Raw genomic sequence first — 72089 nt, 5'->3', positions numbered from 1 at the left:
TCACCCACTTATTCGTAAGATATGCATGATTTTACAATTCCTTCCTAGTTTAGTTCTATGATTGAAAACATGCTTCTTTGGTCTTAATTTAGCTAATCTTAATCCTCTCTTATTACCATTCGATGCCTTGATCTGTGTGTTAAGTGTTTTAGGCTTCATAGGGCAGGAATGGCTTAGAAGAATAAAGAGGAAGCGTGCAAAAATGGAAGGAACACAAGGAATTGAGGAGATGACCAGCGAGAAGTCACGTGGTCGCATGGCTCACGCGACCGCGCAAAATGGAATAAATCAGGGTGATGCGTTCGCATGCCTGACGCGACCGCGCGGATTGGAAGCTGTACGAACGACACGAATGCGTGGGCGACGCGCACGCGTGATACGAAAAACGCTGAGTGACGTGATCGCGTGAACGACGCGGACGCGTGACGTGCGCGATCTGCAGAATTACAAAAGTCGTTGGCAAAGATTCTGGGCCGCATTTCAACCCAATTTTCGGCCCGGGAACACAGATTAACGTCAGGGAACATGCAGAGACTCATGATGCTTTCATAATTCACAATTTTAGGTTTTAGATTTAGTTTTTAGAGAGAGAGGTTCTCTCCTCTCTCCTAGGTTTTAGGATTAGGATTCCTCTTAAAGGATTTAGGATTCACCTCTTCTTCAGGTTCAATATTTCCTTTACTTTATATTTATCTCTTATTTTTAGATACTTTAATGCTTTTATTGGTATTTGATTTATGTTGCCCAATTGGCTTATGAACTTTTCATGTTAGGATTATACATTATTGAGATGTTTTCAGATTTATGATTTTAATTCAGCTTTTTACATTCTTGGCTTTGGTTAAGAAATCAGTAACTCTTGAGTTATCAAACTCAACATGATCGATAACCGCTATCTTTGCCAATTAGCTTGAACTTCTATGATCCCAATCTTTTTCTAGGAATTAACTAGGATTTGAAGATCAATCTAATTAGCCACTTGACCTTCCTTTGCACCAGCAGAGGTTAACTATGTGGAATCAAGATTCAATTTTCATCATCATTGATAAGGATAACTAGGATAGGACTTCCAATTTCTCATACCTTGCCAAAAGTGTGTTTTATAGTTATTTATTTATTTTACAGTCTTTTACTTATTTTAATTGCAATTTAAATTACTTGTTCCTCATTTTTAAAAACCCGATTTACAATCTTCATAACCAATAATAAGAACATACCTCCCTGCAATTCTTTGAGAAGATGACCTGAGGTTTGAATACTTCGGTTATCAATTTATTTAGGGGTTTGTTACTTGTGACAACCAAAACGTTTGTAAGAAAGGACTTTTGTGGGTTTAGAAGCTATACTTGCAACGAAAATTTATTCTAAATTCTAGACCACGCAAAAGTTCTCTCTTCAAAATGGCGCCGTTGCCGAGGAATTACAAACGTGCGCCTTATTATTGGTTATTGTAAATATTTTTCAAAAAAAATATTTTTCTTTTTCTTGTTTATTTGTTTCTCCTTTTTTCCCCTTATTTCGGATAACTACTATGAATTCTCACCCCTCTCTCTTTGAGTTTAGTTCTAATTTTGTTGCAAGGAATGGAAGCTCTAACAGGAATATGCATCAAGGTCAAAGCAATCAAAGATGGACGGAGCCAAGAGGATCTGATCAACCCTTTAGGCAACAACACACTCCTAGATATCACAGACAAAGACTATCCTACAATGCATACCAAGCTGATAGATATGGTGGACCGCCTAGTAGCTACCAACAAGCCCGACCATATGCTCAGAGACTATCCTCACAACATAACTTTGAACCACCACACTCACAAGCCCCTTTCCACCATTCACCTCCAAATGACCCCAATCCCTATTCACCACACCAACCACCATATGAACCATACCCAGAACCACCACCTCAATATACACCATATCCATATCCTTATCAAGAGGAACCACTTCCGTGTTATGAATCTTTTCTCCCAACAAATGAACCCTCCTATCCACTCCAAACCTCCATGGAAAGCAAACTTGCCTCTATCACTAGTCTCGCCTCTACTCTTCAAGCACTTATATCCTGCTTGGGCCAACCATCTACACCCAATATTCAACCCTCAAGCTCCACTACACTTCCATCTCAACCACATAATGATCCACCCATCCCATCACCACCATCCATGGAAGAGCACCAACATCTATCAATCCAAGAGCAACATGATCCCACTGATACTATTTACATGGAACGAGAGAGAAGGAATCATCTTCGCGAATCCATACTTCATAAGGAGCTAGAGGAGGCACTAAAGGTGCAGGTAGTAGACACCATTGAAGTTGACAGCGCGGTTGAAGAACTAGTGAAAGAAGACAACAAGGAGGATTTTGTGCTTGAAGGTGAAAAAATAGTTGAAAAGAAAATCATCGAGGATGAATACGATTGTATACTTAAATACCTGGATCAAGAAAGAAATCGATTACCTTTCCGACGTTCGGACATTCAAAGAACCCCCATGGTTTGGGAAATCTACTGAAGAATGTAGCAGGAATGAGAAATTGGGCACTTCGGTGGATAGTGAGCAGCACGATTTGATATTGGAACAAGTGGAGGAAGCCGGAATTATTGAAGAAGAAGAGGAGGCAGTGGTTGAAGACTTAGGAGATGCTGAACCTCCATAGGAAAGTCAAGTTATAGAGCACCCTTCAAAGACGTTTGAAGCTGATGTTGAGGAGGGTGTACAACCTCCAAAGCATATCATAGTTGAAGACTTTGAAGGAGACGATCAAGAGATGGATTCAATCATTGATGAATTCTTATCTACATTTGAATCCTCTTCCATTGGACTTGATATGGAGTTTAAAGAAGATGAAACACAACATACCATGCCCTTGGTGAACAATGAAGAAGAGATTAAATTGGAAGAAATTCACCAAAAGGAAGAGGTTGATATTGAAGATTACAAAGAGGTGGAAGATGTCGAAGAAGAGCACAAGGGAGTGGAGCTTGCACGTTCATTAGAAACACATCCCCCTAAGTTGCCATCATCCTTCACAACATTCAAGTGGGTAAAATTCATATTCCTTAGCTTTCTAATTCCACTTGAATATGGGCTACTACAGACGGATGGTCAACTTAGAGCTCTTTGTGGCATTAAGAGTAAGAAGAAGATGGTCAGTGTAAGATTTATCCTGCAAGGTTTAACATGGTTGTATGCTCAACATTTAAACGCAAAGGTTGGTGTAGAGCTCAACTGAATGGGTCTAGGAAGTTGTCTGGCTGCTTCAGTGAGAATTCAGACTGTTTGCCACCCGGCTAGAACAATATTGCTCAACAAAAAGACGGGTGCAGAAGCAAGATTTGGGACCCCGGAATTCAATCTAGAAATCAACACTCTTGGGGCCTTGTCACTTGCTTTAACTTGCTTGAAGGCTTTCTGCGCCTTGTTTGGGACCCCAGAGGCTACTGGAACACCAAATATTGGTGGAGATTTCTGGATGAGTTCAAGCACAAGCCGCCATAACAGGAAGCTCCTCAATTGTCCAACTTAAGGACTTTAACTAAAAGTGCTAGGTGGGAGACAACCCACCATGGTATGATCGTTCCTTTTTCATTTTTATTTAGTTTTATTTGTTTTCAAGTTTATTTTATTTTTCATTGAACCTGGAATTACTCATAACATTCATATCATTTTGCATTCTGCATACTGCATATTAAAAAAAATAAAATAAAATAAACGCACGCGACGTAGCAGTGTTGCTGACACGTCCGCGTCACCAGTGCGTTATGAAGAAAAGAAAGTTGAACAGAGAGTCACGCGAAAGCGTGGCTGGAGGCGTGCCCTTGGCACAGTTTGCCCACGCGACCGCGTCACTGACACGTCCACGTCCTATGGAAAATAAGCCTCCCATGCGTCCGCGTCACCCACGCGATCGCGTGGCCCTGTAAATCGACGTAAAAACGGTGTATGGCCAAAAGTTGAGCCGGAATTGGGCTGGACTCGTGCTAGAAGCCCAAGCCTTCCCACGCGAACGCGTGCCCCACGAGTCCGTGTCATTTTTTTAAATTGGCCATTCACGCGATCGCGTCAACCACGCGACCGCGTCACCCAAATTTTTGGCAAAATGCATTGAAACAGAGAGTTGCGCGAACGCGAGGCTGCACTCGCACCAATCGCACAAATCAGGCCACGCGATCGTGTGACCTACGCATCCGTGTCACCTGACCTTATCGCGCACCATGCGACCGCGTCACTCACGCGTCCGCGTCGCTTGCGCCGCACAACTTATTCAGAACCGCGCCAATTATGTTTTCTTTTCTAATCCTAATTTCTTCTTTCTCTCTCCTTTGTCACTCTCTTTTTCTTCTTCTCATCCTTTTTTACTTCGATTTTATTTCATTTTATTTGCTTATTTCATTCATTGCATTTTAATTTTGTGCATATTTTTATTTTCTTTTCTGAATTTTTTTATTTTATTTTTCCATTGGTGTTAAAAAATTTTTCTTATTCAACTGTTGCATATTTTCTTGAATTTATTTTGGTAACTTGTTTTACACTGTGGGATGATATCAATTATCTACCAATGCCAATCTTTTATGATACTTGCACTCCATTTGCATTGACATGAGCTTGTACTGATACTTCCATTACCCACACTCTTCCCCATTGTTGCAATTCTTGCACTATTGATATGCCGTATGCTTTTACTGTTTTCTCACTGCATGTTATAGCTACCATGTAATTGAGACCTTTATTATTTGGCATTAAACAACCCATGTTTCATTTATTTTCTTATCTTTAATTCTGGGTTACTTTTCTCCCTTTTCCTCTTCTTTCAGGATGGCCACAAAGGGAGGGAAAAGGAAGAACTTCTATATGGGGAAACAAGCAAGTCAATCTGCACAATCTATAGAAAAAGGCATCAGTTGGAGCAGCCCATCCACTTGTACATCTTAGCATGCACCGAGGACGGTGCAATCTTTAAGTGTGGGGAGGTCGATACCGATCTCCATGGGTTAGCTATTTTTTTCTTTCCAACACCACTGTTTTATTTTCTTTGTGCATTTGCATGATTGTTTGATTTTATGCATTTAGCCACTGCTTGGTTAAAGTAATGAGTTCTTCTAAGACCTTGTTTTTTGAAAAATTTTCACTAATTTAAAATCAAAATTTTTGTGTAAAACTTGTTTGAAGTTGTATTTGGAACATGGTTTTTGAGCCAAAGAACACACAACCTGTGAGATTTTGAGCTTAATTGCATGGTTACATTATTTAACCATAATATTTTATTCTTGTGTGTTATCTTCTCTATAATTGCAATCTTTACTTTGTTCCATTCTATATGTCCATTATTTAGTATATTTACATGCTTGTATATAATTGAGGCCATTGTTTGATTCTAGCTCACCATTCCCAAATTAGCCTACCTTTACATCACCCTTGTTAGCCCCCTTGAGCCTTTAAATCCCCTCTTGTTTTATAACCACATTACTAGCCTTAAGCAGAAAAACAAAATAAAAATCCCAAGTTGAATCCTTGGTTAGCTTAAGATAGAAATTGTATAATTGTTTAAGTGTGGGGCAACTTTATGGGAACACGGATGATAGAAACAAGGTAGAAAGTTAAAAAGAATAAAGATATTTCAAAATAAAAATTTTTTGGGAAGCATGCTCATGTGAAATCAAAGTAATTAAATTACCATCTGCATATAAAAAAAAATTTAGTATTTAAATAAAGGGGATACAAAAGAATTCCCCAAATGCAAAATAAAGCAATGCACATGGGACAAAATTCAAAAATAAGTTTGATACATGAGCATGTAATACAAAAGTGGGAAAAATTTGGGTAGCTAGGTAAAGAATTTTAAATTTTATAAAGTATGTATATGTTAGGTGAGATCTTAGACTAATCAAGGATTCACTCTGTTAGCTCACTTAGCCTTATATATACATCCTTACCTTTACCTCAGCCCCATTACAACCTTGAAAAGACCTTATGATGTTTGCATTAGTATACTAAATATTTGTTGATTGGTTAGCTGAAGAACATAGTTTAGAAAGTATGATTAGAGAAGATTAGAGTGAAGTACCCTATACACTTGAGAGATTAGAGTGATATACACTACCAGTGAGGGTTCAATGCTTGATTCTATGTTCCCTACTTTTATGAGCTATCTTCTTACAAGTTTACTTATTTTCACTGTATGATTTGAATTAGTGAAATCCAATTCATATTTATTCTTGAAGGATTTATTTACTTTTTTACCAAGTAGGTAGAAACATTCTGCATGTAGTTGCATTCACATTCACAGGCTGCATTGCATGAGTCTTGCCTTTCCCTATTCATTTATTTGGTCTCCTTGAGTTTAGCATGAGGACATGCTAATGATTAAGTATGGGGAGGTTGATAAACCACTATTTCATGGTTTATATTGTATTTAATTGAGTGGTTTTATCAAGCTTTTCACCCACTTATTCATAAGATTTGCATGATTTTACAATTCCTTCCTAGTTTAGTTCTATGAGTGAAAACATGATTCTTTGGTCTTAATTTAGCTAATCTTAATCCTCTCTTATTACCATTCGATGCCTTGATCTGTGTGTTAAGTGTTTCAGGCTTCATAGGGCAGGAATGGCTTAGAAGAATAAAAAGGAAGCGTGCAAAAATGGAAGGAACACAAGGAATTGAGGAGATGACCTGCGAGAAGTCACGCGGTCGCATGGCTCACGCGACCGCGCGAAATGGAAGAAATCAGAGTGACGCGTTCGCGTGCCTGACGCAACCGCGCAGATTGGAAGCTGTACGAACGATGCGAATGCGTCGGCGACGCGCACGCGTGATACGAAAAACGCTGAGTGACGTGATGGCGTGGACGACGCGGACGCGTGACGTGCACGATCTGCATAATTTCAAAAGTTGCTGGCAGAGATTCTGGGCCGCATTTTAACCCAGTTTTTGGCCCGGGAACACAGATTAAAGTCAGGGAACATGCAGAGACTCATGATGCTTTCATAATTCACAATTTTAGGTTTTAGATGTAGTTTTTAGAGAGAGAGGTTCTCTCCTCTCTCCTAGGTTTTAGGATTCGGATTCCTCTTAAAGGATTTAGGATTCACCTCTTCATCAGGTTCAATATTTCCTTTACTTTACATTTATCTCTTATTTTCAGATACTTTAATGCTTTTATTGGTATTTGATTTATGTTGCCCAATTGGCTTATGAACTTTTCATGTTAGGATTATACATTATTGAGATGTTTTCAGATTTATGATTTTAATTCAGCTTTTTACATTCTTGGCTTTGGTTAAGAAATTAGTAACTCTTGAGTTATCAAACTCAACATGATCGATAACCGCTATCTTTGCCAATTAGCTTGAACTTCTATGATCCCAATCTTTTTCTAGGAATTAACTAGGATTTGAAGATCAATCTAATTAGCCACTTGACCTTCCTTTGCACCAGCAGAGGTTAACTAAGTGGGATTAAGATTCAATTTTCATCATCATTGATAAGGATAACTAGGATAGGACTTCCAATTTCTCATACCTTGCCAAAAGTGTGTTTTACAGTTATTTATTTATTTTACAGTCTTTTACTTATTTTAATTGCAATTTAAATTACTTGTTCCTCATTTTTAAAACCCCGATTTACAATCTTCATAACCAATAATAAGAATATACCTCCCTGCAATTCGTTGAGAAGACGACCCGAGGTTTGAATACTTCGGTTATCAATTTATTAACCCAATAAACACTGAGTGACTAGAGAATAAACACAAAATTCAGTGAGGGTTCAATAGCTCATCATCATATACCTCAGTCTCCATTATTAAATGTCTTGCAAGTTGGAAAAATATTTTTTTTCCATCTCAATTGTAAAAAGTGCTTTAACATTGTCTAAAGGTTGGCTATGTGTATATATATATATATATATATATATATATATATATATATATATATATATATATATATATATATATATATTTCTTTGAGAATGTGAATTAATTTAACTACATGTAAGCTTTATATATAAGTGAATAGAAAAATTTTAGAATTGCATGATTCATTTAGGTAGTTGCATTTAGAATAGATTGCATTGCATGGCATTCCACCACTTTAACCTTACTTTTTACCTTGGATGTAGCATGAGGACATGCTGTTGTTTAAGTGTGGGGAGGTTGATAAACCCATATTTTATGATATATTTTGTGCTTAGTTTGAGTGATTTATTCAATCCTTCACCCACTTATTCATATTAATTGCATGGTTTACTTTTCCTTCCTTATTATGTGATGTATATGAAAAACATGTTTCCTATGCTTTAAAATTAATTATTTTAATTACCCTTTATTATCATTTGATGCGGTGATTTGTGTGTTGAGTAGTTTCAGATCTTCTAAGGTAGGAATGACTTAAAGGATGGAAAGGAAACATACAAAAATGGAAGGAAAGCACAAAACGGAGTTTCTGAAGAAACTAGCATCCACGCGATCGCATGGGTGACGCGACCGCATGCCAGTGCGAAGAGAGCGCGACGCGAACGCGTGACTGACGCGACCGCGCGCCTTGAGTGAATCGCATATGACGCGGACGCATGACTGACGCGACCGCGTGACAATGAAAACTCCAAATGACGCAACCGCGCGACCCACGCGGATGCGTGACAGAGGCCACACACCAGAAATTACAGAAAATGCTCCCAGCAATTTTTAAAGCCCTTTTTGGCCCAAATCCAAGTTCAGAAGGCATAGACCAGAGGTTATGAAGTGGGGGCATGCATCCATTCAAAGGGAGTCTCCAATTTTAGTCACTTTCCATTATTTAGGTTTAGTTGGAGAGAGGTTCTCTCCTCTCTCTTTAGGATTAGGATTTAGATTTAGGATTTTATTTACTTTAAGGATTATCTTTTATCCGGTTCAATATTCCTTTTTCATTACTTGCTTTCTCAATTTAGTTTATGAATTCTTCTATGTTACAGATTACTCTTTCGAATTAATGTTATTTGAGGTATTTCAGTTTATTGTTGCTTTTATTTATGTTACTGTTGCTTCCCATCTGAAGGCATTTTTATTCCAGTAGATTTACTTTTCCCCTTTTTGGTCTTGGTTAAGAAATCAGTAACTCAGGAGTTATCAAACTCAAACATGCTTGATAATTGTTATCTTTGCTAATTGAAGTGTTCTTCAATAATCCCAATCTTTTCTCTGGAAATAAATAGGATTTGAAGATCAATATAATTAGCCACTTGACCTTCCTTTGCACCAGAAGAGGTTAACTAAGTGGAATTAATATTCAATTTTCATCATCATTGATAAGGATAACTAGGATAGGACTTCCAATTTCTCATACCTTGCCAGGAGTTTATTTTACAGTCAATTATTTATTTTACTTGTCATTCATCATAATTGTTCCTCATTCTTAAAACCCCCAATTTACAAACTCATAACCAATAATTAGAACATACCTCCCTGCAATTTCTTGAGAAGACGACCCGAGGTTTAAATACTTCGGTTATCAATTTATTTAGGGGTTTGTTACTTGTGACAACCAAAACGTTTGTAAGAAAGGACTTTTGTTGGTTTAGAAGCTATACTTGCAACGAAAATTTATTCTGAATTTTAGACCACGCAAAAGTTCTCTCTTCAACGGCAAAGATTACGTCGAAAGAGTGATGGTTAGTAGTGGTGGTTGCAGAGCTCGAGGGGGTGGCAATGGTGTTTTGTGAATTTGGAGGGAGAGGATGGAAATGAAACGTTGAGGGAGAAGAGAGTGAAAGACGCGACTGCTAGGGCTTGCACATAGATGGAGTATTAGTGAATTCGAATCCACGCGTATGTGTAACGCACGCGTGCGCGTGGGTGAACAAAAATGGAATGCACGCAGAAGCGTAATCTACACAAACGCGCAGAAGGGGCAAGTGCACGTGGACGCATACGCGTGGATTGAAAATTGTGCTAGGCAGACAATCCTCGCGCCACACTCGCATAACTCTCGAGACAAATGTATAAAGGTTGTGTTTACGCATCGACGCAAATGTGTACAAGGGATGAGTGCTCATCGACGCGTACGCGTGCATCGCAGTTGTGCCGTCGGCACAAAACGAGCACAAAATAGGCACAACTCCCTGGTTTTAGTACCAAGAGTTGTCAAAACGCGTCGATGCGCACGCATACAGTGCGCTTGCACGTGGATAATTTAGTTTTTTTTTAGAAATACCAAAGCCAAGCTTAAAATACTCCTAACTCTATCTACAACTCAAAACCAACCAAAATACAAAATTAAAAAAAAATCTTCTTAGTTTTTTGAAAAATTTTCAAAGACCAAACAAAGGAAACTTACACTCCAAGCAAAATGCAATTCAAGATAATGGTGCAATTTAAACCAACTAACAACCAAAGCATTAAAACAAAAACAATTGAAGAGGAAAACTATATATAATGGCAACTCAAATCACTTATTCATTATATTTACAAGAGAGTGGAAAGAGTTTACCATGGTGGGGTGCCTCCCACCTAGCACTTTTAGTTTAAGTCCTTAAGTTGGACATTTGGGAGCATCCTCATCATGGTAGCTTATGCTTGTACTCATCCTTGAATCTCCAAAGATGCTTGCTCCTCAAATGGTTGTCAGAATTTCCAACCATTTTCACTAAGCTTGGGTGAAGTTCTACCTAAGATATGAGCTCCCAAAGTTGATCTTCATGTTGTGATCCGGGATCCCATATCTTATTTTCGCACCCGTCTTCTAATTGGTCATTGTGATTCCAATTAGGTGGTAAGCACATAGAATTCTCCTTAGAGCGCCCAAACAATTTCCTAGACCCAAACAAATTAGCATTCTTCCAACCATGGTACCTATGCCTCGAGGATTCGACTTTAATGAGCCTAACATCAAAATTCCAACCACTACACAACTCCCTCTTACTCATAACTCCACAAAGGGCTCTAAGTTGCCCATCCATTTCAAGCAAACCATATTCAAGTGGGAACGTAAAGATTAGAGATAAGAATTTTACCCACTTGAATGTTGTGTCGATTGGTGACTTAGGAAGGGATATCTCCAATGGTTTTGCAAGTGTCATTCCCTTATGCTCTTGCTTGACGACTTCCACCTCTCGACAACTCCTTTCAACTTCTCTTTGCTCATCAACTCCTTCCAACTTCTCCTCATCATCAATTGAATCAAACCTTGGAGGTTGTGTGAAGTTCACTTCAACATCGACTTCACACCTAATGGAAGAGTCTTCAACAAGGTCACCAATGTCACTTGGTGTAGAGTTATCTTCAATGATCTCAATTTCATGTCCAATGGGAGAGGATTCCATTATAGATAGGAATTCATTGATGATTGAATTCATCTCTTGATCAACCTTTTTAAGATCTTCAACCTTGGTATGCCTTGGAGGTTGTTGAGACTCCCATGGTGGTTCTGCATCTCCTAAATCTTCAACCACTTCTTCTCTTTCTTCAATAATCATGGCTTTCTCCAATTGCTCCAATACAAAATAACATTCCTCATTCTCCACCGGAGTTTCTAATCTCTCCTTCATGCTATGCTCTTTTTTTTATCCTTCATATGTGGCCATGGAAGTGCTTTGAGTGTATGAGTATTGAGATGCCAAAGTGTGTACTACCTTGGTCAAGATAGTCACAAGTTCTAGTGTGTTCCTTTGTATATTCTCTTGTCCTTGAAGTAGCACAGTGAAAGAATCATCCATTGGGGCTTGGGGTGGATAGAAGGGTTTATTATTTTGGAGAAAGGGTTCATAATAGGAAGGTGGTTCTTCTTGGTGAGGGTATGGAGATTGTGTATATTGAGGTGGTTCTTGGGGATAATTGTGTTGCAATGTAGGTGGTTCTATAGGTTTTTGCTCATAATGGTCATAAGGATGAGGTAGAGGCGATTGGTTATATGATGGATATGGATCGTAGGAAGGTAATTGGTAAAAAGAGACTTGTGAGTATGGTTGAGGGCCATATGAGGATGAGGTTCATAGGCATATGGTGGTGGTTGTTGATTGTCACAATGAAATTTACCATAACCATTGAATTGATATGCATTAGGATGGGCATTATACCTATAAGTAACCGGAGGTTGTTGCCAAGAGGAGTGATCAATTCCTTGAGACTCTTCCCATCTTTGGTTATTCCATCCTTGCTGCATGTTATCATTGATATTCACATTTCCTACAACATAGTTGTAACCAAACTCATAGCCAAAAGGGTGAGAATTCATAGTGAAAAGAGAAAATAAGAACAAAACTAATAAGAAACAAAGAAAGATAAAGTCTATAACTAATAAACCAACCAAAAATCAAGATATTTACAATATGAACATATTCACAATAACCAATACCTAGGCATACAATTGCGATTCCCCGGCAATGGCGCCATTTTGATGAACGAAAAATTGGCGGTCGGTAAAGAATTTCACAAATAAAATCTCTCGTTGCAAGTATAGTTCTAAACCAACAAACAACTCCTCAATCAAACATTTGGTTGTCACAAGTAACAAACCCCAATAAAAATAAACTGAAGTATTTAAACCTCGGGTCGTCTCTCAAGGAATTGCAGAAAAATGTTCTTGTTATTGGTTATGAGTTGTATATTTTGGGGTTTTGAGTAAGGAACAAGAAATGTAAATTGCAAGGAAGTAAATGAAATTCAAATGATAAAAAGGTCTTGGCAAGGGTTGATGGTTAAGGATCTCGATCCTCATTACTAACCACAACTTGATAATTCCAAGGATTAATCCCATTAAGTCATCCTCTAACAAGTAAAGGAAAGTCAAATGAGCTACACCAATCCTAATCCATAAGTCCTAACTTTCTCACTAATTAATTTAGGGAAAGCTAGAGTCAAAGGACACCAATTATCGAGACTTGGACATTAGCAACTCAATTTCACCTAAGTTACCATCCCAAGACAAGAACACAAAAATCTACTCTAACATCCTTCCAAGCATTTTGTCAAAAACTTGGAAGGCACAAAAGGAAAGTAAAACAAGATTGCAAGAAATATAAATCTACAACTACTAATTGCAAGAAATTAACAACAACAACTCAAATCAACAATAAAGGAAATCAAACATAAATTGCATTGAAAGTGAAATAAAAGGAACAAGAGTGCATCAACAACAAATTAAACAATTGCAAGTAAAATATTAAACTAGCGAAGCAAAGGTAAAAGAACAAGAAATTAGAAAGGAAAAGTAAATCAAAGCATGAATTAAACCTAGATCTAAGAAATCCTAACCTACGTCTAACCTAATTCTAGAGAGAAGAGAGAGCTTCTCTCTCTAGAAACTAACTAAAGCATAATGCAAACTCAACTCTCTGCTCCCCCCTTTGTCCAATCTTCAATTCTGCATGAAATAGCCTCTACAACCATTGGAATTGGGCCTGGGAAGCTCAGAAATTGCCCCCAATGTTTTCACTTTAATAAAGTCACGTGCGAGCATCGACGCGTACGCGTGGGTCACGCGTACACGTCGCTTGACATTTTTCATCCACGTGTACGCGTCTGTTGCGCGTACGCATCTCTTACGCGTACGCGTCGCTATGCGACTTCATAATCCACGCGTGCACGTCTATTGCGCGTACACATCGATGAGTGCATCCCAAATCCTTGATTTTCATGATTTCTCCACCTTTCATGCTTTTCTCTTCATTCCTTTGATCCATTCCTAGCATTTTCATCCTGAATTCACTAACAAACACTTCAAGGCATCTAGTGGAATCAAATGTGAATTAAAATTAGCAAGTTAAGGGCCTAAAAAATATGCTTTCACACTAAAGCACAATTTAGGAGAAAATAATGAAACCATGCTATTTTCTTGAATAAATGTGAAAAAAGGTGATACAATCCCCTCAAATAAACGCAAGATAAACCCTATAAATGGGGTTTATCAAACTGGTATCTCGAGAAGTCCCCAACAAAGTCGTGGATTAGCCGCCTTTGAGTTGTATAATCAAACTAGTGGTTCATCATTGTCCGATGAAAGATTCACTCTGAACCCATGTAGAATGAGATAAACTTATGCCAGTTCAACATATTCATAAGGATGAAGAACAAAGATACATCTTACAATAGAGAATCAAACACGGATTGAAGATAAAACAGTAATACTTTATTAATCCATAAAACTCAGCAGAGCTCCTCCCCTCAACCTAGGAGGTTTAGAGACTCATACTGTACATAATGGGGTTTTAAAATAATGGGGGAGGAAGAAGATCCTAAACATGGCTATTTTTCTCCTATATATACTAATCCAATGACTAAGGATTACAGAAATATGATAGACTAGACTTAGGAGTGCAAAAATCCACTTTTGGGGCCCACTTGATGAGTGTTTGGGCTGAGCTTGATTGAGATGCACGTGCTAGGAGGCCTCAGGGTGTTGAAAGCTAGTTAGGGGGTCCTTTTTGGGCGTTGGACGCTGGTCGCTTCTTCCTTGGGCGTTGGACGCCAGAATAGGGCTGGAAGTTAGCGTTGAACGCCAATTTTGGGCCTTTTATTTTGAAGCAAATTATAAACTATTATACATTTCTGGAAAGCTCTAGATGTTAGCTTTATATAGTCATTAAGAACACTCCATTTGGACTTTTGTAACTAAAGAAAATCTCTTTTGAGTGCAAGGAGGTCTGATCTTGATAGCATCTACAATGCTTTCTCTGCCTCTGAATCAGACTTTTGCTATAGCTCCTCAATTTCAACCAGAAAATACCTGAAATTGCATAAAAATACAAAAAATCAAAGTAGAATCCAAAAATGTGAATTTTTCACTAAAACCTATGAAAACTTACTAAAACTTAAACAAACATGCTAAAAAATATATGAAAATGATGTCAAAAAGCGTATAAAATATATGCTCATCACAACACCAAACTTAAACTATTGCTTATTGATACGTAAAAATTAGATTTCACGTACAACCGGCAAGTGTACCGGGTCGCATCAAGTAATAAAACTCACTTAGAGTGAGGTCGATCCCACGAGGATTAATGGATTAAGCAAGCAATAGTTAATTAATTGTTCTAGTTAGACGATTCATGTTTGAGTGATAAGCAACAAGAAATGTAAATGACTTGAAATTAAATAAAAGCAATAAAGTGCAAGGAAAGTAAATGACAAGAAATTAAAGTGCTAAAAATTAAAGTGCAAGAATGTAAATTGCAAGGAATAGAAAGTACAAGAAAGTAAAGTGCAAGAAAGTAAATGACTAGAAAGTAAAACCAAGTGAAGTATTTCTACAAACACTTGGAAGGCATAAATGTGCCAAAGTAAAGAAAGCCATAAATGTGCATAAGTAAATGACAAGAATTTAAAGAGAACAATTAAATGACAAGAATTAAAGACAAGAAGTAAATAACAAGAATTAAGAATGAAATTAACATTGGGATCAAGAGATATTGCATTCTCAAGATCAACAATTCTCATCTCCACTTCAATCATTCAATCATTGATCTCTTGGCAAATCATAAGTAATCAAACCCCAATCTCTTGGTGATTTGATTTCTCTTAACTTGATCAATTGCCAATCTCTTGATCTAATTGCTCATGAGAAGAGATGAAGAATGGTCTCTAATTGCCACACAACCCTCAAGATTTCAATTCAAAGTGATTACATCTCACATATCAAGCTAAGAATTATCAATCAAGAGAGTTGTGAGAGAAGAGCCTCAAACTAAATTCTATGACTCCTTTCTCAAGTTCATCATAGAATTTAAATAGATCTAATCCCTCTCTCGATAGTAATTAGATCTTTGAAGCACAAAGACTCTCTCTAAAGAAACAATGAAAGAAGAATTGAAGATGAAGAATGAAAATAAATCAACCCATTAAATTGCAATAGAGCTCTCTTTCCCAAATGTTGGAAATTAGAAACTCATCATAACAAAAATATTTACTAAAGTGTGAATGAAAGAAAATGGAAGAAGAGAAGAGAATGAGAGTGAAAGGGGAGTGGAGTCACCTCCACCCCTCCATGGTGTCTATCAAATGATGAATCTAAGGCCCTATTTATAAGCTACCTAAATTACAAATTCAAATGAAATTACAATCAAATGCAAATTTCCTAATTACTTCTAGATGATTCTTGTGGCCTTGATTGATTGTTACTTGTGGCTTGACTTGGGCTTGTGAACTTTTAACTCCCTTCATAGAAGCTTGAAACATTGAAGAATAAATGAAGGGATTGGAGTATTTGGAAGTGGCCCAATGTGGAGTGTCATTGAAGTGGCATTTTGGGCTTTTGAAGGTTTGGAAAAACCTTACACGCTGAAGTATTGGTCTGTTTGGGTCTCCAAATTGAATGTCCACTATAGACTATTATATATCTTTGGAAAGCCCTAGATCTCAGCTTTCCAACGCCGCTGGAAGCATGTCAATTGGACTTCTCTAGCCCAAGTTATGATCTTTTGAAGGTGAAGAGGTCAGTCTGGCGAACTGCAGGGACTTGTTTTACGCTGAAATTGTGAAGCTAAACGAATAGCAATTTGTCCCCTCAAATCAGTGTCAACTATAAAGTGTTATATATGGTTGGAAAGCTCTAGAAGTCTACTTTCTAATGACACTGAGATCACTTCATTTGGAGCTTTGTAGCTCGAGTTATTCTTGTTGGAGTGTGAAGAGGTCAGGGTTGCAAATCCTCTTTGCTTCTCTTTGAGTTTGTTTCCAACTTTTTGCCACCTTGGGAGTGTGCTTCCTCTATTAGTGCTTTTATTGCTTCATTTTCCATAATTTCCTACAAAATTTATTAACTCAAGCAATCAAAGCAATATTCAATTTAATCACCAAAACACTCCCATAATTAAGCATTATGAATTGATTTTTATATGAAAAAGCATAGAAAAACATAACATGATGCGTAGTCATCACTTATCCCGAAGCAACTAAAAACAAAGTAGGATAAAAAGAAGAGTAAGACACAATAAATCTCAGAGTTTTCAATGAAGCTCAGTTTCAATTAGATGAGCGGGACTTAATAGCTTTTTGCTTCTGAATAGTTTTGGCATCTCACTTTCTATTGAAACTCAGAAGTCTTGGCATCCTTAGGATCTTAGAATCCAGATGATATTATTGACTTTCCTAGTTTAGTTCTTTTTTATTCTTGAACACAGCTTTTAGAGTCTTGGTCGTGGCCCTAAGCACTTTGTCTTCCAGTATTACCATCAGATACATAAATGCCACAGACACTTAACTGGGTGAACCCTTTCGTATTGTGATTTAACTTTGCTAGAATTCCCAGATAGAGGTGTCCAGAGTTCTTAAGCACACTCTTTTTGCTTTGGATCATGACATTAACTGCTCAGTCTCAAGCTTTTTACTTGACACCTTCACACCACAAGCATATAGTTAGGGACACTGTCCATTTAGAGTGCTTAGGCTAAGATTTTACTCCTTTTAGGCCCTCCTACCATTGATGCTCAAAGCCTTGGATCCTTTTACCCTTGCCTTTTGGTTTAAAGGGTTATTGGTTTTTTGTTCTTGCTTTTTGGTTTAAAGAGCTATTGTCTTTTTCTGCTTTTTATTTCACTTTTTTCTTTTCGCATGCAAAATTTTTTTTTTCTTTTTATTGCATCTTGCTTTTTTGCTACATTTTCTTTCTTCAAGAATCAATTTTTGGATTTTTCATATTACTAATAATACTTCTCCTTTTTCATCATTCTTTCAAGATCCAACTTTCTTATTTTCAATTTCAAATATGCACTGTTCATTCATACGTTCAGAAAATAAAAGCAATGACACCACATCAAGATAATTGAACTATTCTTAAAATTAACTCAAAATTCATGTCTCTCTTAATTATTTTCAAATAAAATTTTCTTTTAAGTGAGGTGAGAGATATATGGAACATTTTATAGCCTTAAGACATAGATAGAAATGATCATGCAATAAGCACAAGAGAATAGACAATAAAAGATAACAGAAAACAGAAAATTAACATAAGAAAAGGGGGTTAAGAGAACGAATGCACCTTATTGATGGTGGCTACTACTTCTCCTTGAGGATCTAATGTAGTGCTTGATCTCTTCAATGTCACGCCCTTGTCTCTGTTGTTCTTTCCTCAGAGCCCTTTAATCTTCTCTTATTTCATTGAGGATGGTGGAATGCTCTTAATGCTCCAACCTCAATAGCTCCATATTAGTGTTTAATTCTCCAAAAGAATTATGCAATTGATCCCAATAGCCTTGAGGAGGAAATTACATCCCTTGAGGTATCTCAGAGATTTCTTGCTGATGCGGTTGCACAGGCTCATGTGCATGCTCTCTAGTTTGCTCCATCCTCTTCTTAGTGATGGGCTTATCCTCCTCAATGAAGATGTCTCCCTCTATGACAATTCTAGCTGAATTGCATAGGTGACATATGAGGTGAGGGAATGCCAACCTTGCTTTGGTGGAAGGCTTTTCAGCTATTTTGTACAACTCTTGAGGTATCACCTCATGTACTTCCACCTCACTCCCATTCATAATGCAATGAATCATGATGGCTTTGTCAATGGTCATTTTTGACCGATTGCTAGTAGGGATAATAGAACGTTGGATGAATTCCAACCATCCTCTAGCTAAGGAGTTGAGGTCAAGCCTTCTTAGTTGAATGGGCTTGCCTTCCCTTTTCCAATGTGCTCCTTCCACACAGATGTCTAAGAGCACTTGATCCAGTCTCTGATCAAAGTTGACTCTTCTAGTGTAAGGATGTGGGTCTCCTTGCATCAAAGGCAAGTTGAACGACAACCTCATACTTTTCAGACTAAAGTCCAAGATTCTTCCATGGACCATGGTGCTCCAATTCTTGGGATTTGGGTTCACACTAATGTCATGGTTTTTCGTGACCCATGCATTAGCATAGAACTCTTACACCATTAAGATCCCAACCTCTTTGATGGGATTGGTTATGACTTTCCAACCTCTTCTCCAGATTTCTCTTTGAATTTCCGGGTACTCATTCTTCTTAAGCCTAAAAGGGACCTCAGGGATCACCTTCTTCTCTGCCACTACTTCATAGAAGTTCTCTTGGTGGGCTTTGGTTATGAATCTCTCCATCTCCCAAGATTCGGAGGTGGCAGCTATGACCTTTCCTGTCCTCTTTCTAGAGATTTCTCCAACCTTGGGTGTCATAAGTGGTAATGGAAAGCAAAAAGCAACGCTTTTCCCACACCAAACTTAAAAGCTTTGTTCATCCTCGAACAAAAATAAATAAAAGAGAAGAATGGAGTATAAGAAGAAGAAAATAGATGGAGATAGAGGGAGAGAAGTGATTCAGCCAACGGGGCTTTAGAGTGTGTGAAGTGTGTGTATGAAGGGTTAGTACAAGGGGGAATTTATAGGAGTGGGCTAGGTTAGGGTTCGGTCATGGGTGGTGTAAATGGGAGGGAAATTTGATTTTTAAGTGGGTGTGGGTTGGTGGGAGTTATGATGGTTTTGGGGAAGTGATATGGATGTGATTGGGCTAGGATTTATAGGGAAGAGTGTGTGGGGAAGAGTGAATGTAAGAGGGAAGAAGTGGGGTAAGTAAAGATGCTGTGGGATCCACTGGTCTTGAGAGGCTAGGGCATTCAGAACCCCTGCCGTCTGCATGGGCGTTTGAACGCCCAGGGTCTACCTCTGGCTGGCGTTCAATGCCAGCAAGGCTGCCATTTTGGCGTTGAACGCCCTGGCTCTGCTCTCTGGCTGGTGTTTAATGCCAGCAAGACACTCTATCCAGAGTGTTCTATTTTCATTGCTAAACCTTTCTGTCTCTGTTTTGACTACTTCACATGATCATGAACCTAAAGAAATAACTAAAGAAAAATAAACTTTAAGAAATTAGAGGAAATAGAAATAACTAAATAAGGTTGGGTTGCCTCCCAATAAGCGCTCCTTTAACATCACTAGCTTGATGATTAGCTCCTTACGGAGGTTGATATGGGCTCAGAATTTTGCCCCTTATAGTGAATTTTCTTCCTGTCTTCTCATGAATGAGATCCACATGCTCTAGAGATAAGACACGACTCACTGTATGTGGTATCATTGGTTTCTTGGTGAAGACAACTCTCATGCCATGTGAGAGGCCTATAGTGGGGACTTTCTTGTCCCTCCAGCCTTTAGGTACTTTCTTCTGAATACCTTTGTTCTTAGTACTTATTGATGGCTGCCCAACACCAAACTTAGAATTGATATTTAGGGGCTCAGTAAAGCTCTGCATTGAAAGAGATGGTTGAAACATTAAGTGTTGTGCAATTATCTCTCTATTTTCAGAGGGAGAGTTGGGGTGAGGCATCTTGAACAAGATGTGATCCTCCCCTAGTTGTAGAATCAGTTCTCCCTTAACTACATCAATGATAGAATTGGCAGTGGCTAGAAAAGGTCTTCCAAGGATGATGGAGTCATCCTCATCTTCCCCAGTATCTAAGATTATGAAGTTTGCAGGGATGTACAGGTCTTCAACCTTTACTAGTAGATCCTCTACTAAGCCATATGCTTTCTTCATTGATTTGTCTGCCATCTTTAGGGAGATGTTTGCAGCTTGTACCTCAAATATTCTCAGCTTCTCCATTATAGAGAGTGGCATGAGGTTTATACTTGACCCTAGGTCACACAGAGCCTTGTCAAAGGTCTTGGTGCCTATGGTGCAAGGAATTAGGAAGCGTCCAGGATCCAGAAGCTTCTGAGTTAGCTTCTGCTGTACCAAAGCATTGAGGTCTTTAGTAAGTACTAGAGGTTCTTCCTCCCAAGGCTTTGTACCAAATAGCTTGGCATTTAGCTTCATGAGAACTCCTAGGTACCGAGCAACTTGCTCTTTCCTAGTGTCCTCATCTTCATCAGAGGATAAGTATTCATTAGAACTCATGCACTGCAGGAGTGCATGCAAGGGAACCTCTATGGTCTCTACATGAGCCTTGGCTTCCTTTAATTCTTGGATAGGAATTTCTTCAGTATGTGCTGAACACTCAATAGGAAAGCCCGTACTGGCATTCAACGCTAGTTCTGGTGGTTCTTTGGGCGTTGAACACTGATGAGCGAATAATTTATACGCTTTTTGGCATTGTTTTTAGGTAGTTTTTAGTATGATTTAGTTAGTTTTTAGTATATAATTATTAGTTTTTATGCTAAAATCACATTTCTGGACTTTACTATGAGTTTGTGTGTTTTTCTGTGATTTTAGATATTTTCTGACTGAAATTGAGGGACCTGAGCAAAAATCTGATTCAGAGGCTGAAAAAGGACTGAAGATGCTGTTGGATTCTGACCTCCCTGCGCTCGAAATGGATTTTCTAGAGCTATAGAAACCCAATTGGTGCGCTCTTAATTGCGTTGGAAAGTAGACATCTTGGGCTTTCCCGCAATGTATAATAGTTTATACTATTTTCTAGATTTGATGGCCCAAATTGGCGTCAAAACGCCGGTCAGAGACCTTTTTCTGGCGTTAAACGCCAGAACTGGCATAAAAGCTCAAGTTAAACGCCCAAACTGGCACCAGAGCTGGCATTTAACTCCAAGAAAAGACTATGCACGTGGAAGCTTCAATGCTCAGCCCAAGCACACACCAAGTGGCCCCCGGATGTGGTTTTCTACATCATTTACTTATTTCTGTAAACCTTATGTTACTAGTTCACTATAAATAGGACCTTTTACTATTGTATTTTCATCTTTTGATCATCTTTGATCTTGGGATCATGTCTTTGAACCCTTTTCGATTGTTTCATGTTATTTGGGAGGCATGGCCATTCAGTCATGTCTAGACCTTGTTCTTATGTATTTTCAATGATGGAGTTTCTACACATCATAGATTAAGGTGTGGAGCTCTGTTGTTCCTCATGAATTAATGCAAAATACTATTGTTCTTCTATTCAATTCACGCTTATTCTTGTTCTAAGATATTCACTCGTACTTCAACCTGATGGATGTGATGATTCGTGACACTCATCATCATCCTCCCTTATGAACGCGTGTCTAATAATCACTTCCGTTCTATCTGCGAGAGCTTGAGTGTGTATCTCTTGGCCTCCTGGTTCACGACACATGGTTGCCTCTCCTAACAACAGAGCCTCCCATTCTGTGAGATCAAAGTCTTCGTGGTATAAGCTTGAATCAATTGGCAGCATTCTTGAGATCCGGAAAGTCTAAACCTTGTCTGTGGTATTCTGAGTAAGATCTGGGATGGGATGACTGTGACGAGCTTTAAACTCGCGAGTATTGGGCACAGTGACAGTGCGTAAAAGGATCAATGGATCTTATTCTGACATGATCGAGAACCCGCAGATGATTAGCCTTGCGAAAAACAGTATAGGACCATTTTCACTGAGAGGATGGATGGTAGCCATTGACAACGGTGATCCACCTACATATAGCTTGCCATGGAAAGGAGTATAAATGATTGGATGAAGGCAGTAGAAAAGCAGAGATTCAGGAGGAACAAAGCTTCTCCTTACGCTTATCTGAAATTCCCACCAATGAATTGCATAAGTATCTCTATCTTATTTTATGTCTTATTCTGTTTTTAATTGTTAAAACTCCATAACCATTTGAATCTGCCTGACTGAGATTTACAAAGTGACCAAAGCTTGCTCCAAGCCAACAATCTCTGTGGGATCGACCCTTACTCACGTAAGGTATTACTTGGATGACCCAGTGCACTTGCTGGTCAGCTGCGCGGAGTTGTGTATCACGATTTTGTGTACCAAGTTCTTGGCGCCGTTGCCAGGGATTGTTCGAGTGTGGATAACTGATGGTTCATCTTGTTGCTTAGATTAGGTATTTTTCTTTTTATTTTGTTCTTCAGAATTTTTAAGAACGAGTTCTAGAGTTTCAGATGATGCTTTTATCATCACAGGAGCTAGTTGATTCCCATCAGTTTGGCTGTCGTATGTAATGTCTCGCTGAAGCTTGGCTGACCATGTCTAATCTTTTTAGACTGAAGCTTTAGACTAACATTTCATGATTCCTGGAATTCTTATTAAAAATTTTGAATTTCTTATTTTCTTTTTCAAAATAATTTTTGAAAAAATACAAAAAATTTATAAAATCGTAAAACAAAAAATGTTTTGTGTTTGAGTTCAGTGTCAATTTTTAAGTTTGGTGTCAATTGCATGTTTTTATTTTTCTTGCAAATTTTCGAAAACTTATGCATGGTGTTCTACATGATCTTCAAGTTGTTCTTGATGAATTTCTTTGTCTGATCTTTAAATTCTCTTGTTTTGTGTCTTTTGTTGTTTCTCATGTGCATTCTCAATCTGTTAGTGTCTCTGATATGAAAATTTCTAAGTTTGGTTTCTTGCATGTCTTTCTTCTGTAAATTTTTTTTTTCCAAAAATATGTTCTTGATGTTCATCATGGCATTCAAAGTGTTCTTGCATGCATTGCGTATTTGATCTTAGTTTTTTATGATTAGTTTCATTTTGTTGTTTTTCTCTCTCATTATTAAAAATTCAAAAAATTTCAAAATTATGTCTTCTCAAGTCAATAATACAGAGAATTGAAGATTCAGAACATACGGCAGAGGAATCACAAAGAAAAATGTAGGCATTCAAAACGCCCAATGAAAAAGGAATTCTGGCGTTTAAACGCCAGCCAGGGTACCTGGCTGGGCATTTAACACCCAAGGAGGTAGCCAAGTGGGCGTTAAACGCCAGAATGGATACCATTATGGACGTTTAACGCCCGGATAACACCAAGGAGGAAATTTTGTTTTCAATCCAAATCTTTTTCAACTTTTCAAATTTTAAAACTAATTTTTCAAAATCTTGTCTTTTTCATATCCCGTCATATCAATCGTATCTTTTCAAAATCAAATCTTTTTCCTTTTTCTTTAAATATTTTCGAAAATCCTTGCTAACAATTAATGTTGTGATTCAAAGATTTCAAGTTTGTTACTTTCTTGTTAAGAAAGGTTCAATATTTGAATTCTAGAATCATATCTTTTAATTTCTTGTTAGTCAAGTCATCAATTATAAAAATCAAATCTTTCTTTTTTGTTAAAAAAATTATTTTTCAATCATATCTTTTCAAACATATCTTTTTCAATCAAATCTTTTTCAAATCATATCTTTTTCAAATATCTTTTCTAACTTCTTATCTTTTCAAAAATTGATTTTCAAATCTTTTCACTATTTCTCATCATTTTCAAAACCACCTAACTACCTTTCTCTCTCGAATTTTCGAAAATCACTAACCACTTTTTCAAAAATCTTTTTAATTTTCGAAAACTCTCTCTCTCATCTCCTTCTATTTAATCACTAACACTCCTCCTCTTTTAATAATTCGAACTCTCTCCCCTCTTTATATGTTTGAATTCTTCTTTGACAACCTCATCCTTCTATTCTTCTTTTCTTCTGACACATCCAGAAATCTCTATACTACGACATAGAAGATTCCATACTTTCTTTGTTTTCTTCTCTTTCATATGAGTAGGAATAAAGATAAAGGCATTCTTGTTGAAGCTGATCCTGAACCTGAAAGGACTCCGAAAAGGAAGCTAAGAGAAGTTAAAGCACAACTCTCTGGAGATGACCTGACAGAAATTTTTGAAAAAGAAGAAGACATGGCAGCCAAAAATAACAACAATGCCAACAATGCAAGGAAGGTGCTTGGTGACTTTACTGCACCTACTCCTGACTTCTATGAGAGAAGCATCTCTATCCCTACCATTGGAGCAAACAACTTTGAGCTTAAGCCTTAATTAGTTTCTCTGATGCAACAAAATTGCAAGTTTCATGGACTTCCATTGGAGGATCCATATCAGTTCTTAGCTGAATTTTTGCAAATCTGTGACACTGTTAAGACCAATGGAGTTGATCTCGAGGTCTACAGACTTATGCTTTTCCCTTTTGTTGTAAGAGACAGAGCTAGTATATGGTTGAACTCACAACCTAGAGACAGCCTGAACTCTTGGGAAAAGCTGGTTAATGCCTTCTTAGCTAAATTCTTTCCACCTCAAAAGATGAGTAAGCTTAGAGTGGAAGTTCAAACCTTTAAACAGAAGGAAGGTGAATTGCTCTATGAAGCTTGGAAAAGATACAAGCAATTGATTAGAATGTGTCCCTCTGACATGCTTTCAGAATGGAGCATCATAGGTATCTTCTATGATGGTCTGTCTGAGTTATCGAAGATGTCATTGGACCATTCTGCAGGTGGATCTATTCATCTGAAGAAAATGCCTGCAGAAGCCCAGGAACTCATTGAAATGGTTATAAATAACCAGTTCATGTACACTTCTAAAAGAAAACCTGTGAACAATAGGACAACCCAGAAGAAAGAAGTTCTTGAGATTGATACTCTGAATGCCATATTGGCTCAGAACAAAATATTGACTCAGCAAGTCAATATAATTTCTCAGAATCTGACTGGATTGCAAGCTGCATCTGGCAGTGCTAAAGAAGCCTCCTCTGAAGGAGAAGCTTATGACCCTGAGAATCCTGCAATGGAAGAGGTGAATTACATGGGAGAACCCTATGGAAACACCTACAATTCTTCATGGAGGAATCTCCCAAATTTCTCATAGAAGGATCAACAGAAGCCTCAACAAGGCTTCAATAACAACAATGGTGGGAGAAACAGGGTTGGCAATAGCAAACCCTTCCCATCATTTTCTCAGCAACAGACAGAGAATTCTGAGCAGAGTCTCTCTAGCTTAGCAAACATAGTCTCTAATCTATCTAAGACCACACTAAGTTTCATGAATGAAACAAGATCCTCCATTAGAAATTTAGAGGCACAAATGGGTCAGCTGAGTAAGAAGGTTACTAAAAATCCTCCTAGCACTCTCCCGAGCAATACAGAAGAAAATCCCAAGAAAAAGTGCAAGGACATAACCATGACCAACATGGCCGAGCCTGGAGAGAGTGAGGAGGACGTGATTCCCAGTGAGAAAAACCTCATGGGATGTCCTCTGAATGAAAAGGAGTTCCCTCCTGAGGAACCAAAGGAATCTAAGGCTTATATAGAGACCATAGAGATTCCATTGAACCTAGTTCTGCCATTCATGAGCTCTGATGAGTATTCTTCCTCTGAAGAGGATGAAGACAATACTGAAGCGCAAGTTGCTAAGTACCTTGGAGCAATCATAAAGCTGAATGCCAAGTTATTTGGTAATGAGACTTGGGAGGATGAATCTCCCTTGCTCATCAATGAACTAAATGTATTGGCTCAAGTGAAGATACCTCAAAAGAAAGAGAATCCCGGAAGGTTCTTAATACCCTGTACCATAGGCACCATGACCTTTGAGAAGGCTTTGTGTGACCTGAGGTCAGGCATAAACCTCATGCCACTCTCTGTAATGGAGAAACTGGAAATCTTTGAGGTACATGCTACGAGAATCTCACTAGAGATGGCAGACAAATCAAAGAAATAGGCTTATGGACTTGTAGAGGATGTCTTGGTAAAGGTTGAAGGCCTTTACATCCTTGCTGACTTCATAATCCTAGACACTGGAAAGGATGAGGATGAATCCATCATCCTTGGCAGACCCTTCCTAGCCACAGCAAAAGCTGTGATTGATGTTGACAGAGGAGAGTTTGTCCTTCAAGTGAATAAGGACTCCTTGTGTTAAAAGCTCAAGGATCTCCTTCTGTACACATGGAGAAGAAGCATGAAAAGCTTCTCTCAATACAGAGTCAACCAAAGCCCCCACATTCAAACTCTAAGTTTGGTGTTGGGAGGCCCCAACCATGCACTGAATATCTGTGAAGCTCCATGAAAGCTCCCTGTCAAGCTATTGACATTAAAGAAGCGCTTATTGGGAGGAAACCCAATTTTTATTTTATGATAAATTTCCATTTTCCATTGTTATTTTATGTTTTCTTTAGGTTGATGATCATGTGGAGTCACAAAAACAACTGCAAAAATCAAAGCAAACTCAAAAACAGCATTAAAAATAGCACACCCTGGAGGAGGAGCTTACTGGCGTTTAAACGCCAATAAGGGTAGCAGAATGGGCATTAAACGCCCAATCTGGCACCATTCTGGGCGTTTAACGCCAGAAAAGGGCACCAAGTTGGCGTTAAACGCCAGAAATGGGTAGCAACCTGGCGTTTAATGCCAGGATCAGCACTCAGAGGGTGTTTACACGCCAGAATGGTGCAGGGATGAGAAATTTTTGACACCTCAGAATCTGTGGATCCCACAGGATCCCCATTTTCTTCTTCTTCTCCTCTCTTCTTTCTTCTTTTGCTCTAGGACGAGCAAACCTTTTAAGTTTGGTGTGGAAAAAGTATTGCTTTTTGTGTTTCCATAACCATTTATGGCACCTAAGGCCGGAGAAACCTCTAGAAAGAGGAAAGGGAAGGCAAAAGCTTCCACCTCTGAGTCATGGGAGATGGAAAGATTCATCTCAAAGGTCCATCAAGACCACTTCTATGAAGTTGTGGCCAAGAAGAAGGTGATCCCTGAGGTTCCTTTCATGCTCAAAAGGAATGAGTATCCGGAGATCCGACATGAGATTCGAAAAAGAGGTTGGGAAGTTCTCACCAACCCCATTCAATAAGTTGGAATCTTAATGATTCAAGAGTTCTATGCTAACGCATGGATCACCAAGAACCATGATCAAAGTGTGAACCCGAACCCAAAGAATTGGCTTACAATGGTTCGGGGGAAATACTTAGATTTCAGTCCGGAAAATGTAAGGTTCGCATTCAACTTGCCAATGATGCAAGGAGATGCACGCCCCTACACTAGAAGGGTGAACTTTGATCAAAGGTTGGACCAAGTCCTCATGGACATATGTGTAGAAGGAGCTCAGTGGAAAAGAGACTCCAAAGGTAAGCCGATTCAATTGAGAAGGCATGACCTTAAACCCATGGCTAGAGCATGGTTGGAATTCATCCAACGCTCTATCATTCCTACTAGCAACCAATCCGAAGGGACTATAGATCAGGCTATCATGATCCATAGCATCATGATTGGAGAAGAAGTGGAAGTTCATGAGATTATACCTCTAGAACAATACAAGGTTGCTGACAAACCTTTTATTTTAGCAAGGTTAGCCTTCCCTCATCTCATCTGTCACCTATACAATTTAGCTGGAATTGTCATAGAGGAAGACATCCTCATTGAAGAGGACAAGCCCATCACTAAAAAGAGGATGGAGCAAATAAGAGAGCCCACACATGGACCTCAACAAGAGCATGAGGAAGTCCCTTATCAAGAAATTCCCGAGATGCCTCAAGGGATGCATTTTCCTCCACACAACTATTGGGAGCAACTCAACACCTTTTTGGGAGATTTGAGTTCCAATATGGAGCAACTAAGGATGGAGCACCAAGAGCACTCCATTATTCTCCATGAAATTAGAGATGATCAAATAGCCATGAGGGAAGAGCAACAAAGGCAAGGAAGAGACATTGAGGAGATCAAGCACTCCATAGGATCTTCAAGAAGGAGAACTAGCCGCCATCACTAAGGTGGACCCGTTCTTTAATTTCCTTGTTCTTATTTTTCTATTTTTCGATTTTTATGCTTTATGTGTTATCTATGTTTGTGTCTTCATTACATGATCATTAGTGTCTAGTGTCTATGCCTTAAAGCTAAGAATAATTCCATGAATCCTTCACCTTTCTTAAATGAAAAATGTTCCTAATTACAAAAGAACAAGAAGTACATGAATTTCAAATTTTATCTTGAAATTAGTTTAATTATTTTGATGTGGTGGCAATACTTGTTGTTTTCTGAATGAATGCTTGAACAGTGCATATTTTTGATAGTGAAATTTATGAATGTTAAAATTGTTGGCTCTTGAAAGAATGATGAACAAAGAGAAATGTTATTGATAATCTGAAAAATCATGAAATTGATTCTTGAAGCAAAAAAATCAGTGAATAACAAAGCTTGCGAAAAAAATGGCAAAAAAAAAGAAAAAAAAAGAAAAAGAAAAAGCAAGCAGAAAAAGCCAATAGCCCTTAAAACCAAAAGGCAAGGGTAAAAGAGGATCCAAGGCTTTGAGCATTAATGGATAGGAGGGCCCAAAGGAATAAAATCCTGGCCTAAGTGGCTAAATCAAGCTGTCCCTAACCATATGCTTGTGTCATGAAGGTCCAAGTGAAAAGCTTGAGACTGAGTGGTTAAAGTCGTGATCCAAAGCAGAAAGAGTGTGCTTAAGAACTCTGGACACCTCTAACTTGGGACTTTAGCGAAGCTGAGTCACAATCTGAAAAGGTTCACCTAGTTATATGTCTGTGTCATTTATGTACCCGGTGGTAATACTAGAAAACAAGATGCTTAGGGTTACGGCCAAGACTCATAAAGTAGCTGTGTTAAAGAATCAACATACTGAACTAGGAGAATCAATAGCACTATCTAAATTCTGAGTTCCTATAGATGCCAATCATTCTGAATTTCAAAGGATAAAGTGAGATGCCAAAACTGTTCAGAAGCAAAAAGCTACTAGCCCCGTTCATCTAATTGGGACTAGGTTTCATTGATATTGTGAGATTCATTGTATATTCTCTTCTTTTTATTCTAATTTGATTTCAGTTGCTTGGGGACAAGCAACAACTTAAGTTTGGTATTGTGATGAGCGGATAATTTAAATGCTTTTTGGCATTGTTTTTAGGTAGTTTTAGTATGATTTAGTTAGTTTTTAGTATAGAATTATTAGTTTTTATGCTAAAATCATATTTCTGGACTTTACTATGAGTTTGTGTATTTTTCTGTGATTTCAAGTATTTTCTGTCTGAAATTGAGGGACCTGAGCAAAAATCTGATTCAAAGGCTGAAAAAGGACTGAAGATGTTGTTGGATTCTGACCTCCCTGCACTCAAAGTGGATTTTCTAGAGCTACAGAAGTCCGATTGGCACGCTCACAACACGAACTATTGAGGGTTCAAATCTTATATATATTCTATCAAAAAGATGGACAATCAAACCTATTTCTCGATTCAATAGGGATGGAAAAAATTGCGGAAAATCGAACAATTATACAATATCTACCTTATGTAAATACTTTGCTCGAGATTTGATGGCCCAAATTGGCGTCAAAATGCCGGTCAAAGACCCTTTTCTGGCGTTAAATGCCAGAACTGGCATAAAAGCTGGAGTTAAATGACCAAACTGGCACCAGAGCTGGCATTTAACTCCAAAAAAAGCCTATGCACATGGAAGTTTCAATGCTCAGCCCAAGCACACACCAAGTGGGCCCCGGAAGTGGATTTCTACATCATTTATTTATTTCTGTAAACCCTAGGTTACTAGTTCACTATAAATAGGACCTTTTACTATTGTATTTTCATCTTTTGATCATCTTTGTTCTTGGGATCAGGTTTATGAACCCTTTTCGATTGTTTCATGTTATTTGGGAGGCATGGCCATTTGGCCATGTCTAGACCTTGTTCTTATGTATTTTCAACGGTGGAGTTTCTACACATCATAGATTAAGGTGTAGAGCTTTGCTGTTCCTCATGAATTAATGCAAAGTACTATTGTTCTTCTATTCAATTCACGCTTATCCTTGTTCTAAGATATTCACTCGTACTTCAACCGGATGGATGTGATGATCCGTGACACTCATCATCATCCTCCCTTATGAACGCGTGCCTGACAACCACTTCCGTTCTATCTGCGAGAGCTTGAGTGTGTATCTCTTGGCGTCCTGGTTCACGATGCATGGTTGCCTATCCTAACAACAGAGCCTTCCATTCCGTGAGATCAGAGTCTTCGTGGTATAAGCTAGAATCAATTGGCAGCATTCTTGAGATCTAGAAAGTCTAAACCTTGTCTGTGGTATTCCGAGTAGGATCTAGGATGGGATGACTATGACGAACTTCAAACTCGCGAGTGTTGGGCGCAGTGACAGTGCACAAAAGGATAAATGGATCTTATTCCGACATGATCGAGAACTGACAGATGATTAGCCATGCGGGAAACCGTAGAGGACCATTTTCACTGAGAGAATGGATGGTAGCCATTGACAACGGTGATCCACCTACATAAAACTTGCCACAGAAAGGAGTATGAATGATTGGATGAAGGCAGTAGGAAAGCAGAGATTCAGGAGGAACAAAGCTTCTCCTTGCACTTATCTAAAATTCCCACCAATGAATTGAATAATTATCTTTATCTTATTTTATGTCTTATTCAGCTTTTAATTATTAAAACTCCATAACCATTTGAATTTGCCTAACTGAGATTTACAAGGTGACCATAGCTTGCTTCAAGCCGACAATCCCTGTAGGATCGACCCTTACTCACATAAGGTATTACTTGGATGACCCAGTGCACTTGCTGGTCTGCTGCACGGAGTTGTGTATCATGATTTCGTGTACCAAACACCCATCATGCATCTCTTTAATGGCGTTTAACGCCAGTTTCTTTGCCATGTTGGGCCCAGGAGGGACCTCCTTCATGGCGTTCAATGCCAGACTCCCTGCCAGTTTGGGCGTTAAATGCCCAGTGAGGGCGTCCTCACTGGCGTTTAATGCCAGCTTTGCTGCCTGTTTGGGCGTTGAATGCCCAGTGAGGTATTCCTCATTGGCGTTCAATGCCAACTTCTGTGCCAGCTTGGGCGTTGAATGCCCAGTGAGGTCTTCCTCACTAGCGTTCAATGCCATCCTAATTTCTCTAGATTCGGCCTCATCCTCGGTGGTGATAGCCTTGCACTCTTCTCTTGGAGTTCACTTCAGTGTTACTAGGAAGAGTGTCAGGAGGAGTCTCAGGTATTCTCTTGCTCAGTTGACTAACTTGTACCTCTAGATTTCTGATAGGGGACTTTGTTTCAGTTATAAAACTATGAGTGGTCTTAGAGAGGTTGGAGACTATAGTTACTAAGTCAGAAATGCTCTGCTTAGGATTCTCCATATTCCCTTGAGATAATGGGAATGGTGGTCTGTTGTTGAACCTATTCTGGGTTCTTCCACCTTGATTATTATTGAAGCCTTGCTGAGGCTTCTGTTGATCCTTCCATGAAAGGTTAGGATGGTTTCTCCATGAGGGATTGTAGGTGTTTTCATAGCATTCTCCCATGGAATTCACCTCTTCCATCACGGGTTGGTCAGGATCATAAGCTTATACATCAGAGGAAGCTTCTTGAGTGCTGCCAGCTATAGCTTGCATTCCAGTCAAATGCTAAGAGATCATATTGACCTGTTGGCTCAAGATCTTGTTCTAAGCCAATATAGCATTCAGAGTGTCAACTTCAAAAACTCCTTTCTTCTAAGGGACTCCATTGTTCACAAGATTTCTCTCAGAGGTGTACATGAAATTGGTTGTTTGCAACCATCTCAATGAGTTCTTGATGAGCGGATATTTTATACGCTTTTTAGGGGTAATTTCATGTAGATTTTAGTATGTTTTAATTAGTTTTTAGTAGAATATTATTAGTTTTTAGGCAAAAATCATATTTCTGGACTTTAATATGAGTTTGTGTATTTTTCTGTGATTTCAGGTAATTTCTGGCTGAAATTGAGGGAGCTGAGCAAAAATCTGAGTTAGGCTGAAAAAGGACTGCTGATGCTGTTGGATCCTGACCTCCCTGCACTCAAACCAATGATCTCCGTGGGATCGACCCTTACTCACGTAAGGTATTACTTGGACGACCCAGTGCACTTGCTGGTTAGTTGTACGGATTACAAATTCGTGCACCAAGTTTTTGGCGCCGTTGCCGGGGATTGTTCGAGTTTGAACAACTAAAGGTTTATTTTATTTCTTAGATTAGGAATAATTTATTTTTATTGTTATAGAGTCATTAAATCCTGATAAGATAGTTTTCTTTTCAAAAATATTATTTTTCTTAATTAATTGTTAATTTTTCGTGAGTTTAGTGTCTTGTTCTAAGTTTGGTGTTAGTTGCATATTTTATATTTTTCTTTAAATTTTCGAACTTGTGTTCTTTGTTCTTCCTTGATCTTCAAGTTGTTCTTGTTTATTTTGCTTGTTTGATCTTGAGTTTTTCTTGTTTTGTGTCTTTTCTTGTTTTTCTTGTGCTTTTTCAAAACATTAACTTTCAAAAATTATACTTTTATCCATAAATATAATACATCTTTAAAATCAACACTAAAGTTACTGCCCAACTGGCTGGAGCATTAGTAGTTGTTCTTGATAATTGGGTATCTTCTTTAAAATCTTTTTCAAAAATAATTTTTCTTGATTGAATCTTGTGCCAAACTCTAAGTTTGGTGTTTTCTTGTTAAGTTTTCTTTAATTTTCGAAAATTTGTCTTGGTTTTCTAAAAATTTTAAGTTTGGTGTTCTTTCTTTTGTTCTTGGTGTTCTTGTGAATCTTCAAGGTGTTCTTGAGTCTTTCTTGTGTTTTGATCTTAAAATCTTTAAGTTTGGTGTTCCGTGGTATTTTCCCTCAAAAATTTTCGAAAACAAGGAGCATTAGATCTAAAAATTTTAAGTCTTGTGTCTTTTGTGTGTTTTTCTCTTTCGTCATAAAATTCAAAATTCAAAAAAATATATATATCTTTTGTAACTAATTTTAAACTAATTTTTTCGAAATTTTTACATAAAAATTCAGATTTAAATTTCAAAATTTTTCAATTCTTATCTTTTTAAGAATCTAATATATATATATATATATATATATATATATATATATATATATATATATATATATATATATCTTTTTCAAAAATATCCTAACCACTTTCTCTTTTTCCTCAATTTTTTTAAAATCTTCACAAAACATTTTCAATTTCCTTTTTATTTTATTTATTTCATTTTTATTTATTTTGTTTTTATTTTATTTTCTAAAATAAATTTTTATAAAATAAATAATACCAACATACATATCATCTCCCTTGTTCCATCATGGAATTAAGTGGAAATGAACGGTCCAGGAGGACTCTGGGGTCATATGCTAACCCCACTACTGCTTCATATGGGAGTAGTATCTGTATACCCTCCATTGGAGTTAGTAGCTTTGAGTTGAATCCTCAGCTCATTATCATGGTGCAACAAAACTGCCAGTATTTCGGTCTTCCACATGAAGAACCTACAGAGTTTCTGGCACAATTTTTACAAATTGCTGACACAGTACATGATAAAGAAGTAGATCAGGATGTCTACAGATTATTACTGTTTCCATTTGCTGTAAAAGATCAAGCTAAGAGGTGGTTAAATAACCAACCTAAGAACAGCATAAAGACATGGAAACAGTTGTCAGAAAAATTCCTGAATCACTATTTCCCTCCAAAACGGATGACACAGCTAAGGCTAAGCATCCAAGGCTTCAAACAAGGAGATAATGAATCCCTTTATGATGCCTGGGAGAGATACAGAGAGATGCTAAGAAAATGCCCCTCTGAGATGTTTTCAGAGTGGGTGCAATTAGACATCTTCTACTATGGGCTTACAGAAAAAGCTCAGATTTCTCTAGATCACTCAGCTGGTGGATCTATACATATGAGAAAAACAATTGAAGAAGCTCAAGAGCTTATTGATATAGTTGCCAGAAATCAGCATCTGTACCTAAGCAGTGAATCTTCCATGAAAGAAGAAGCTAAAATAGTAACTGCTGAACTCAGTCCTGTAGATCAAGCTAATGAATTCAATCAGCAATTAGACTTTCTAACTCAGCAGCTAGCTGAATTCAAGGAAATGCTACAGGAAACAAGAATGACTAACAGGAATATGGAAGTATAGTTAAGGCAAACAGAAAAGCAACTGTCAAAACAAATAGCAGAAGAATGCCAAGCAGTTCAATTAAGAAGTGGGAAATTAAAACATTAAATACCTCACTTCAAAGCAACAGGAAGCCAAGAAATGAACAAATGGCTACTCAAAATCCCTCTGAGGACAATCAGAGCCCAGAAAGGAATAATGCTGGCGCTGAACGCCCAGACCATGCTCATTCCTGGCGTTCAACGCCAGAAACAAGCATGAATCCGGCGTTGAACGCCCAAAGGGAGCACAGTTCTGGCGTTCAGATGCCAGTAACAAATAAGGAGTTGGCGTCTAACGCCACTCCAGCTTCCAACCCTGGCATTCAAATGCCAGTGGGGGATCAGTCACATACAAGTGCTGATAACAACCCTCCTAAAAAGGCTTCCCAACCCACTTCTGTAGGTAATAAACCTGCAGCAACTAAGGTTGAGGAATATAAACCAAAATGCCTTATCCTCAAAAACTCCCCCAAGCGGAACAGGATAAGCAATTTGCTCGTTTTGCAGACTATCTCAGGGCTCTTGAAATAAAGATTCCGTTTGCAGAAGCACTTGAGCAAATACCCTCTTATGCTAAGTTCATGAAAGAGATCTTAAGTCATAAGAAGGATTGGAGGGAGACTGAAAAAGTTTACCTCACTAAAGAATGCAGTGCAGTCATTCTGAAAAGCTTACCTGAGAAGCTTAAAGATCCCGGGAGCTTTATGATACCATGCACATTAGAGGGTACCTGTACCAAGCAAGCTTTATGTGATATTGGGGCAAGTATCAACCTAATACCTGCATCTACTATCAGAAAGCTTGGTTTGACTGAAGAAATCAAACCAACCAGGATATGTCTTCAACTTGCTGATGGCTCCATTAAATACCCATCAGGCGTGATTGAAGACATGATTGTCAAGGTTGGGCCATTTGCCTTTCCTAATGACTTTGTGGTGCTGGAAATGGAGGAGCACAAGAGTGCAACTCTCATTTTAGGAAGACCTTTCCTAGCAACTGGCCGAACCCTCATTGACGTCCAAAAAGGGGAAGTAACCTTGAGAGTCAATGAGGAGGAGTTCAAGTTGAATGTTGTCAAAGCCATGCAATATCCAGACACCCCAAATGACTGCATGAGTGTTGATATTATTGATTCTCTGGTAAGAGAGGTCAATATGGCTGAGAGTCTCGAATCAGAGCTAGAGGACATCTTTAAAGATGTTCAGCCTGATTTGGAGGAATCAGAGAGAATAGTAGAACCTCTGAAAATCCCTCAGGAAGAGGAGAAACCTCCTAAACCCGAGCTCAAACCATTACCACCATCCCTAAAATATGCATTCTTGGGAGAAGGTGATACCTTTCCTGTAATCATAAGCTCTACCTTAGAGCCACAGGAAGAGGAAGCACTAATTCAAGTGCTAAGGACACACAAGACAGCTCTTAGGTGGTCCATCAGTGATCTCAAGGGCATTAGCCCAGCCAGATGCATGCACAAGATCTTACTGGAGGATGACGCCAAGCCAGTGGTTCAACCACAAAGGCGGCTGAATCCAGCCATGAAGGAGGTGGTGCAGAAAGAGGTCACTAAGTTACTAGAGGCTGGGATTATTTATCCTATTTCTGATAGCCCCTGGGTAAGCCCTGTCCAAGTCGTCCCTAAGAAAGGTGGCATGACAGTGGTTCATAATGAAAAAAATGAACTGGTTCCTACAAGAACAGTTACTGGGTGGCGTATGTGTATTGATTATAGAAGGCTCAATACAGCTACCAGAAAGGATCATTTTCCTTTACCATTCATAGACCAGATGCTAGAACGACTGGCAGGTCATGAATACTACTGCTTCCTGGATGGATATTCAGGTTATAATCAAATTGCAGTAGATCCAAAAGATCAAGAGAAAACGGCATTCACATGTCCATCTGGAGTATTTGCATACAGAAGGATTCCATTTGGCCTGTGCAATGCACCTGCAACCTTTCAGAGGTGCATGCTCTCAATTTTCTCTGATATGGTGGAAAAATTTCTGGAAGTCTTCATGGATGACTTTTCAGTATTTGGAGACTCATTCAGCTCCTGTCTTGACCATCTAGCACTTGTTCTAAAGAGATGCCAAGAGACTAACCTGGTTTTAAATTGGGAAAAATGTCACTTTATGGTAACTGAAGGAATTGTCCTTGGGCACAAAATCTCGAACAAGGGAATAGAGATGGATCAAGCTAAGGTAGAGGTAATTGAAAAATTACCACCACCTGCCAATGTTAAGGCAATCAGAAGCTTTCTGGGGCATGCAGGATCCTATAGGAGGTTTATAAAGGATTTTTCAAAAATCGCCAAACCTCTGAGCAACCTGCTTGCTGCTGACACGCCATTTGTCTTTGATAAGGAGTGTCTGCAGGCATTTGAGACTCTGAAAGCTAAGTTGGTTACAGCACCAATCATCTCTGCACCAAACTGGACATTGCCATTTGAACTAATGTGTGATGCCAGTGACCATGCCATTGGCGCAGTGTTGGGACAAAGGCATGACAAGCTTCTGCACGTCATTTACTATGCCATCCATGTTCTAAATGACGCACAGAAGAATTACACAACCACAGAAAAAGAGCTACTTGCAGTGGTTTATGCCATTGACAAATTCAGATCCTATTTAGTAGGATCAAAGGTGATTGTGTACACTGATCATGCTGCTCTTAAATATCTACTCACAAAGCAGGATTCAAAACCTAGACTTATAAGATGGGTGTTGCTTTTGCAAGAGTTTGATATAGAAATAAGAGACAGAAAAGGGACAGAGAATCAGGTAGCAGATCACCTGTCCCGAATAGAACCAGTAGAAGGGGTGCCCCCCCTCTTACTGAGATCTCTGAAACCTTTCCGGATGAGCAACTCTTTGCCATCCAGGAAGTGCCATGGTTTGCAGATATTGCAAACTACGAGGCAGTGAGGTTCATACCCAAAGAGTACAGTAGGCAGCAATCAAAGAAATTGATCACAAATGCGAAGTATTATCTTTGGGATGAACCATATCTCTTCAAGAGATGTGCAGACGGAGTAATCTGTAGATGTGTGCCTAAGGAAGAAGCGCAGAAGATCCTATGGCACTGCCATGGATCACAGTATGGAGGACATTTTGGAAGTGAGCGAACAGCCACAAAAGTCCTCCAATGTGGCTTCTACTGGCCTACTCTCTATAAAGATTCCCGAGTGTTTGTACTTAATTGTGACAGTTGCCAAAGATCTGGCAATCTGCCTCATAGTTATACCATGCCTCAACAAGGGATCTTGGAGATTGAGTTGTTTGATGTATGGGGAATTGACTTCATGGGACCTTTCCCACCATCATACTCAAACACTTATATTCTGGTGACAGTGGATTATGTATCCAAATGGGTGGAGGCTATTGCAACACCCACTAATGACACTAAAACAGTGTTAAAATTCCTCCAGAAACACATCTTCAGCAGATTTGGTACCCCTAGAGTATTAATCAGTGATGGGGCACTCACTTCTGCAATAAACAGCTTTACTCTGCTTTAGTTCGTTATGGAGTTAGCCACAGGGTAGCTACTCCATATCACCCACAGACTAATGGGCAAGCTGAAGTCTCAAATAGAGAACTCAAAAGAATCCTGGAACGGACTGTAATTAACCGTAGAAGGGATTGGGCAAGAAGCTTGGATGATGCTTTGTGGGCAGACAGAACAGCATTCAAGACCCCTATAGGGACCTCTCCATACCAGCTTGTGTATGGAAAGGCATGTCACTTGCCAGCGGAACTGGAACACAAGGCCTACTGGGCAACCAGATTCCTAAACCTTGATGCCAAGTTAGCTGGAGAAAAACGATTGCTCCAGTTAAATGAGCTAGAGGAATTTAGACTCAATGCTTTCGAAAATGCAAAAATTTACAAAGAAAAAGCGAAAAGATGGCATGATAAGAATTTGTCATCCAGAGTCTTTGAGCCGGGGCAGAAAGTTTTGCTATTTAATTCTAGGCTCAAATTATTCCCCGGGAAACTAAAATCCCGGTGGAGAGGTTCATATGTGATTACAAGTGTATCACCATATGGATACGCAGAGCTTCAGGATAGTGAATCCAACAAAAAGTTCATTGTTAATGGACAGAGAGTTAAACATTATCTTGAAAGCAATTTTGAGCAAGGATGCTCAAAACTGAGACTTGATTAAAAGCTCAGTAATAGTCCAGCTAACGACATTAAAGAAGCGCTTGCTAGGAGGCAACCCAGCCACTCACAAAATTTAATTTTATTTGTTTTTGCTAATTAAATTGATTTTTACAGGTATATGTCAGAGTATCTTCGAAAGGTAAAATAGCAATTGATTGAATTCACAGAGTTACAGGGAAATTTGGAAGCTCACTGGCATGAAAAAGCCAGTAAGAAACACTTTGGGCGTTGAACGCCCAAAAGAAGCACCTACTAGGCGTTCAACACCAGTAAGGGTAGCCATCTGGGCGTTAAACGCCAGAAAGGAGCATCTTCTGGGCGTTGAACGCCAGAAAGAAGCACCTTCTGGGTGTTTAACGCCAGATTGATAGCATCCTGGGCGTTCAGAAAAACGCCCAGTGACAAAGGACTTCCTGGCGTTCAACGCCAGAAAGAAGCAACAGCTGGGCGTTGAACGCCCAGGAGAAGCATCAATTGGGCGTTAAACGCCCAAAACATGCAGCGTTTGGGCGTTTAACGCCAGGATGGTGGGGAGGAGGTAAAATTCATTTTTCTTCAAAAATTTTCTAATTTTTTGTTTTAATTCATGATTTCTTGCATAAACATGTTTCCAAATATCATCCTTCAATTTCAAAAATTTTAATCCTAATTTCTAAAATCTCTAATTTCTGAAATCCCTATTTCAAAGATTTTACATGCATTTTAATCCATAAAGACAATTGATTTTCAATCCAATCCAACTCTTTTTCCAAGCTCTTTCCCAACTTGATTATCTTTTAAAATCTTTTTCAAATTATAAATTTCAAATTTATTTTTAAATATCATTCATATCTTTTTGAATTATATCCTTTTCTTGTCATATTTATCTTTTATAAATCATATCTTTTATCTTATATCTTTTTCTTATTTTCGAATACCCACCCCCTCCCTTTATATCCACTTTCGGCGCCCCTCTCATCATCCACCATTCCACACTTGCTCTCCTCCTATTCCTCTTCTCTTTTTTCTTTTGCTTGAGGACAAGCAAACCTCTAAGTTTGGTGTGCTTATCCGTGATCACAAAAACATTCTCACTTTGATCATGGCCCCTAAAGGAAAACAACCCAACCCAAGAGGCAAGAAAGAGAATATTCCAAAGCCACTTTGGAATCAAGGGAAGTTCTTAACTAAAGAACATTCAGACCATTACTACAAAATAATGAGTCACAGATCAGTGATCCCGGAAGTCAAGATTGATCTGAAAGAAGATGAATATCCGGAGATCCAAGAACAAATTCGAAACAGGAACTGGGAAATCCTAGCTAATCCTGAAACGAAAGTGGGAAGGAACATGGTTCCGGAGTTCTATGCTAATCTATGGCAGACAGACAGGCAAAGAATAATTGGAGCTGCCCTCTATGACCATCGGACCTTAGTCAGAGGAAAGATTGTTCATACCCATCCTGACAAAATCAGGGAGATCTTTATGCTTCCTCAACTGAAAGATGACCCATACTCCTTTAATAGGAGAATGATGAGGGTAAATAAAGGTCTGGACAAGATTCTAGAGGATATATGCATCCCCGAAGCCAGGTGGACCACCAGCACGACTGGCATCCCAAATCAACTCAAAAGAGAAGATCTCAAACCAGTAGCCAGAGGCTGGCTGGATTTCATTGGGCGTTCCATATTGCCCACCAGCAACCGTTCTGAAGTTACCATTAAAAGAGCAGTGATGATTCACTGCATCATGTTGGGAAAAGAAGTAGAAGTCCATCAACTGATCTCGTGTGAACTATACAAAATAGCAAACAGGAATTCCAAGGATGCCAGATTGGCCTATCCAAGCTTAATTTCTATGCTCTGCAGAGATGCCGGAGTGAAGATGGGAATAACAGAGTATATCTCAGTTGAAAGGCCAATCACTAGAATATCAATTGATAGACAACAGCTGTAGGATGATCCAATCAAGAGGAGAGCACAGGAAGTCCTCCCAAAACTTCCTCAATTCGAATATTGGGAACATATTGAAGCATCTATTTCCAAATTGCAAGAAGCTATGAACCAAATAAAGGAAGAACAGAACAATCAAAGCAGCATGCTTTGCAAACTGCTTAAGGAACAAGAAGAGCAAGGGCGTGACTTAAGGGAGCTGAAGCGCCAGAAATTAATCCTTGAAGGACCAAGCATCCCACAGATCAGAGGAGCACCTACTTCCCAAAACACAGGTTGTTGAGTTCTAATGTTAGCTTTAACTCTGTGATAGTGTTATTATAGAAATTTACCTTAGGGGATATATATAGTAGTAGTAGTAGTAATTAGTATATCTATTCTGGTTTTATTTCCAATTTAGTTATAATTTATTTTTCTCATCATCATCAGGCATGAATAAAATAGTAAATAATTAGAATAAAGAAGTAATTTATTTTTTTCGAGTTCTTAATAATAAAAATTATAATTAACTATATGTGGTGGCAACACTTTTTTGTTCTCTGAATGAATGCTTGAACAGTGCATAATTTTTATCTTGAATTTTATGAATATTGGCTCCTGAAAGAATGAGGAACACGAAAAATATTATTGATGATCTGAAAAATCATGAAATTGATTCTTGAAGCAAGAAAAAGCAGACAAAAAAAAAATAATTTTTTTTACAAGAAATCATTTGATCAAGAAAAGGAATAAAATCCAACAGCCCCTTAAAACCAAAAGGCAAGGGTGAAAAGGATACAAGGCTTTGAGCATCAGTGGATAGGAGCGCCCAAGGAAATAATTCCAGGCCTAAGCGGCTAAATCAAGCTGTCCCTAACCATGTGCTTGTGGCATGCAGGTCCAAGTGAAAAGCTTGAGACTGAGTGGTTAAAGTCGTGATCCAAAGCAAATAGAGTGTGCTTAAGAGCTCTGGACACCTTTAACTTGGGACTTTAGCAAAGCTGAGTCACAATCTGAAAAGGTTCACCCAGTCATGTGTCTGTGGCATTTATGTATCCTGTAAAACCCGGTTAATTAACGGCTAATTAACCCATAAATGAGAATTTATTCTAAAAAGCCAAAAATGTTATTTTTATGGCTAAATGTGATAGAGGAGATTGAGACGAGAATTTCGGTACCAATTTTATAGAAATCGGACCAAGATTGGACCGAACGGGCCAAACCGGGCCAACCGGACCCAAAGTGGGCCCTTGGCCCAACTAAACTAAACCAAAACCCTAGTTTTCAGTACTCTCTCTCCTCACAACACACTCAAACACGCTGAAATGGTGGAGAGGAAGGGAAGAACTCTCTCTCAACTTCTTTCTCTCACTTGATCTTCAAACCACCATAACTTTTGATCTAGAGCTCCAATTGCCGCTCCGTTTGCGGCCACGCGTTCACCGCGGAGAGCTCTACAAAACCCATACAATCAATCTTGAGTTAAGCCACGTGTTGCTGTTCGATATTCCAGCCCTTATTTTCGAGTTTCATGGGTGAAATGTTGAGATTTTGGGTTCTTTGATGTTATAGGACCCAACTCTCTTGAAGGAGAAGGTTAATATTGTCTCCTTGGACCTTGGGTGTGGTAAGATTCTCAACCCTAGTATATTTTGTTGTTCTATGATGTTTGGGTATTGAGATGTTGTGTATGGGTATGATGATTGTGGCTTAGGTTGTGTATATGTGAATATTGGAGCTTGATTGGTGATTTTGAAAAGCTTGGAAAGGGTTTGGTGGTGAAAAATCTGTTCTTGGAGGTGTTGAGGCCTTGAGAGCTTGTGGATAAGTGGTTTGGAAGTGCTCCGGTGGAGCTTGGGAAAATCGGCTAAGGTATGGTTTCGGTTTCCCGTATCTAATATGTAATGTGGTAGGAAATACTTAGGCTAGAGGTCCTAAGATAGGCATTGAATTGTTGATGTTGTTGAATGGTTGATATATATGATGTGGTCATATATGTGATGATGATTAATGATGCCTTGATGGTATGATGTATGAGAAATATGCATGTTGTAATATATGCTTGTTGATTGGTTATGGTTGAATTATGGGTTGAAACATGTTGATGGTGAGTACGATATTAATTGTGTACAATGATAATTTATTGGAATTGGTGTTGTTGAGAATTGGCATGAGGAAGAGTATATGATATGTCAATGTGTTTGGGTTTGAGCCACTTGGGTGAAGTGGGTTAAAATGATGAGATAGTGATTTTGGTAATTTGTGGTAAAGTGTCAATGTGTGAGTTGAGGAGGCTTGATGTTGAATTTGATATATTTTGATTGATTTCAATGAAAAGGGGTGAAATTGGCATGTTTTGATTGATTTTGAAATGAGTTGGAAATGGCTTGTTTTGAAAATGGCACTTTGTGGTTTTGTATGAAAAATATGATTTTTGGGCATACTTTGACGGGACATAACTTGGACTACGGATCTCTGTTTTGTGCCAAATTTATTTAGAAATAAAATTGGATCCGGGATGTCCATGCCGTTCGAAGAACGGGTGAAAAACGATTTAAAATGAGGAAGTTATGTCCGTTGGAAGATTGGGGTTCAAATCTGTGAATTCTGCAGCTTTTAACTTAGAAGAATTTTTAGCAGAATGACCCCTTGCGCGTGGGCGCAATTGGCGCGTACGCGCCGTTCTTCCCTAAAGCGCCATCCACGCGTGCGCGTGATGTGCGCGGGCGCGCCGATTGTGCTGCACCCAATGCCCAGCCATTTTCCAGAGAGTTATGCCAGAACTGTGCCGGTGTTGTGCTTGGGGCACGAGAACACCCACACGTACGCGTGGTTGACGCGTGCGCGTCGATTGGCAAATTTTTAATCCACGCGTTAGCGTGCATGACGCTTGTGCGTCGATGAGTTTTCGAGGCCATCCACGCGTGCGCGTGGAGTGCGCGTACGCGTGGCCTTGTTTTCATCCCAAAGTTGATTTTTGAGTTTTAAAAGCCAAATCTCATGCTTCTAAGCCTCCGATCTCACCACTTATGTCTTAAATCATTATGATATGCCTAGCTATTAGAAAAGGAGCTAGTGAATGTGGTAACTTGCGAGTGAAGCAAGGAAAAAAATGAATGATCAATGAGGATCAAGCATGATTATGTGAGAGGCGGAGTATGGTGGTGGAAGTGCTTGTTAGGCCATGGGCCGAAAGGCTGTGATTGATAATGAAACGGCTGGTTATGGATTTAACCGTGAGCCGGGTGGCTGGTTATGGATTTAACCATGAGCCGGATGGCTGGATTATTGCCGTGTTACGGCGGAGCCATGATTATGGCTAAGAATAAATGCATATATATGTTGTTGAATGAATTGTGAATGTTGCACTCCCATTATCGGAGATGAGAGTTTCCCTGGGAGAAAGCTGTGGCTAGCCACCACGTGTTCCAGGTTGAGACTTGAAGCTCTTTTGACCCTATGTCGTCAGGGTGGCTAGGCACTGTGAAAGCCCCGGATGAGCTCACCCCCATAAATATTCACCAGTGAAGGTGATGGATATGGATCATGGTTATGATCAAGTTTATATTGAGTATAACTCGAGTTGGGGAGACACGACAGAGGGACAGTCCAGTGGTTAACTGCCAGGACTTGTCGGGTTGGCTCTGTAACCGACAGATGATATCATCAGCCACTAGGGACAGGCATTCATTATATGCATACTATATGAATTGTTTGAGATTGCCTATTTGACTGCATATTACTTGCTAATTGTCTAAATGCCTTACTTGTTCCTAATTGTATATTTCTTGCTTGATATAACTGTGTTTGCTACATTATACTCCTGCTGGTGGTTGGGAGGTGAGAAGGAATTGGAAAGGGAAGTATTAGTTAGACTGAAGAATCTTTAGTCAGATACCCTTATATGGTTTAGCTTGTTTATAAGCTTTAATATTATCTGGAGGAAGTTCTAGGATTGCCTTTGGCTTTCCTCCAATATTATGTATTATATATGTGGAAGCTGTTACCATGCTGGGGACCTCTGGTTCTCACCCATGCGGATTTTGTGGTTTTCAGATGCAGGACGTGAGGTTTCCCGCTGAGGCATGCTGGAGACTTCTATTTTTGCGAAGATCCTTTGTTCTCGGGGCTATGTTTTGGTTTATATGTTTTGCTTAGATACTTTTATCTCCATTAAATAATACAAACTGTGATGACTCCTCTTATGGGAGATTTTGGAGAATAGATTTTATGTATTTGTTTCCCTTTGGGTTTCCTTTGGGGTTTTCCTTATTTTTATCATATGTATATATTGCTATGCTCGGACCGGTTATCTTCGCAGCCGGATCTTGAATCTTGATATTCCTGTTTTTGACACTCCTTTGTATATATATAATCTCACGTTGGTTTATCCTTGCTCGTTACGTTATCGATCAGTGTTGCGCTTTAGAATTGCGATTTTTTGTTTACCCCTTTTTCTACAAAGGCTCCTAGTTATAATCAGTCATTCACACTACTATACGTACTAAATTTTTATTTTAGAGGTCGTAATACCTTGCCATCTCTGACTTATGACTTAAGCATAAGACTCTGTATGGTAGGGTGTTACATATCCGGTGGTAATACTGGAAAATAAAGTGCTTAGGGCCACGGCCAAGACTCATAAAGTAACTGTGTTCAAGAATCAACATACTACACTAGGAAAATCAATAATACTATCTGAATTCTGAGTTCCTATGGATGCCAATCATTCTGAATTTCAAAGGATAAAGGGAGATGCCAAAACTGTTCAGAAACAAAAAGCTACAAGCCCCGCTCATCTAATAAGAATCTGAGCACTTAAAAACTCTAAAATATTATTACTTCTTAATTTCTTTTAATCCTATTTTATTTATCTAGTTGCTTGAGGACAAGCAACAGTTTAAGTTTGGTGTTGTGATGAGCGGATATTTTATACGCTTTTTGGGGGTAATTTCATGTAGATTTTAGTATGTTTTAATTAGTTTTTAGTATAATATTATTAGTTTTTAGGCAAAAACCATATTTCTGGACTTTACTATGAGTTTGTGTGTTTTTCTGTGATTTCAGGTAATTTCTGGCTGAAATTGAGGGAGCTGAGCAAAAATCTGAGTTAGGCTGAAAAAGGACTGCTGATGCTGTTGGATCCTGACCTCCCTGCACTCGGAGTGGATTTTTTGGAGCTACAGAAGTCCAATTGGCGCGCTCTCAACGGCGTTGGAAATTAGACATTCAGGGCTTTCCAGAAATATATAATAGTTCATACTTTGCACAAAGATAGATGACGTAACTTGGCGTTCAACGCCAAGTACATGCTGCTGTCTGGAGTTAAACGCCAGAAACACGTCATAGTCCGGAGTTGAACGCCCAAAACACGTTATAACTTGGAGTTCAACTCCAAGAAAAGCCTCAGCTCGTGGATAGCTTTAGTCTCAGCCCCAGCACACACCAAGTGGGCCCCAGAAGTGGATTTCTACACCAATTATCTTAGTTTACTCATATTCTGTAAACCTAGGTTACTAGTTTACTATTTAAACAACTTTTAGAGACTTATCTTGTACGTCATGACATTTTCAGATCTGAATTTTATATACTTTGACGGCATGAGTCTCTAAACTCCATTGTTGGGGGTGAGGAGCTCTGCAGCGTCTCAATGAATTAATGCAATTGTTTCTATTTCATTCAAACGTGTGTATGTTCCTATCTAAGATGTTCATTCACGCTTAATTGTGAAGGAGGTGATGATCCGTGACACTCAGCACCTTCCTCAATCCATGAACATGTGCCTAACAAACACCTCCGTTCTACATCAGATTGAATGAGCATCTCTTAGCTTCCTTAATCCGAATCTTCGTGGTATAAGCTAGAACTGATGGCGGCCATTCTTGAGGATCCAGAAAGTCTAAACCTTGTCTGTGGTATTCCGAGTAGGATTCAAGGATTGAATGGCTGTGACGAGCTTCAAACTCGCGATTGCTGGGTGGTGCACGAAATTGCAATCACACTTTTGCAACCCCGCACAACTAACCAGCAAGTGCACTGGGTCATCCAAGTAATACCTTACGTGAGTAAGGGTCGATCCCACGGAGATTGTCGGCTTGAAGCAAGCTATGGTTATCTTGTAAATCTTAGTCAGGATATCAGAAATTATCAGGATTGATTGTGAAAAGTAAAAGAACATGAAATAAGTACTTGTTTTGCAGTGATAGAGAATAGGTTGAGGTTTTGGAGATGCTACATCTTCTGAATCTCTGCTTTCCTACTGTCTTCTTCTTCAAACACGCAAGGCTCCTTCCATGGCAAGCTGTATGTAGGGTTTCACCATTGTCAATGGCTACCTCCCATCCTCTCAGTGGAAATGTTCAACGCACCCTGTCACGGCACGGCTATCCATCTGTCGGTTCTCAATCAGGCCGGAATAGAATCCAATGATTCTTTTGCGTCTGTCACTAACGCCCCGCCTTCAGGAGTTTGAAGCTCGTCACAGTCATTCAATCATTGAATCCTACTCAGAATACCACAGACAAGGTTTAGACCTTCCGGATTCTCTTGAATGCCGCCATCAGTTCTAGCTTATACGACGAAGATTCTGATTAAAGAATCCAAGAGATATCTACTTAATCTAAGGTAGAACGGAGGTGGTTGTCAGGCACACGTTCATAGTTGAGAATGATGATGATTGTCACGGATCATCACATTCATCCGGTTTAAGAACAAGTAATATCTTAGAATGGAAGCAAGCATGATTGAATGAAAAACAGTAGTAACTGCATTAATCCATCAAGACACAGCAGAGCTCCTCACCCCCAACCATGGGGTTTAGAGACTCATGCTGTAGAAGATACAATGAGAAACGTGTAAAGTGTCATGAGGTCCAGAAACAATGTCAAAAGATCCTATTAATAGTAAGCTAGTAACCTAGGGTATACAGAAATGAGTAAATGACGTAAAAATCCACTTCTGGGTCCACTTAGTGTGTGCTTGGGCTGAGCATTGAAGCTTTTATGTGTAGAGACGTTTTCTGGAGTTAAACGCCAGTTCTCATGCCAGTTTGGGCGTTTAACTCCAAGTTTTATGCCAGTTCCGGCGTTAAACGTTGGAAATTCTGAGGCTGATTTGCCACGCCGGTTTGGGATATCAAATCTCGGGCAAAGTATGGACTATTATACATTGCTGGAAAGCCCAGGATGTCTACTTTCCAATGCCGTTGAGAGCGCGCCAATTGGGCTTCTGTAGCTCTAGAAAATCCACTTCGAGTGCAGGGAGGTCAAAATCCAACAGCATCTGCAGTCCTTCTCAATCTCTAAATCAGATTTTTGCTCAGGACCCTCAATTTCAGTCAGAAAATACCTGAAATCACAGAAAGACACACAAACTCATAGTAAAGTCCAGAAAATTGAATTTTAACTAAAAACTACTAAAAATATACTAAAAACTAACTAGATTATACTAAAAACATACTAAAAATAATGCCAAAAAGCGTATAAATTATCCGCTCATCACAACACCAAACTTAAATTGTTGCTTGTCCCCAAGCAACTGAAAATCAAAATAGGATAAAAAGAAGAGAATATACTATAGACTCCAAAATATCAAGGAAACTTAGCTCCAATTAGATGAGCGGGACTAGTAGCTTTTTGCCTCCGAACAGTTTTGGCATCTCACTCTATCCTTTGACGTTCAGAATGATTAGCATCTATAGGAACTCAGAACTCAGATAGTGTTATTGATTCTCCTAGTTAAGTATAATGATTCTTGAACATAGCTAGTGTATGAGTCTTGGCTGTGGCCCAAAGCACCCTGTTTTCCAGTATTACCACCAGATACATACATGCCACAGACACATAATTGGGTGAACCTTTTCAGATTGTGACCCAGCTTTGCTAGAGTCCCCAATTAGAGGTGTCCAGGGTTCTTAAGCACACTTTTTTTGCCTTGGATCACAACTTTATTTCTTTCTTTTTCTTTCTCTTTCTTTCTTTTTCGATTTTTTTTTTGTATCCACTGTTTTTTCTTGCTTCAAGAATCAATTAGATGATTTTTTTAGATCCTCAATAACAGTTCTCTTTTTCCTCATTCTTTCAAGAGCCAACAATTTTTAACATTCTCAAAACAACGAATTCAAGAGACATATGCACTGTTCAAGCATTCATTTGGAAAACAAAAATTATTATCACCACATCAAACGAATTCAACTAGTTTCAAGGATAAATTTCGAAATCCTGTACTTCTTGTTCTTTTGTGATTAAAGCATTTTTCATTTAAGAGAGGTGATGGATTCATAGGACATTAATAGCTTTAAGACATGAATTTTAAATTCTATTAATTATGAATTAAAAACAAGACTCAAAAATAGATATAAGATTAGACTAGAAAATAAAAATAGAAAACAAAAATTTAAATAGGCTCCTAATGATAGAGGTTTTCACAGAGTTAGGACTCAACAACCTTGATTTTGAGAAGTGGATGCTCCCTCAACTTGAGATGAAAGCTTTTGGCGTTTCAACTCTTGGAGTTCACGCCCCTGCTTTTCTTGTTCCTTCAGCAATTTGCAGAGCATGCAGCTCTGATTCTGCTGTTCTTCCTTCAGTTGCTCCATAGCTTCTTGCAACTTGGTGATAGATGCTTCTAGGCTGGTCCAGTAGTCAATTTTAGGGAATTCAGGGAGGAACTCCTGCGCCCTCCTTTTGATAGAGTTGTCTTGCATTTGTCCTTCCATTGACTTCTTGGTGATTGGATGTTCAATGGGTATGAATTCATCTACTCCCATCTTTACCCCAGCCTCTTTACGGAGCAAGGAGATCAAGCTTGGGTAAGCCAATTTGGCTTCAGTGGAATTTTTATTTGCAATTGTGTAGATCTCACAAGCAATTACATGATGAACCTCCACTTCTTTTCCAAGCATAATGCAATGAATCATCACTGCTCTCTTGATAGTGACCTCAGAACGGTTGCAAGTGGGCAATATGGAACGCCCAATAAAGTCTAGCCAACCTCTTACAATTGGTTTGAGGTCTCCCCTCTTGAGTTGGTTTGGGACACCCTTAGAATTGGTTATCCACTTAGTTCCAGGGAGGCATATGTCCTCTAGAACTTGATCCAACCCTTTATCTGCTCTCACCATTCTCCTATTAAAGGATTCAGGATCATCTTGCACTTGAGGCAATTTGAAGATTTCTCTTATTTTGTCCAGATGGAAGTACATAACTTTCCCTCTGACCATGGTTCTGTAGGTATGGTAAGCAGTTCCAGTCATTCTCTGCTTATCTATTAGCCACAGATTTGAGTAGAATTCCTGAACCATATTCCTTCCAACCTTTATCTCAGGATTGGTTAGAACTTCCCATCCTCTGTTTCGAATTTTCTCTTGGATCCCCAGATATTTATCTTCTTTCAGATCAAATTTAACTTCCGGGATCACTGACCTAAGACCCATTATTTTGTGATAATGGTCTTCATGTTCTTCGGTTAAGAACTTCTCTTGATTCCAAAGATTCTTTGGATTATTCTCTTTCTTTCCTCTTAAATTGGTTTGTTTTCCCTTAGGAGCCATGATCTTGATGAATCTTGGCTTAGTGATCACGGAAAAGCACACCAAACTTAGAGGTTTGCTTGTCCTCAAGCAAAAGAAAGGAAAGAAGAGAGAGAAGAGAAGAGCAAATTCGAATGGTGTGGGGGAATTAGGGGGCCAAACGTGTATTTATAAGGGGGGAAGGAGATTTTGAAAAAAATTGAAGGGAGATTTGAGAAGATATGGAGAGAATTTGAGAGAAGAGTGAGTTTTTGAGTAAGATATGGGATTGATTTGAGAGGGATTTGAAGAATGATTTTGATTTTTGAAGATTTGAAGGTGAATGATGAAAGGTTAAGATGTATTTATGTAGAAAAGTATGGGATAGAAAAGGAAAATTTTAAAAAAATTTCATTGAAAATCAAAATCGTGGTCCCCCCACCTTTCTGGCGTTAAACGCCCAGAATGGCACCCATTCTGGCGTTTAACGCCCATTTGTTGCCCCTTTTGGGCGTTTAACGCCCAGCCAGGTACCCTGGCTGGCGTTAAACGCCAGAATTCCTTTATCACTGGGCGTTTTTCTAAAACGCCCAGGATGCTGCACACCTGGCGTTAAACGCCCAGAATGGTGCCCATTCTGGCGTTTAACGCCCAAAATGGTACCTTTACTGGCGTTAAACGCCCAGAATGGTGCCCATTCTGGCGTTTAACGCCCAAATGCCCTTTACTGGCGTTTTTTCGCCAGTAAGCTCTTTTTCTCTGCTTTTTGAGCTGAATCCTTCTGTAACTCTGTGAATTCCTTCATTTTTGATACTTGCCTCTGTAAAAACAAAACATATAACCTGCTAATGACTGGGTTGCCTCCCAGCAAGCGCTTCTTTACTGTCTTTAGCTGGACTTTTACTGAGAATCACTCAAGTCTCAGTTTTGAGCATTCCTGCTCAAAATTGCCTTCAAGATAATGCTTGATTCTCTGTCCATTAACAATGAACCTTTTGTCAGAATCAGCATCCTGAAGCTCAACATATCCATATGGTGACACTCTTGTAATCACATACGGACCCCTCCACCGGGATTTGAGTTTTCCTGGAAACAATTTGAGCCTAGAGTTGAAGAGCAGAACTTTTTGTCCTGGCTCAAAGACTCTGGTTGACAACTTCTTGTCATGCCACTTCTTTGCCTTTTCCTTATAATTTTTTGCATTTTCAAAGGCATTGAGTCTGAACTCTTCTAGCTCATTTAGCTGGAGCAATCTTTTTTCACCAGCTAACTGAGCATCCATGTTTAGGAATCTGGTTGCCCAGTAGGCTTTATGTTCCAGTTCCACGGGCAGATGACAGGCCTTCCCATACACCAGTTGGTATGGAGAGGTTCCTATAGGAGTCTTGAATGCTGTTCTGTATGCCCACAGAGCATCATCCAAGCGCTTTGCCCAATCCTTTCTCCGGGCTATCACAGTCCGTTCCAGGATTCTTTTTAGCTCTCTGTTAGAGACTTCAGCTTGCCCATTTGTCTGTGGATGATATGGAGTTGCCACTTTGTGGCTAATTCCATATCTAACCATAGCAGAGTATAGCTGTCTATTGCAGAAATGAGTGCCCACGTCACTGATTAGTACTCTGGGAACACCAAACCTGCTGAAGATGTGTTTCTGAAGGAATTTCAGCACGGTCTTGGTATCATTAGTGGGTGTAGCAATTGCTTCTACCCACTTAGATACATAGTCCACTGCCATCAGAATGTAAGTGTTTGAGTATGATGGTGGGAATGGACCAATGAAGTCAATTCCCCATACATCAAACAATTCTATCTCTAATATCCCTTGTTGAGGCATGGCATATCCGTGAGGCAAGTTACCAGCTCTTTGGCAACTGTCACAGTTACACACAAACTCTCGGGAATCTTTATAGAGAGTAGGCCAGTAGAAGCCACATTGGAGGACTTTAGTGGCTGTTCGCTCACTTCCAAAATGTCCTCCATACTGTGATCCATGGCAATGCCATAGGATCCTTTGTGCTTCTTCTCTGGGTACACATCTGTGGATCATTCCGTTTGCACATCTCTTAAAGAGATATGGTTCATCCCATAGGTAGTACTTGGCATCTGAAATCAATTTCTTTCTTTGCACTCTGCTGTACTCCTGGGGTATGAACCTCACAGCTTTATAGTTTGCAATATCTGCAAACCATGGAGCTTCCTGAATGGCAAAGAGTTTCTCATCTGGGAAGGTCTCAGAGATCTCAGTAGAAGGGAGGGACGCCCCAGCTACTGGTTCTATTCGGGATAGATGATCAGCTACTTGGTTCTCTGTCCCTTTTCTGTCTCTTATTTCTATATCAAACTCTTGCAGAAGCAACACCCATCTTATAAGTCTGGGTTTTGAATCCTGCTTTGTGAGTAAGTATTTAAGAGCAGCATGGTCAGTGTACACAACCACTTTGGATCCCACTAGATAGGATCTAAACTTGTCAATGGCATAGACCACTGCAAGTAACTCTTTTTCTGTGGTTGTGTAATTCTTCTGTGCGTTATTTAGAACACGGCTGGCATAATAAATGACGTGCAGAAGCTTGTTATGCCTCTGTCCCAACACTGCACCAATGGCATGGTCACTGGCATCACACATTAGTTCAAATGGCAATGTCCAATCTGGTGCAGAGATGACTGGTGCTGTGACCAGCGTAGCTTTCAGGGTCTCAAATGCCTGCAGACACTGTGTGTCAAACACAAATGGAGTGTCAGCAGCTAGCAGGTTACTCAAAGGTTTTGCAATTTTCGAAAAATCCTTTATAAACCTTCTGTAGAATCCTGCATGCCCCAGAAAGCTTCTGATTGCCTTAACATTGGCAGGTGGTGGTAATTTTTCAATTACCTCTACCTTTGCCTTATCCACCTCTATTCCCTTGCTTGAAATTTTGTGCCCAAAGACAATTCCTTCAGTCACCATAAAGTGACATTTCTCCCAGTTTAAAACCAGGTTAGTCTCTTGGCACCTTTTCAGGACAAGTGCTAGGTGATTAAGACAGGAGCTGAATGAGTCTCCATATACTGAGAAGTCATCCATGAAGACTTCCAGGAATTTCTCTACCATATCAGAGAAGATGGATAACATGCATCTCTGAAAGGTTGCAGGAGTATTACACAGACCAAAAGGCATCCTCCTGTAGGCAAAAATGCCAGAAGGACAAGTAAATGCTGTTTTCTCCTGGTCCTGAGGATCTACTGCAATTTGGTTGTAGCCTGAATAGCCATCCAAAAAGCAATAATAATCATGACCAGCTAGTCTTTCTAGCATTTGGTCTATGAATGGTAAAGGAAAATGATCCTTTCTGGTGGCTGTATTGAGCCTTCTGTAGTCAATACACATACGCCATCCTGTGACTGTTCTTGTAGGAACCAGTTCATTTTTTTCATTATGAACCACTGTCATGCCTCCCTTTTTGGGGACAACTTGGACAGGGCTCACCCAGGGGCTATCAGAAATAGGATAAATAATCCCAGCCTCTAGTAATTTAGTGACCTCTTTCTGCACCACCTCCTTCATGGCTGGATTTAGCCTCCTTTGTGGTTGAACCACTGGTTTGGCATTATCCTCTAATAGGATCTTGTGCATGCATCTAGCTAGGCTAATGCCCTTAAGATCACTTATGGACCACCCAAGAGCTGTCTTGTGTGTCCTTAGCACTTGAATCAGTGCTTCCTCTTCCTGTGGATTTAAAGCAGAGCTTATAATCACTGGAAAAGTGTCACCCTCTCCCAGAAATGCATACTTCAGGGATGGTGGTAGTGGTTTGAGTTCAGGTTTGGGAGGCTTATCCTCCTCCTGAGGAATTTTCGAAAATTCCTTTGTTTCCACTGATTCTTCTTGATCAGGTTGAGCATCTTTGAAGATGTCCTCAAGCTCTGATTCTAGGCTTTCAGTCATATTGATCTCTTCTACCAGAGAGTCAATAATGTCAGCGCCCATGCAGTCATTTGGTGTGTCTAGATGCTGCATAGCTTTTACAGCATTCAACTGGAACTCATCCTCATTGACTCTCAGGGTTACTTCCCCTCTCTGTACATCAATGAGAGTTCGTCCAGTTGCTAGGAAAGGTCTTCCTAGAATGAGAGTTGCACTCTTGTGCTCCTCCATTTCCAGCACCACAAAGTCAGTTGGAAAGGCGAATGGCCCAACCTTGACAATCATATCCTCTATTATGCCTGATGGATATTTAATGGAGCCATCAGCAAGTTGGAGGCATATCCGGGTTGGTTTGACTTCTCTAGTCAACCCAAGCTTTCTGATAGTGGATGCATGTATTAGATTGATGCTTGCTCCAAGATCATATAGGGCTGTCTTGGTGCAAGCACCTTCTAATGTGCATGGTATCATAAAGCTTCTTGGATCTTGAAGCTTCTCTGGTAAGCTTTTTAGAATGACTGCACTTCATTCTTCAGTGAGAAACACTTTTTCAGTTTCTCTCCAATCCTTCTTATGACTTAAGATTTCTTTCATGAACTTAGCATAAGAAGGTATTTGCTCAAGTGCCTCTGCAAACGGAATCTTTATTTCAAGAGTCCTTAGATAGTCTGCAAAGCGGGCAAATTGCTTATCCTGTTCCGCTTGGCGGAGTTTTTGAGGATAAGGCATCTTGGCTTTAAATTCTTCAACCTTAGATGCTGCAGGTTTAATCCTTACAGAAGTGGTTGAAGAAGCCTTTTTAGAGGGATTACTGTCAGCACTCTCAGGTGTCTGATCCTCCCTTGGCGTCTGAACGCCAGGATTGGGTGGAAAATAGGCGTTTAACGCCAACTTTTCCCCCTTTTCTGGCGTTTGAACGCCAGAACTGGGCAAGGAATGGGCGTTTAACGCCAGCTTTCCTTCCCTCTCTGCCGTTTGAACGCCAATAACATTCCTCTCTGGGCTCTTAATATCCTCAGAGGGATTTTGAACAGTGGTTTGGTTATCCCCTGTCAATTGTTCATTGTTTGGCTTTTTGCTACTTTGAGCAGTGTTATTCAGTGTCTTCCCACTCCTCAGTTGAACTGCTTGACATTCCTCTGTTATCTGTTTAGATATTTGCTGTTTTGCTTGATTCAACTGCAGTTCTATGTTCTTGTTAGCAACTTTAGTTTCATGGAGCATCTCTTTAAATTCTGCTAACTGTTCTGTCATCCGGAGCAATTGTTGATTAAGCTCAATCATCTGTTCTTGAGGATTAGGATCAGTGACTGCTGTCATGACTTCCTCTTTTGGAGAGAGCTCATTGCTAGAGTACAAATATTGATTTCTAGCAATAGTGTCTATAAGCTCTTGAGCCTCTTCAATTGTCTTCCTCATGTGGATAGATCCACCAGCTGAGTGGTCTAAAGACATCTGAGCTTTTTCTGTGAGCCCATAGTAGAAGATGTCTAACTGTACCCACTCTGAAAACATTTCAGAGGGGCATTTTCTTAGCATACCTCTATACCTCTCCCAGGCATTATAAAGGGATTCATTATCCTCTTGTTTAAAGCCTTGGATGTCCAGCCTTAACTGTGTCATCCTCTTTGGAGGGTAAAAGTGATTCAGGAATTTGTCTGATAACTGTTTCCATGTTTTTATGCTTGCTGTAGGTTGGTTATTCAACCACCTCTTAGCTTGATCTTTTACAGCAAATGGAAACAGTAATAGTCTGTAGACATCCTGATCCACCTCTTTATCATGTACTGTGTCAGCAATTTGTAAGAATTGTGCCAGAAACTCAGTAGGCTCTTCCTGTGGAAGACCGGAATACTGGCAATTTTGCTGCACTATGATAATGAGTTGAGGATTTAGCTCAAAGCTGCTTGCTTTGATGGGAGGTGTACAATGCTGCTCCCATTTGCAGCTGTAATGGGGTTAGCATATGACCCCAGAGTCCTTCTGGACTGATCCATCCCACTTAGGTCCATAATGGATAAAGGGAAATGATATGGATTGTAAATAAATAAAATATCTTTTTATTTTTTATTTTTTTGAATTAAACGAAAAAAATAAAATATAATAAAAAAAATAAAATAAAAATTCGAAAATTAAAAAGAAAATAAGATCAAAGCAAATTGAGAACTGAATCAATTAGTCAATTAAAAAGATTTTAAAAATAGCAATTAAAAGATATGATTGAAAAATTTTTATGAAAAAGATTTGATTTTTGAAATGAGGAAAGAGAAAAACAACAAAATGACACCAAACTTAAAATTTTTAGAAAATCAAACACTAATTTTCGAAAATTTTTAAGGGAAAAACACAAGAGGACACCAAACTTAGAATTTTTAAAGATCAAAAGAGACTAATGACATGCAAATTCGAAAAACTAAAAGAAAACAAAAGCATGCAATTGACACCAAACTTAAAATATGAAACTAGACTCAACTAAAAGACTCTAAACCAACAAAAATAAAACAGTCCTAATCTAAGCAACAAGATAAGCCGTCAGTTGTCCAAACTCGAACAATTCCCCGGCAACGGCGCCAAAAACTTGGTGCACGAAATTGCAATCACACTTTTGCAACCCCGCACAACTAACCAGCAAGTGCACTGGGTCGTCCAAGTAATACCTTACGTGAGTAAGGGTCGATCCCACGGAGATTGTCGGCTTGAAGCAAGCTATGGTTATCTTGTAAATCTTAGTCAGGATATCAGAAATTATCAGGATTGATTGTGAAAAGTAAAAGAACATGAAATAAGTACTTGTTTTGCAGTGATAGAGAATAGGTTGAGGTTTTGGAGATGCTACATCTTCTGAATCTCTGCTTTCCTACTGTCTTCTTCTTCAAACACGCAAGGCTCCTTCCATGGCAAGCTGTATGTAGGGTTTCACCATTGTCAATGGCTACCTCCCATCCTCTCAGTGGAAATGTTCAACGCACCCTGTCACGGCACGGCTATCCATCTGTCGGTTCTCAATCAGGCCGGAATAGAATCCAATGATTCTTTTGCGTCTGTCACTAACGCCCCGCCTTCAGGAGTTTGAAGCTCGTCACAGTCATTCAATCATTGAATCCTACTCAGAATACCACAGACAAGGTTTAGACCTTCCGGATTCTCTTGAATGCCGCCATCAGTTCTAGCTTATACGACGAAGATTCTGATTAAAGAATCCAAGAGATATCTACTTAATCTAAGGTAGAACGGAGGTGGTTGTCAGGCACACGTTCATAGTTGAGAATGATGATGATTGTCACGGATCATCACATTCATCCGGTTTAAGAACAAGTAATATCTTAGAATGGAAGCAAGCATGATTGAATGAAAAACAGTAGTAATTGCATTAATCCATCAAGACACAGCAGAGCTCCTCACCCCCAACCATGGGGTTTAGAGACTCATGCTGTAGAAGATACAATGAGAAACGTGTAAAGTGTCATGAGGTCCAGAAACAATGTCAAAAGATCCTATTAATAGTAAGCTAGTAACCTAGGGTATACAGAAATGAGTAAATGACGTAAAAATCCACTTCTGGGTCCACTTAGTGTGTGCTTGGGCTGAGCATTGAAGCTTTTATGTGTAGAGACGTTATCTGGAGTTAAACGCCAGTTCTCATGCCAGTTTGGGCGTTTAACTCCAAGTTTTATGCCAGTTCCGGCGTTAAACGCTGGAAATTCTGAGGCTGATATGCCACGCCGGTTTGGGCCATCAAATCTCGGGCAGAGTATGGACTATTATACATTTCTGGAAAGCCCAGGATGTCTACTTTCCAATGCCGTTGAGAGCGCGCCAATTGGGCTTCTATAGCTCCAGAAAATCCACTTCGAGTGCAGGGAGGTCAGAATCCAACAGCATCTGCAGTCCTTCTCAATCTCTAAATTAGATTTTTTCTCAGGACCCTCAATTTCAGTCAGAAAATACCTGAAATCACAGAAAAACACACAAACTCATAGTAAAGTCCAGAAAAGTGAATTTTAACTAAAAACTACTAAAGATACACTAAAAACTAACTAGATTATACTAAAAACATACTAAAAACAATGCCAAAAAGCGTATAAATTATCCGCTCATCACTGGGCGTGATGACAAACGCAAAAGGATCAATGGATCCTATTTGATGAGCGGATAATTTATACGCTTTTTGGCATTATTTTTAGTATGTTTTTAGTATATTTTAATTAGTTTTTAGTATACTTTTAGTAGTTTTTAGTTAAAATTCACTTTTCTGGACTTTACTATGAGTTTGTGTGTTTTTCTGTGATTTCAGGTATTTTCTGGCTGAAATTGAGGGTCCTGAGCAAAAATCTGATTCAGAGGCTAAAAAGGACTGCAAATGCTGTTGGATTCTGACCTCCCTGCACTCGAAGTGAATTTTCTAGAGCTACAGAAGCCCAATTGGCGCGCTCTCAACGGCGTTGGAAAGTAGACATCCTGGGCTTTCCAGCAATGATAATAGTCCATACTTTGCCCGAGATTTGATGGCCCAAACCGGCGTTTCAAATCAGCTTCAGAATTCCCAGCGTTTAACGCTGGAACTGGCATAAAAATTGGAGTTAAACGCTCAAACTGGCATAAAAGCTGGCGTTTAACTCCAGAAAAAGTCTCTACACATGAAAGCTTCAATTCTCAGCCCAAGCACACACTAAGTGGACCCATAAGTGGATTTTTACGTCATTTACTCATTTCTGTATACCCTAGGTTACTAGTTCACTATTAATAGGATCTTTTGACATTGTATCAGTACCTCATGACACATTACACGTTTCTTTGTGTACTTTCTACGGCATGAGTCTCTAAACCCCATGGTTGGGGGTGAGGAGCTCTGCTGTGTCTTGGTGGATTAATGCAATTACTACTATTTTTCATTCAATCACGCTTGCTTCTATTCTAAGATATCACTTGTTCTTCAACCTGATGAATGTGATGATCCGTGACACTCATCATCATTCTCGCCTATGAACATGTGCCTGACAACCACCTCCGTTCTACCTTAGATTGAGTGAATATCTCTTGGATTCTTTAATCAGAATCTTCGTGGTATACGCTAGAATTGATGGCGGCATTCAAGAGAATCCGGAAGGTCTAAACCTTGTCTGTGGTATTCTGAGTAGGATTCAATGATTGAATGACTGTGACGAGCTTCAAACTCCTGAGGGCTGGGCGTTAGTGACAGACGCAAAAGAATCACTGGATTCTATTCCAACCCGATTGAGAACCGACAGATGATTAGCCGTGCTGTGACAGAGCGCGTTGAACATTTTCACTGAGAGGATGGGAGGTAGCCATTGACAACGGTGAAACCCTACATACAGCTTGCCATGGAAGGAGCCTTGTGTGCCTGAAGAAGAAGACAGTGGGAAAGCAGAGATTCGGAAGATAGAGCATCTCCAAAACCTCAACCTAATCTCCTTTACTGCAAAACAAGTACTTATTTCATGTTGTTTTGCTTTTCACAATCAATCCTGATAATTTTTGATATCCTGACTAAGAGTTACAAGATAACCATAGCTTGCTTCAAGCTGACAATCTCCGTGGGATCGACCCTTACTCACGTAAGGTATTACTTGGACGACCCAGTGCACTTGCTGGTTAGTTGTGCGGGATTGCAAAAGTGTGATTGCAATTTCGTGCACCAAGTTTTTGGCGCCGTTGCCGGGATTGTTCGAGTTTGGACAACTGACGGCTTATCTTGTTGCTTAGATTAGGACTGTTTTATTTTTGTTGGTTTATAGTCTTTTAGTTGAGTCTAGTTTCATATTTTAAGTTTGGTGTCAATTGCATGCTTTTGCTTTTCTTTTAATTTTCGAATTTGCATGTCCTTAGTCCCTTTTTGATCCTTAAAAATTCTAAGTTTGGTGTCCTCTTTGTGTTTTTCCCTTAAAATTCTCGAAAATTAGTGTTTGATTTTCTAAAAATTTTAAGTTTGGTGTCATTTTATTGTTTTTCTCTCTCCTCATTTCAAAAATCAAATCTTTTTCAAAATAATTTTCAATCATATCTTCTCAATTGCTAATTTCAAAATCTTTTTAATTGACTAATTGATTCAGTTTTCAATTTGCTTTGATCTTATTTTCTTTTAGTTTTCGAAATTTGATTTTATTTTTTATTTATTTTATTTTATTATTTTCATTCAAAAAAAATAATTATCTACTTGCAATCCATATCATTTCCCTTTATCCATCATGAACCTAAGTGGAATTGAACAGTCCAGAAGGACTCTGGGGTCATACGCTAACCCCATTACAGCTGCATATGGGAGTAGCATCTGTACACCTCCCATCAAAGCAAGCAGCTTTGAGCTAAATCCTCAACTCATTATCATAGTGCAGCAAAACTGCCAGTATTCCGGTCTTCCACAAGAAGAACCTACTGAGTTTCTGGCACAGTTCTTGCAAATTGCTGACACAGTACGTGATAAAGAGGTTGATCAGGATGTCTACAGACTATTACTGTTTCCATTTGCTGTAAAAGAGCAAGCTAAGAGGTGGTTGAATAACCAACCTACAGCAAGCATAAAGATATGGAAACAGTTATCAGACAAATTCCTGGATCACTTTTACCCTCCAAAGAGGATGACACAGCTAAGGTTGGACATCCAAGGCTTTAAACAAGAGGATAATGAATCCCTTTATAATGCCTGGGAGAGGTATAGAGGTATGCTAAGAAAATTCCCCTCTGAAATATTTTCAGAGTGGGTACAGTTAGACATCTTCTACTATGGGCTTACAGAAAAAGCTCAGATGTCTTTAGACCACTCAGCTGGTGGATCTATACACATGAGGAAGACAATTGAAGAGGCTCAAGAGCTTATAGACACTGTTGCTAGAAATCAACATTTATACTCTAGCAATGAGTTCTCTACAAAAGAGGAAGTCATGGCAGTAGCCACTGATCCTAATCCTCAAAAACAGATGATTGAGCTTAATCAACAATTGCACCTGATGACAAAACAATTAGCAGAATTTAAAGAGATGATCCAAGAAACTAAAATTGCTAACAAGAACATAGAACTGCAATTGAATCAGGCAAAACAGCAGATATCTAAACAGATAACAGAGGAATGTCAAGCAGTTCAACTGAGGAGTGGGAAGACATTGAATAACACTGCTCAAAGTAGCAAAAAGCCAAACAAGGAACAATTGACAGAGGGTAACCAAACCACTGTCCAAAATCCCTCTGAGGACAGTAAGAGCCCAGATAGGAGTACTGTTGGCGTTCAAACGCCAGAAAGGGGAGGAAAGCTGGCGTTAAACGCCCATTTCCTACCCAGTTTTGGCATTCAAACGCCAGAAAAGGGAGAGAAGTTGGCGTTAAACGCCCAATCTTCACCCATTCCTGCGTTCAGACGTCAAGGGAGGATCAGACACCTGAGAGTGCTGACAGTATTCCCTCTAAAAAGGCTTCTTCAACCACTTCTGTAAGGAACAAACCTGCAGCAACTAAGGTTGAAGAATATAAAGCCAAGATGCCTTATCCTCAGAAACTCTGCCAAGCGGAACAGGATAAGCAATTTGCCCGCTTTGCAGACTATCTAAGGACTCTTGAAATAAAGATTCCGTTTGCAGAGGCACTTGAGCAAATACCTTCTTATGCTAAGTTCATGAAAGAGATCTTAAGTCATAAGAAGGATTGGAGAGAAACTGAAAAAGTATTTCTCACTGAAGAATGCAGTGTAGTCATTCTGAAAAGCTTACCAGAAAAGCTTCAAGATCCAGGGAGCTTTATGATACCATGCACATTAGAAGGTGCTTGCACCAAGACAGCCTTGTGTGACCTTGGAGCAAGCATCAATCTAATACCTGCATCTACTATCAGAAAGCTTGGATTGACTGAAGAAGTCAAACCAACCCGAATATGCCTCCAACTTGCTGATGGCTCCATTAAATATCCATCAGGCATAATTGAGGACATGATTGTCAAGGTTGGGCCATTTTCCTTTCCAACTGACTTTGTGGTGCTGGAAATGGAGGAGCACAAGAGTGAAACTCTCATTCTAGGAAGACCTTTCCTAGCAACTGGACGAACTCTCATTGATGTACAAAAAGGGGAAGTAACCCTGAGAGTCAATGAGGATGAGTTCAAGCTGAATGCTGTAAAAGCTATGCAGCATCCAGACACACCAAATGACTGCATGGGCGCTGACATTATTGACTCTTTGGTGGAAGAGATCAATATGACTGAAAGCATAGAATCAGAGCTTGAGGACATCTTCAAGGATGCTCAACCTGATCAAGAAGAACCAGAGGAAACAAAGGAATTTTCAAAAATTCCTCAGGAGGAGGATAAGCCTCCCAAACCTGAACTCAAACCACTACCACCATCCCTGAAGTATGCATTTCTGGGAGAGGGTGACACTTTTCCAGTGATTATAAGTTCTGCTTTAAATCCACAGGAAGAGGAAGCACTGATTCAAGTGCTAAGGACACACAAGACAGCTCTTGGGTGGTCCATAAGTGATCTTAAGGGCATTAGCCCAGCTAGATACATGCACAAGATCCTGTTGGAGGATAATGCCAAACCAGTGGTCCAACCACAGAGGAGGCTAAATCCAGCCATGAAGGAGGTGGTGCAGAAAGAGGTCACTAAATTACTAGAGGCTGGGATTATTTATCCTATTTCTGATAGCCCCTGGGTGAGCCCTGTCCAAGTTGTCCCCAAAAAGGGAGGCATGACAGTGGTTCATAATGAAAAAAATGAACTGGTTCCTACAAGAACAGTCACAGGGTGGCGTATGTGTATTGACTACAGAAGGCTCAATACAGCCACCAGAAAGGATATTTTCCTTTACCATTCATAGACCAAATGCTAGAAAGACTAGCTGGTCATGATTATTACTGCTTTTTGGATGGCTATTCAGGTTACAACCAAATTGCAGTAGATCCTCAGGACCAAGAGAAAACAGCATTTACTTGCCCTTCTGGCGTGTTTGCCTACAGGAGGATGCCTTTTGGTCTGTGTAATGCTCCTGCAACCTTTCAGAGATGCATGTTATCCATCTTCTCTGATATGGTGGAGAAATTCCTGGAAGTCTTCATGGATGATTTCTCAGTATATGGAGACTCATTCAGCTCCTGTCTTAACCACCTAGCACATGTCCTGAAAAGATGCCAAGAGACCAACCTGGTTTTAAACTGGGAGAAATGTCACTTTATGGTGACTGAAGGAATTTTCCTTGGGCACAAAATTTCAAGCAGGGGAATAGAGGTGGATAAGGCAAAGGTAGAGGTAATTGAAAAATTACCACCACCTGCCAATGTTAAGGCAATCAGAAGCTTTCTGGGGCATGCAGGACTCTACAGAAGGTTCATAAAGGATTTTTCAAAAATTGCAAAACCTTTGAGCAACCTGCTAGCTGCTGACACACCATTTGTGTTTGACACACAGTGTCTGCAGGCATTTGAGACCCTGAAAGCCAAGCTGGTCACAGCACCAGTCATCTCTGCACCAGATTGGACACTGCCATTTGAACTAATGTGTGATGCCAGTGACCATGCCATTGGTGCAGTGTTGGGACAGAGGCATAACAAGCTTCTGCACGTCATTTATTATGCCATCCGTGTTCTAAATGATGCACAGAAGAATTACACAACCACAGAAAAAGAGTTACTTGCAGTGGTCTATGCCATTGACAAGTTTAGATCCTATCTAGTGGGATCCAAAGTGATTGTGTACACTGACCATGCTGCTCTTAAATACTTACTCACAAAGCAGGATTCAAAACCCAGGCTTATAAGATGGATGTTGCTTCTGCAAGAGCTTGATATAGAAATAAGAGACAGAAAAGGGACAGAGAACCAGGTAGCTGATCATCTGTCCCGAATAGAACCAGTAGCTGGGGCATCCCTCCCTTCTACTGAGATTTCTGAGACTTTCCCAGATGAGCAACTCTTTGCCATCCAGGAAGCTCCATGGTTTGCTGATATTGCAAATTATAAAGCTGTGAGGTTCATACCAAAGGAGTACAGCAGCGTGCAAAGAAAGAAATTAATTTCAGATGCCAAGTACTACCTATGGGATGAGCCATATCTCTTTAAGAGATGTGCAGATGGAATGATCCGTAGATGTGTACCCAGAGAAGAAGCACAGAGGATCCTGTGGCATTGCCATGGATCACAGTATGGGGACATTTTGGAAGTGAGTGAACAGCCACTAAGGTCCTCCAATGTGGCTTCTACTGGCCTACTCTCTATAGAGATGCCCGAGTGTTTGTGCGTAACTGTGACAGCTGCCAAAGAGCTGGTAACTTGCCTCATGGATACGCCATGCCTCAACAAGGGATCTTAGAGATTGAGTTGTTTGATGTATGGGGAATTGACTTTATGGGTCCATTCCCACCATCATACTCAAACACTTACATTCTGGTGGCAGTGGACTATGTATCTAAATGGGTAGAAGCAATTGCCACACCCACTAATGATACTAAGACCGTGCTGAAATTCCTCCAGAAACATATCTTCAGCAGATTTGGTGTTCCCAGAGTCATAATCAGTGATGAGGGCACTCATTTCTGCAATAAACAGCTGTACTCTGCTATGGTCCGATATGGAGTTAGCCATAAAGTGGCTACCCCGTGATGTGTGGAAAACGATCCAACACAAAACTCACCGGCAAGTGTACCGGGTCGCATCAAGTAATAATAACTCACATGAGTGAGGTCGATCCCACAGGGATTGAAGGATTGAGCAATTTTAGTTTAGTGGTTGATTTAGTCAAGCGAATCAAATTTTGGTTGAGTGGTTTGTATTTAACAGAATATAAATTGCTTGGAATGTAAAGGGAGAGGGGGAATTTGTAGTAAATTAAAGAACAGGAATATAAACTTGCTAAATCTTAAAGAACAAGAAAGTAAATGACTGAAACTTAAAGTGCAAGAAATGTAAATTGCAGAAACTTAAAGTGCAAGAAATGTAAATTACAGAAACTTAAAGTGCAAGAAATGTAAATTGCTTGAATATAAAAGGGATTTGAGGAATGGGATTGCAGAATCTAAACGAAGAGAAAGTAAATTGCAACAATTGATAAAGCAGAAATTGAATTGGAAGCAATGAGGGCTCAAACAGAAATTGAAATTAAAGTGTAGTAAGGTTCACAGAATAACCAAAAAGTAAATTGGGATCTCAGGGCTCAAGAGACTAGGTAGCAGAGCCTAGATCTCAATTACCTTCCTAGATCCAAGTTCTCAAAGCAATTGACAAGAAATTGAAGAAGAAACAGTAAAGGGAATGTAAATGGGTTCAATTATGCAGAAAAGAAAATAAAGAGTTCTTGAGTGAAGATTGAGACAGAATTTCCTCAATTCCAAAAACCCAAGAATTAAAACAAAGAAATTAAAAAGACCCAAGCAAGAACGAGGAAGAAGAGAGATCAATTCTCCTCCCCAATTCTATGAAATCTCAGTGAAGACACCAAGAGAAATTCCCAAGTGCAGAAAGAAAGTTCAAAGCTCAAAGAAAGTGCCAAATTCAAAAGCTAAGCAAAAGGTAAGTCAAAAGGGTCCTAATTACATCAAACTAGCTTCTATTTATACACTTTCTATTCTTGGATTTTGGGATTTGGATGGGCTTTTGATTTGGTGAAGAAATGAATTAAAATGGGGTTTTAATTTGAATTTTCGGCCCATGAGAAGTTGCTCCCAGGAGGCTGCCCTGCCCTTGTGAAGGGCAGGACAGGATTTGGTGCATGTTGGTGCGGCCTTGGTGCGGTCTGGTGCGTGTTGGTGCGCGAAACGCTGCCCTGCCCGCGCCGAGGGCAGGGCAGGAAAAATTGGTGCGCTAGATTCAAGCTGTGGTGCGCCAGATTTGAGCTTTGGTGCGCGCTGGTGCTGCCAGGAACGTGCCACGGTGCGCAGAATGCTGCCCTGCCCTCGCGGAGGGCAGGGCAGGAAAATTTGGTGCTGCCAGGATCGAGCTTGGTGCGTGCTGGTGCTGCCAGGAATGAGCTTGGTGCGCCAGATTTGAGCCTTGGTGCGCCAGATCCGTGCACCAACAAAATGCTGCCCTGCCCTCGCGGAGGGCAGGGCAGTGTTTCCAAAATGATGTCCCGTGTTCGAAACACGGCTGGAACACACGCTCAATTAATTTCCTTGGTTTCTTGGCACGGCACTCAACCTTAGTTCCTTGCTTCTTCCTTGTTCCGAGTTCGATTCTTGTGGCATGCATGGGTGACATTTTCCTTTGATTTTCTTCCTTGGTGAGTCCGATACTGCCTTTGTGGAGGGCAGGGCAAGGTTCTCTTCTTCTTGGTTCCAAGCACATTTTGTGCTCTGCCCTTGTAGTGGGCAGGGCAGAGTTGCCTTCCTTGTTTGGTTCCCTTATGTTGCCCTCCTAGAGGGCAGTGTGCCCTTGTGGAGAGCAATGTTTGCCTCCCCCTTTGCATGCGGCACACTTCCTCTTGCTTTGACCACACTTTCCTTTCCTTGGGCTACACTTCTTAGGCCACGCTTTTCCTTTTCTTTTCTTTTCTTCACCTATAATAAACCAAAACAACCACTCCAAGTATCACTAAATTCAAGAGGCTTATAAATCAATTAAAATTCAATTAAAATTAGCTTAAACCTCATGGATTATCATTAATTTCATGGTGGTTGCTTGATTTAGAGAAGTTATGCATTTTCACTCCAAATCACTTACTTAGGATGCAAGAAAGTGCATAAATGCTAACAAAACAAGTGAAATTAGCTTGAAAAATGGGTATATGATGACTTGTCATCACAACACCAAACTTAAATCTTGCTTGTCCCCAAGCAAGCATCAAAACTAAGAGACATTGAAATGAATAAGAAAAGAATACATATCCTTATTAAGCAGATAGCAGAACTTAATCTATGGGGTCATTATGCAGACAATGATAACTCAATTATTGTTGCTGTTACATGATATGCATTTTGCATCAAAAGTTTGCTAAACTTGCTGTTATAAGACTCACTTTTTGATTCCTCCCTTGCTAACTTTTCTTGGCTTACAATGCTTAACAAGCTTATTATTCTTTTGGAGGTTTGGTGTCAAATGTTGCAGTAATAGCCTTTGGCTTTATTTGTTTCTTTCTTTTACTCAACATCTCTCCACCACAGACACTTGGCTCACTAATTCTTCCTAGGATCATTGATGCCCAGCATCTCTTTGGATAACTAAATGTTCTGTATCTAAGTTGCTCTTTATTGTGGATTTTCAATTGGCCATCCCAAATCAGTTGATCTAAGTGACCGGGTTTTAAAATACCCCTTAGAATTTACTCATCCAAGCATATCTTAGTACAAGAACACCACAGGCATATGTCCTAAGGTTCAAGCTATTGGTGTCCAACCTTTATTCTTTGTTTTTCTTGCCATTTTGGCTTTTTCTTTCCCTTTTCTTTCTGTTTTTGTTACCAAGGGCTTTTTCATTATTGATAAGAGTCTTTGTAACAGCAAGCTAACTCATACTTGAATGAGAATGATATTATGCAACAATTATTTCATGAGTCATGCATTTAATCAAACACATATACCACCACCAACTTCCATTCATACTTATGCAACATTGGATATTTCACTTTTCAATTCAAACCAAACTCTTTTATTTAAGCATATGGGAAACAAAACAATTTTCAAGCTAAGTGATGGATAACAAGCATTATGCAGATTTATCATTTTTAGCAAACAATTTCACTTGCAACTAGATAAACACTTTAGCAAGACATACAATGGTTCCCATGTTCGAAACAATACACAGCAGCAAGGATTAAGTTCAGATACAACCTTTGAAGTTGCAGCCCTTTGATTCTTCCTTCTGTTGTGTTCTCTTTGAGTTAAGATGCATAGTGTCTTCAATTGTTGACTCATGTCCTGCATAATCCTCAAAGTTGCTTGCTTCTCAAGCCCTTAATTATATGGTTAGTGTGTATAAACTGAGTGTGGTTCTAGGATTGATTTTTGGGTGTAGGGACACCAAACTTAATTGTTTGCCACTGCCTCAGATGCAACAAGTCAACCATATTTGAAACCATGTATCCTTGCTAAAGGTTAATGAAATTAAAGCTAGAAAACAATTCAACAGTTGAATAATGTGTTTGATTGCTTGGAGCTAGAATAATGCAAGAGGTGAGAGTGTGTTTTTAAATGATATTTTTGGTGGAACACCAAACTTAGAAGTTTTCATTCTCCCTCAAATTGTTTTGGTGTGCAACACCAAACTTAGCTCCTTGCAATCCACACCAATTACTCAACATTTTTATTGGAAAAGCTATGCAAAGAAACTACCTCAGGTTGGGTTGCCTCCCAACAAGCGCTCTTTTATTGTCACTAGCTTGACATCTTCTATTTTTGCTTCAAGGAGGATTTAGGTTCTGGACCTCCTTTTCTTTGTTCCATTGCCCCCCTAGATACAGTTTTGCTCTATGACCATTTGCTGTAAACCGACTCTTTGTTGCTTCATCTAGCAATTCGATACTCCCATAAGGAAGAACCTTAGTCACCAAGTATGGACCAGTCCACTTGGACTTAAGCTTGCCAGGGAATATCTTGAGCCGTGAGTTATACAGGAGTACTTGTTGTCCAGGTTTGAATTCTTTCTTCAAAATCTTCCTGTCATGCCATCTCTTAGCTTTCTCCTTGTATATCTTGGTATTTTCATAGGCTTCTAGCCTAAACTCATCTAGCTCATTCAGCTGCAACAATCTTTTCTCTCCTGCTGCTTCAGAATCCAAATTTAGAAGTTTAGTGGCCCAAAAGGCTTTGTGCTCAAGCTCTACAGGGAGATGACAAGATTTGCCATATAACAGTTGAAATGGGGACTTCCCAATAGGAGTTTTAAAAGCTGTTCTGTATGCCCAAAGTGCATCTTCCAACTTCCTAGCCCAATCCTTTCTTGTGCTGCCAACTGTTTTTTCTAGGATCTTCTTCAGTTCCCTGTTTGCTAATTCTGCCTGCCCATTAGTTTGAGGGTGATATGGCGTGGCTACCTTATGAACAACTCCATATTTGTGGAGAAGTTTCTCCATTTGTCTATTGCAAAAATGACCACCACCATCACTGATGAGACCCTTGGGTACTCCATATCTAGTAAAGATGTGCTTCTTTAGGAATTGAAGGACAATTTGTGCATCACAGGTAGTTGTGGCTATGGCTTCCATCCATTTTGAAACATACTCCACTGCTACCAAGATATATCTAAATGAATAAGAAGGGGGAAAGGGTCCCATGAAATCAATGCCCCATAGATCAAACAATTCTACTTCCAAAATGAAGTTCTGTGGCATCTCGTTCCTCCTTGTTAGTCCTCCTGCTCTTTGGCATTCATTACATTGGTGGAAAAAATCCTTGGCATCTTTGAAGATGGTTGGCCAATAGAACCCACTTTGTAGTATCTTTGCTGCTGTTCTTTCTGGACCAAAATATCCACCATAAGCTGAGCCATGGCAATGCCATAATATATCTCTTATTTCACTTTCAGGAATACATCTCCTGATTATTCCATCAGAGCACCTTCTGAACAGATAGGGTTCATCCCACAAGAACTTCTTTGCTTCATTGATTAGTTTCCTCACTTGTTGCTTAGTGAATTCTTGCGGTATCTTTCTCCCTACTTTGTAGTTTGCTATATCAGTGAACCATGGTGTTTGTTGGATCTGCATAAGATGTTCATCTGGGAAGCTTTCATTCACAGGTAATGAGCCTTTTGAATTGTTTCTGGTGGCAGCCTTGACAAATGATCAGCAACTAGATTTTCAGTGCCTTTCCTGTCCCTTACCTCAATGTCAAATTCTTGTAAGAGTAGAATCCACCTGATAAGTCTTGGTTTTGCATCCTGCTTTGACATCAAATACTTGAGAGCAGCATGATCAGTATAAACCACAATTTTAGATCCTATCAAGTACGATCTAAACTTATCAAATGCATAGACTACAGCTAACAATTCCTTCTCTGTTGTAGTGTAATTTTTTTGAGCTTCATTCAATACTTTACTTGCATAATATATGACATGATGCAAGTTTCCCTTCTTCTGTCCAAGTACAGCACCAATTGCAATTTCACTTGCATCACACATGAGTTCAAATGGTAAGTTCCAATCCGGGGGTGTGATAATTGGTGCTGTTGTGAGTTTATGTTTTAAAGTTTCAAAAGCATGCTGGCAATTTTTATCAAAGACAAAAGGTTGATCAATCATCAAAAGGTTACTCAACGGTTTAGCTATTTTAGAAAAATCTTTGATAAACCTTCTATAAAATCCTGCATGCCCCAAGAAACTTCTAACAGATTTCACATTAGTTGGTGGAGGGAGTTTTTCTATTATTTCCACTTTTGCCCTGTCAACCTCTATTCCTCTTCTTGAAACTTTATGACCAAGAACAATCCCCTCAGGTACCATGAAATGGCACTTCTCCCAGTTCAAAACCAAATTAGTTTCTTGGCATCGTTTCAAGACAAGAGTTAGATGGTTTAAGCAAGTATTGAAATTATCACCAAAAACAGAGAAGTCATCCATGAAAACCTCTAGAAATTTTTCAACCATATCTGAGAAAATGGAGAGCATACACCTTTGAAAAGTGGCTGGGGCATTGTATAACCCGAATGGCATTCTTCTATAGGCAAAAACCCCAACTGGGCATGTGAATGAAGTCTTTTCTTGGTCTTTTGGATCTACCACTATCTGATTATAGCCAGAATAGCCATCCAAGAAGCAATAATAAGCATGGCCTGCCAACCTTTCAAGCATTTGATCAATGAAAGGAAGTGGGAAGTGATCCTTGCGTGTGGCATCATTCAACCTTCTATAGTCAATACACATCCTCCACCCTGTCACAGTTCTGGTGGGAATGAGTTCACTCCTCTCATTAATAATGACTGTCATCCCACCTTTCTTTGGTACCACTTGGACTGGGCTTATCCATGAGCTATCGGAAATAGGATATATGATTCCTGCATTCCATAATTTCATTACTTCCTTCTGGACAACTTCCTTCATTGCAGGGTTTACTCTTCTCTGAGGTTGAATTACTGCTTTGGAATTGTCCTCCAAAAGAATCTTATGCATGCATACTGTAGGGCTGATGCCTTTCAGGTCATCAATGGTCCATCCTAAGGCATCCTTGTGAGCTCTGAGAACATCAAGAAGCTCTCCTTCTTCTTTCTTTGTCAAGGATGAATTAATGATCACCGGGAGGCTCTCTGAGGTGCCAAGAAATGCATATTTGAGATGAGAAGGTAATGGCTTCAGTTCTTGCTTTTGCACCTCTTCTTTCTTGCTTGGTTCCACCTCTTTGTCTAGGGAAGCCTCAGCTACATGTTCCTCTATTGTTTTTTGATTGTCTTTTTCTTGCTCATGCTGATCAATGTCTAACATTTCCTCCACCAGGCTCTCTATCATATCCACCCTCAAATGATCTTCCTGCTCTGGAGGGTGTTGCATTGACTTAAAAACATTTATGATCATTTGCTCATTGTGTACTCTGAAAATCATTTCTCCTTTTTCCACATCTATAATGGCTCTTGCAGTTGCTAGAAATGGTCTGCCCAAGATGATTGAATTGTTGCCTTCCTCGTCGGTATCTAGGATTACAAAGTCCGCAGGGAAGATAAACTCTCCAACCTTTACTAGCAAATTTTCCACAATTCCATTCGGTGTTTTAATTGATCTATCTGCCATGACTAGTGACATCCTGGTGGGTTTGAGTTCTTCTATGGCAAGCTTCTTCATCATGGACAAGGGCATCAAGTTGATACTAGCTCCAAGATCACAAAGAGCTTTATCCAAGGATAGTTTGCCTATAGTGCATGACACTACAAAGCTCCCTGGATCTTTAAGTTTTGGTGGGATTCCTTTTTGGAGCACAGCGCTACATTCCTCACTAAGCATCACCGTTTCCTTCTCATTCCAATATCTTTTCTTGTTGATGAGCTCCTTTAAGAACTTGGCATACAGAGGCATTTGCTCCAAAGCCTCTACCAAAGGTATGTTGATTTCCAACTTCTTGAAAGTCTCAAGAAATTTGTGGAAATGCTGATCCTTTGTCTCTTTGTGAAATCTCTGTGGATAAGGCAGTGGTGGTGT

Source organism: Arachis hypogaea, chromosome 5 (genome assembly GCF_003086295.3).
Source record: "Arachis hypogaea cultivar Tifrunner chromosome 5, arahy.Tifrunner.gnm2.J5K5, whole genome shotgun sequence".
In the NCBI taxonomy this organism is placed as follows: Eukaryota; Viridiplantae; Streptophyta; class Magnoliopsida; order Fabales; family Fabaceae; genus Arachis; species Arachis hypogaea.
Note: the sequence above shows the minus strand (reverse complement) of the source record.